Source organism: Heterocephalus glaber, unplaced genomic scaffold (assembly GCF_053883595.1).
Source record: "Heterocephalus glaber isolate CG9 unplaced genomic scaffold, H.glaber_assembly_v1.0 deba00001555, whole genome shotgun sequence".
NCBI classification, from domain to species: Eukaryota; Metazoa; Chordata; class Mammalia; order Rodentia; family Bathyergidae; genus Heterocephalus; species Heterocephalus glaber.
In genome coordinates, this window is record NW_028258346.1 from 7137942 (window position 1) to 7210030 (window position 72089).

The 72089-nt window shown below is 41.0% G+C and overlaps 1 pseudogene; it reads left to right on the forward strand.

Annotated features, from left to right (window-relative positions):
* The first annotated feature begins 31487 nt into the window (after positions 1-31487).
* LOC101713473 (c-Myc-binding protein pseudogene) lies at positions 31488-35060 on the forward strand (annotated as a pseudogene).
* The last annotated feature ends 37029 nt before the right edge of the window (positions 35061-72089 follow it).

The following is a 72089-nucleotide window of genomic DNA, read 5'->3' on the forward strand; positions in this document are numbered from 1 at the left end:
GTGGAGAGGATATTAGCATACTTAAAAGAACAAATTTTTTCTTTAAAGATAAGTGCATTTACTATTTATAAAAGTAGATTGTACTAACTACCCAGAGTATTATATGGTCATTAAAGTAGGCTTCTACTTAAAAACCCCTCCTTTGAAGTTCAAGATACTACATGTATACAAAAGTAATACAATAATTTAGCTTTTAGAATGTCTCTAACAGACTTCTGATGAATTTACATTTGGTTTTCTGTTTACTACAACTAAAATGAGCAAGAGTTCACTGTATTTATTATTATACAAAGGGCAGGCAACAGGTTGGAATCTAGCTGTTCTGTGTGTACTATTCATTATACATTGTTTTTATATGCTACATTTGGTTTTTATAACAAGATACTCAGGACTGTGCCAAGCAGAGGGATTATAGTAGTTCTTATAGTTTAGAGAGTATGAGTAAGAAATAACTCACCTATAATAAGATAGTAAGAAACAGAGTGCATTTGCCAACACATGAGTTATTTTTATTTCTAATTCTTACTTGTTTATGTTGACTACATTCATAATCCCTTTGCTTAAAGACATTTAGGATGACCTCAGGAAGAAAAATAATCTAGACATTTGGCCAACATTTTAGGGGAAAGGAAACAGAGTACAATGAATAGAAAGGCCTGAGGGAGAGCAGGAATGCACCATAGAGAGGAAAAGTTGGAGATACATGTGAAAGGAGCAGACTTCTGGTCAGAGTGAGAGGATGAAGGCAGGTATTAGAAAGAATGAGAGAGATTATTTGTATAAGATCACAAGATCCAAGAATTGTAACTATAAAGAGAGGTAGTTACTCCTCTTTTCATATATGAATTAGTGAAAGTAAATTTAAATCAAAAGTGTGAAAGTTGACCAATAGATTCATATAAGGAAAGATTTTATTTTAGAGTATAAATAATTGCGTGTGTGTGTATTTGACCATTTTGTGTTGTTATAACAAAATGGCAGAGATTGGATGATTTAAAAAAAAGAAGTTTCTTTCATTTATGAATCTGGGGGCTGGAATGATAACAACATGGCTATGGTTTCTAGTGAGGGCCCTCTGGCTGCATGACAACATGGCAGATGGTGTCACATGGCAGGACTGTGCTGGCTTGCAGACATGTGAGGGAGTCACATGGCAGGAGAAGCTCACTCTTGCATAACAACCTGCTCTCTCAGAAATGAATCCAGTTCTGCAAGATCTAGGCCTTGCCCCAGACAGCATTAATCTATTCAGGGGGCTGGAGCCCCTATGATCTAATTACCCCCTTCCCCCCAGTATTGTCTCAGCATTGCCACACTGGGGACCACATTCCCAGGACATGAACAGTTTGGGGATAAATCATATCTAAATCACATGCTAGGGATATGCACTATGGCTTATATAGCGTAGCTATATGTACATATATATGATAGACATCATGTATGTGTTTATGCATGTAGATCAGATATATGTATAGACATCACATATGTAAAACTTTTTACACATAATCTTTGAAAATATGATTTTAATATTTTATTCATTTTTCAATTTTGTATTTTTTCATCCAACAGAACAAAAATTAACTGGTTTGCATCCAAAAAAGCATCTGAAGGGGTCAAAGATTTGCCCTCTCACAGTTGTATTGTTATAAAACAAATGCTTCTAAAAAAAAATAAAACAAATGCTTCTAATTTCCATTAATGTTTGTATTTTATATTTTATACTCTTTCAATAAAATAGTTAAATGCAATAAATTATTCAAATAATTGTCCAAACCCTGTGAGGCATAGAAAGATAGCAATATATTGGATACTAACCTACTGTCTACTAGGTAGCTTTCCCCACCCCTGACTGACCTCAAATCCCCACTTGCTGGCTAAACACAAAATATCCAACTTCAGCACCTGAAGACAAGGTAGGACCTTATCTAACACGTGACTGAACTGAAGTCAAGAGAGACAAGGGCATGAAAAAACCTAAGGCTAAAATTATTTTTGTTCAGAAATATTTGCAATGTATTTCAATGTATATTAATAAGAAAAACAAGATATTAGGTAGAAGGAAGGTATTTTTAAAGTAAAGAGAAAAGACAATTGGCATTGCATTAAATCTATATAGCAGTTTTGGAAGTATGGCCATTTTCACTATATTGATCCTTCCTACCCAGGAGCAGAGGATGTCTTTCCATTTTCTGATATCATTTTTAATCTCTCTTTTCAGAGTGCTATAGTTTTCAGAGACGAGGTCTTTGGTTTCTTTTGTTAGGTTGATTCCTAGGTATTTCAGTTTTTTGGATGCTATCGTGAAAGGAATTGTTTGCCCTATTTCTGTCTCAGTGAGTGTATTTTTTCGTGTAGAGGAAAGCTATTGATTTTTTTTGTGTTGACCTTGTATCCAGCTACTGTACTGCATTTGGTTATTAAGTCTAGGAGACTTTTGGTGGAGTTTTGGGGTCTTCTATGTAGAGTATCATGTCATCTGCCAGTAATGACAATTTGACTACTTCATTTCTTATCTTTATTCCTTTTATTTCTTTCCTTGTCTAATTGCCGTGGCTAATGTTTCCAAAGCTATATTGAACAAGAGTGGTGATAGTGGACATCCTTGTCTTGTTCCTGATTTGGGTGTGAAGGATTTCAGTTTTTGACCATTTAGTATGATATTGGCTGTTGCTTTTTCATAGATGGCTTTTATCAGATTGAGGTAGAGACCGTCTATTCCAATTTTTTGTAGGGTTTTTATCATAAATGCATGTTGGATTTTGTCAAATGCTTTTTCTGCATCTATTGAGATGATCATATGGTTTTTGTCCTTGGCTCTATTGATATAGTGTATTACATTGATTGATTTGCTTATGTTGAACCATCCCTGCATCCGTGGGATGCATCCCACTTGATCAGGGTGTATGATCTTCTTGATGATCTCTTGTGCATTCTATTTGCCAGTATCTTATTAAGGATTTTTGCATCTATGTTCATTAGTGAGATTGGCCTATAGTTCTCGTTTTCAGTTGGGTCTTTCTCTGCTTCGGGGATCAAGGTGATGCTTGCTTCCAGAAATGAATTTGGGAGTATTGCTTCCCTTTCAATTTCATTGAAGAGTTTAAACAGTAGTGGCAGTAGTTCCTCTCTAAATGTCTTGTAGAATTCAGCAGTGAAGCCATCAAGACCTGGGCTTTTCTTAGGTGATAAGTTTATAATTACGTTTTCAATTTCATTGATTGATATTGGGTTGTTTAGAATTTTTAGGTCTTCTTCGTTCAACTTTGGTAATTCATACACATCTAGGAATCTGTCTATTTCGTCTGTGTTTTCCATCTTATTGGCATGTAAGTTCTCGAAGTGGTTATTGATGATCCTCTGGATTTCTGCTGGGTCTGTTGTAATTTCACCCTTTTCATTCCTAATTGCATGGATTTGGGCCTTTTCTTTCCTTTTTCTGATAAGGTTGGCTAAGGGTGTGTCAATTTTGTTTATTCTTTCAAAGAACCAACTCTTGGCTTCATTAATTTTTTGTATCATTCTCTTAGTCTACATTGAATTGATTTCTGCTCTGATCTTCATAATTTCCTGTCTTATATGAGCTTTGGGGTTGTCCTGCTCTTCTTTTTCTAGAAGCTTGAGGTTCAGCATCAGTTAGTTTAATTGGGCTCACTCTGTTTTCCTAATATGTGTATTCACTGCTATGAATTTCCCTCGTAAGACTGCTTTCATTGTGTCTCATAGATTCCAATATGTTGTATTGTCATTGCCATTTAATTGAAGGAACCATCTGATTTCTTCTTTAATTTCCTCTGTGATCCATTGGTTATTCAGAAGTGTGTTGTTCAGTTTACATGTGTTTATGAAATTTTTGCAGTTTCTTTTGCTATTGATCACCAATTTCATCATACTATGGTCTGATAATATACAGGGGATAACTTCAATTCCTTTGGACTTACTTAGACATGTTCTATCCATGAGTATGTGGTCTGTTTTGGAGAATGACCTGTGTGCAGCTGAATAGAATGTGTATTCTGTTTTTGTGGGGTGGAAGACTCTGTAAACATCTGTTAAGTTCATTTGTTCAAGAGTTTGATTGAGTTCTAGTATTTCACTACTTATTTTTTGTCTAGTTGATCTATCTATTTGTGACAGTGGGGAATTCAGGTCCTCCACTACTATTGTATTAGTGCATATATGACTTTTCATGTCTGTTAGTATTTGTTTAATATAGTTGGGTGCACTAGTGTTTGATGCATATGTATTTATGATTGTCATCTCTTCCTATTGGATTGTTCCCTTTCAAAGATGTAGTGTCCTTCTTTGTCTCTCTTAATCAGTGTTGGTTTGAAATCCACTTGATCTGCAAAGAAGATAGCTACTCCTGCTTTTTTTCGGGTTCCTGTCACATGGAATATTGTTTTCCACCCTTTAACTTTCAATCTATGTGTTTCTTTTTGAATTAAGTGTGTTTCTTGTAGGAAGCATATTGTTGGATTTTGCTCCTTGACCCATTCTGCCAGTCTATTTCTCTTGATTGGTGAATTGAAACCATTAACACTGATGGTTATAACTGATACATATTTACTTATCATTGTCATGACTTTTTCTATTTGTTGGGTTCTCCCCCTTTGCATTTAATTTCTTGTTGTGCCCAGTGGGTTCACTCTGCTGGCCTTCCTGGGGTTGTGATTCTCATTGTCTTTTCCTAGGATATTGTCTAAAATTTTTGGAGCACTGGTTTGGTATTAATGAAGTTCCTAAGGTGATCTTTGTCATGAAAGTATCTCATTTCTCCATCAATTTTGAAAGATAGTTTTACAGGGTACATCAATCTGGGTTGGAGGCTGTTTGCCTTTAGGGCTTGGAATACATCATTCCAAGCTCTTCTTGCCTTGAGGGTTTGTGTTGAGAAGTCTGCTGTGATTCTGATGGGCTTTCCTTTGTATGTGATTTGTTTCTTTCCTCTAACTGCTTATGGAACTTTATTCTTCTGTTGGGTTTCCTTTGTATGTGATTAGTTTCTTTTCTCTCACTGCTTGTGGAACTTTATTCTTCTGTTGGGTTTCTGGAATCTTAACAATTATATGTCTATCTATAGATTTTTTTCGATCAAGGCTAGCTGGAGTCCTATATGCCTCACTTATCTGTATCTCAAGTTCTTTTCCCCTGCTTGGGAAGTTTTCTGCCATTACTTCTATGAACAGTTATTTTTATGTCATCTACACACTCTCCTGTTTCTTCATTGACTCCAATCAGTCTTATGTTATTCTCCTTTGCATTATCTAGCAGCAGCTGGATTGATTTGTCATTGTCCCTTACAATTTTTAAGCAATTTTTCTTTTTCATGGTCACTAATTGCAATCTTATCTTCTATATCCGAAATTCTGTCCTCATATTGGCTCATTCTGCTGTGTAGATTTTCAATGGAGTTTTTAATCTCCTGGAAATCTGTTTGTATCTGTTTTATGGATTCCATTTGTTTCCTATGTTGGGATTTCATCATGTTCCTCAGATCCTCTATTTTTTATCTCTGTCCTCTCTAGATTTATTAATCATGTTTTGCACTATGGGCTCAGTCTCTGCTGTTATCTGAGAAATTATTTCTGATTTCATTTTTTCCAGATCCTCTTTTGTTGTCAGTTCAGGGAGTCCAGGTGTTTGAGTATCAGAGTGTTCCATCTCATTTCCCTTTGGGGTTGCTGTAGGTGATCTGGAAGTCTGGTTTTGAGACTTGTTTACATGTCTTCTCATTTTGACGAGGGTGGGGGGTGGAGGATGGTGGATGCTGTTGGCACCCACACGTCTCACCTCCTCTCTGCTGGGAGTGGTGGAATGGTGGCCCAGCAGCCCCTTCCTCTGGACTTGGATCAGTGGAATGGCAGCCTGGAAGCCCCTATCTCTGGGCTGGGAGTGGTGGAACAGCAGCCCAGAAGCCCCTTCCTCTGGGCTGGGAGTGGTGGAATGGTGGTCTGGAAGCCCCTATCTCTGGGATAATATCTGTACTTTTTAATATCTGAATTTTAGCTTGTTCTGTTTTCTTCATCTAGAGAGTCCTTTTCTTGGGTGAAATTCCAATCATCTTTCAAGGTCCAGCTGAAACCCTACATTCTAACTAGTATGTCACAGTGAAGGTGGTCACTTTCTTCATGCTCCTGTTGTGTGCTACCTTAGGTGCTATAATATGCTGTGTGATGATGACTTTGTATTTCCCCTCTAGACTGTAAGTAATTTCCAGGGGAAATATTTTACAATATTTACAGGGGAAACCCTTGAAAGGTGACTGAAGTCATATGCACATTAGGTAACCAAGGCATGTCCTCTCCTGAAGACTGGGAACCAAATCCGGGGTCTAAAGGAATGAATGTTTCCTAAAAATATGTTGTGAGAGACATTGCCAGTTGCTTACTCAACAGCCCTCATCCTTGCTGACAAAGCCATCACCATAGAAACATGAAGCCATCTTACTTGATTTTCTAGTCTTCTATGTAGAATGGTATGAGAATGTGGCTCAGTCTTGGCCAAGAGGAACTGAGGAAATTCTACTGGGGAGAAGACTTTTGGGAAGATGTTTCTCCATTCTAAGAGGGAGACAGAAGAGGATAAATGCCTTTCTTCTGTCTTACCTTTGGATATGGCCATTGAAAGATGTGATGATTGGGGTTTGGTGGCCATTTTGTAATCACGGGGGGTAAACCTGGGCATTAGCAGAATCCTGAGATGATTGTACTATTTATTTAGCCATTCCTAGAACCACCTACTTCCACACTTCTTGTCACAGAAGAGCACAAACAGGAGAAACAGACCAAACCAAAACATATCTCTGTTATTTAAGTCATTTTTATTTGGGTAGATCAACTTTTTAAACTTGCAACCAAATGCATACTAAGTGATATAGAATATGTAACTTGATCTTATGAACAAAAAGAATTATCATTAGATTTGGGATTTGCTCTTCAACCTCACCCTGACCTCTAGTTCCCATGGCCCTTTCTTGGTGTCTTGTCCTATCATTCTCTTCGGGACTCAATTCCCTTTCTGTCTAACCAGGACTATAAGTTCTCAGCAATCTCTCAGTGAATTCACCCTCCTCATCCTCTTTCTGTTGGTGTCATTTCCAAACTATTTCCTATTCTTTTCTTCTACTTTTTATCATACGATCTTGTCTCCTTATGTCAAAGAAAATGAAAGCCAAGAGGTAGGACACCATTTACTTTTACTTTTCCACTTTAATTTCTTTCTATTTTGTTTTAGTGGAAGAAGGGATTAACTTCTGTCATCATGAACCCCATTCCAAGTTCCTGCTGCCTCTTTTGCAGTCATACTACATTGCATATCTTCAACTATTCCCTCTGTCTTTCAACTATAAACATGTTCTAATCTCCTATTCTCTCTGTGTACAACATTTAATTCAAAATGGACCACAAACCTAAATGTAAATTGTAAAGCTATAAATCTTTTAGAAGCATAAGACGTTGAATTAGGCAAAAATTTCTGAGATAGAATGCAAGAGTACGACCTATAAATAAAAAAGTGGATAAATTGGACTTCATCTATATTTAAAATTTATTTTTTTAATTTTAATTTTTATTAGTACATGTTTGCAGGGCATAATGATTATATTCATCATGGGGAGTTGGTACATGTACAAAACATATTTTCATCTTTTTACATCCCCTTCCCCTCCTCTCTCCCCCTCTCCATCTAATATTTATACTTTCTGTTCTTTAAAAGACACTTGTGAAAATGAAAAGACAAGCCATAGAGATGGAGAAAATGTTTTGAAAACACATATGTGGTAAGAGACTTTAATCCAGACTATGTAAAGTGTTTCACAATTTAATAATAAGAAAACAAACAACCTACTTCTTAAAATGACCTAAAGTTGTACATACACTTCACCAAAGAAAAGATACAATTGGCAAATAAACAAGAAAAATAGTCAACATAACTAGCAGAATGGAAAGTGCAGGGAGAAATTTAAGTTAAAACCACAAGGATGTATCACTATACAGATGCTTTTTGGCTTACAATATGGTTATGTTCCAATGAAGTAGAGTAAGTAAAAAATGCATTCAATATTCCTAACCTACTGGACATCATAGTTTAGCCTTGCTTATTTTATACCTTTTCAGAACACTTTTCATTAGCCTACAGTTGGGGAAAGTTGTCTAACATAAAGTCTGTTTTATAATAAAGTACAGAACATCTCATGTAATTTATTGAATATTATATCTAGAAAACACCGGAAATATGGTACAGTGGAGAACATTGTCTATTTAGCTTCGTTATTGAACTTGGGAACTGTGGCTCCTTAGCATCATGAGAGAGTATCTGACTATATTTACTAACCTGGAAGATCAAAATTCAAATTCAAAGTACAATTTCTACTGAGTGTGTGTTCCTTGCCCATCATTATAAGGTTGAAAAATTGTAAGTCAAACCATCCTAAGCTAGGGATTGTCTGTACACAGGTTAGCTAAACTTAAGAAAAACTGACAATATCAAGTTCTAGGGAAAAGGGCTGGGGATTTAGCTCAGTGATTTCGCTGCCTGCTGTGCAACCGCAAGGACCCGAATTCAATACCCAGTACCAAAAAAAAAGAAAGAAAGAAAGAAAGAAAGAAAGAAAGAAAGAAAGAAAGAAAGAAAGAAAGAAAGAAAAGTTCTAGGGAAAATACAAAACAAAAGAAATCTCAGATATGATTGATATACAAAATGGTATAGCCACTTGAGGAAAGTTTGACATTTTTCTTAGGAAGTTCAACTTGTATCCAGCACTCCTACTTCCAAAGAGTTACTAAGAGAAATGAAAGTGTATGCTGGTACCTGCATGCAGATTTTTATAGATTTATTTATAATTGCTCCAAACTGGAAGCAACCTAAGTATCTATCAGCTGAGAAACAAATTGTGGTAGGCATACAATAGAATACAACTCACCAATAAAAGGAATGAAGTATATGCAACAAAGAACTTGGATGAATCGCAAAAGAATTATGCTAAGTGAAATAAATCCAGTACAAAAGGCCCTGGTTTGGTTATCAAACAGATTCTTGTTGGAATGTCTTTACATGACATTATGAAAAAGCCAAAGCCATAGTAACAGAAGTCAGATCAGTGGTTGCCAGGGACTGGAGGTAGAGAAAGGGGACATGAAATAACTTTTTAGAGTTACGAAAATATAATTTGTGGTGGTTATATATGACTGTACCTGTTTATCAAAACTCATACAGTTGTATGTTTAAAGTAATAAACTTGAAAAAGCACTATCTCTTACCTTAAAAAACTACCCCCCAGGGCCAGGGATTTAGCTCAGTGGTGCCATGTCTACCTGGCAAGCGCAATGTCCTGAGTTTGATCCCCAGTATCCCCTCCTCAATGAAAACAAACTACCCCTCAATCATGTATCCTACTCTATTCATTTATTTACTTACTTGAGTGTGAGGTCTCTGAGAGAGGGAATTTTTCTGTCTAGTTTGCATTCAGCTTATATTTACTCATAGTTTGCTGTGTACCAGCATGCAGCAATTGCTGGAAATTCAAGATGAACAATACAGTTTGTCTCTGCTCTCAATACATAATATGAGAATTATAGCTTAATCCCATTCTTTTCCTTTTCTAGTAATCTTAGTGGAAGAGACATCTAAACTTAGTGCTTATATTTTATCTTCTGTTTGGTTCTTAACATGCTGAAGTCCAGGTTTCCCTTTCATTTTAATGAAATTCCTCTCAGTAGGCTGCCAAAAACCTCTTAAGGACCAAATTCAATGCAGGCTGTCTGGCCCTTATTTCACTTAACCTCCTTATGATATTTGAACTGTTCATTCCATTCTTCTTAAACTTCCTTTTCTTGATTTTGGAGGCACCACTCTGTCTTGATATTCATTTCTCACAGACCTCTATAATGGTTGCTTTCTTTTGGTTATTCAGTAACTTCCAGTGTCCTTTAGGGCCCTATTCTTTGCCCTTTTATCCTAGGAGGGAAAGAGAAGAATATCTACCCCCTCTTCTACTGAACTCTATGCTGTTAAGGAGACTCCTTCTTTGGAAGTCCTCTGAACACTTTTATTAGAATTTAATCACGACACCACAAATAGACTGGGATATGTAGTCCCTTATTGGAAGTAGTGAAATGGTTTAAATGTGACTCCCAAAGTTTCTGTGTTGGAAACTTAATCCCCAGGGCAACCATGTGGAGGGGTGAGACCTTTGAGAGGTAATTGGGTCACAAAGGCGCCACTGTCATGAGTGGATTAATGTTGCTTTTGTGGGTGTGGGTTAGTTATTGTGGGAGTGGATTCCTGATAAAAGGATGACTTAGTTCCCTCACCCCATCATACATTTTTGCCCTTCTTTTTGGCAGTATGTAGAAAGTGGTTTTTTTTATAGGGATGGCAGTGTTGGTTCAGCATTGGAAGATCCACCCCCAGAAGTCAACATTTTAACAGAGGAAAGGAGAAAGCCATATGATCCTGTCACTAGTTGGAGAAAGAGTATTGGACTAAATTTTACAGCTGTTCATGGTAAAAGCTATCAGGAGACTAGAAGTAGAACAGAACCTTCTCAACAGATCAAAGACGTGTACTCCATACTTCCAGCGAGAATGCCTTATATAAATGGAGAAGTTACAATGCTTTCTCCTTAAGGTGGAGAACAAGGGCAGATATGCTTACTCTTTATCTGTCCATTAAACTTTGAAACCTAGTCCCCACCAAAATAGTCTGGCAATAAAATGACACAACTAGGATAGGATTGGCATGGCAGAAGCAAAATCTTTATATGTAGATGAAATGATCATCTACAGAGAAAATACTAAGAAATCTCTAGGAGCCCCTAGAACTTGTACTTGAATTTAGCAGGATTAGAAAACACAAGGTATATATAAAAATTCAGGTCTATGTATACTTTTTATAAATGAAGAATTGGATATTGAAATTTAAAAGTTATGTAGGAGTACAAAGGACCTAGAAAAGTTAAAAACAAAAACAAAAACAGTGTTGGAAGACGTTTAGTACCTAATTTTAAGACTTCTTCTAAAGCTACAGTAATCAAGGCAGTGTTGGTGTAAGGAAAGACATATAGATCATTGGAATAAAACAGAGAATCTAGAAATAGAACCACACATATATGGTCCACTGAGTTTTGAAAGATTATTTAACATTAGCATTTTATAGAATATAAACTCAATTCAAGAGCCAAGGAAGAGACAGTGTTTGCAGCAAATGGCACTAGAACACCTGGTATCCATATATAAAAAATTAACCTCAACCCTTTTTTTCCATACATGAAAATAACTTGAAGGGATCTATGAACCTAAATAAGAAAGCCTAAAAGTATAAAACTTTAAGAAGAAATTATAAGGGAAAATATTTATGAATTCAGGGTAGGCAAGAACTACCTAGGATACAAAAAAACATGATATATAAAAGAAAAAAATTGATAAATGAGATTCCATCAAAATTTAGCACTTTAAATGACATCATTAAAATGAAAAGTAGTCCTTAAACAGACCATATTTACAATGCATATAACTTATGACCAGAATATATAAAGAACTCTTAGAGCTCATTAAGAGACAACCCAATTAAAATGTAGACATAAGAAGATGATAAATAGCCAGTATAGCACAAGGAATGGTGTGCAATTCTAGAATCAGAAAAATACTAATCAGTACAATAATAAGATTGAATTATACACTCATTAGGGAGATGAAGTTAAAAGTTTTAAAAACCTTGTCATGACTTTTTCTTTTTGTTTGATTCTCCAGCTTTGCGTTTAATTTGTCATGCCCAGTGGATTCATTCTGCTGGGTTTCCTGGGGTTGTGATCCTCATTGTCTTTTCCTAGGGTATTGTCTAAAATTTGCTGGAGTGCCAGTTTGGTATTCATGAAGTTCCTGAGGTGCTCTTTATCATGAAAGTATCTTATTTTTCCATCAATTTTGAAAGATAGTTTTTCAGGGTACATCAATCTGGGTTGGAGGCTATTTTCCTTTAGGGCTTGAAATACATCACTCCAACCTCTTCTTGCCTTGAGGGTTTGCATTGAGAAGTCTCCTGTGATTCTGATGGGCTTTCCTTTGTACGTAATTTGTTTCTTTTCTCTCGCTGCTTGTAGAATTTTATTCTTCTGTTGGATTTCTGGAATCCTAACTATTATATGCCTATGTGTAGATTTTTTTTTTTTTAGTAAGTCTAGCTGGAGTCCTATATGCCTCACTTATCTGTATGTCAAGTTCTTTTCCCCTCCTTGGGAAGTTTTCTGCCATCACTTCTGTGAACAGCTTTTTTATGTCATCTGCACTCTCTCCTGTTTCTTCATTGACTCCAATCAGTCTTATGTTATTCTTCTTTGCATCATCTAGCAGCTGCTGGATTGATTTCTCATGTTCCCTCACAATTTTAAAGCAATTTTTCTTTTCCTCCTCACTAATTGCAATCTTATCTTCTATATCTGAAATTCTATCCTCACATTGGTTCATTCTGCTGCTCAGACTTTCGATGGAGTTTTTAATCTCTTGAAAATCTGTTTGTATCTGTTTGATGGATTCCATTTGTTTCCTATGTTGGGATTCCATCGTGTTCCTCAGATCCTCTATTTTTTTAATCTGTGTCCTCTCTAGATTTATTAATCATGTCTTGCACCATGAGCAAAATCTTTGATGTTATCTGAGTAATTATTTCTGATTTCATTTTTCCCAGATCCTCTTTTGTTGCCAGTTCAGACAGTCCAGGTGGTTGAGTATCAGAGTGTTCCATCTCATTTCCCTTTGGGGTTGCTGTAGGTGATCTGGAAGTCTGTTTTTGAGGCTTGTTTATGTGTCTTCTCATTTCCACGGTGGGAGAGGGGGTGCTTCTGGCACCCACTCGGCTCACCTTCTCTGCCCTAGGAGCTTGGGATGGCAGTGGGGGAGCTTCCTTCTGGGTGCTGAGACCAGCTCAGCTTCTCTGCCCTAGGAGCCTGGGATGGAGGCAGGGAGCTTCCTTCCGGGTCCTGGGACCAGCTGAGCTTCACTGCCCTAGGAGCCTGGGATGGAGGCAGGAAGCTTCCTTCCGGGTCCTGGGACTGGCTGAGCTTCACTACCCTAGGAGCCTGGGATGGAGGTGGGGAACCATTTTTGCCCTTCTGCCTTCTGTCGTGGGATGACACAGCAAGAAGTCTCTCTCCACATGTGGTGCCCTGACCTTGGATTCCCAGGCTCCAGAGATGTGAGAAATAAGTTTCTTTTCCTTATAAGTTACCCTGTCCCAGGTATTCTGTTTCAGCAGCACAAAAGAGGCTAATACAGGTAGAAAAGTATCTAGTTAAAAAAGGGAAATTCTGGTGGATAATAGATTTGCAAACATCATTATAAAAATTGCTCTGGATAAAAATCATCAGAAAATGCTAAATCTAGAGAGAAAATTTTGCTGAAGAGAAGAACATTTATATGGTCTTAAAGCATTTCCCTGCAATTTGCTTATTGTTGACAAGGGAGAAAATAACCACTATACAGTGAAGAAATAAGACAAAATCCTGACTCGATAATCAAGATTAACATAACCAATGAGGAGCAGGTGGGCACCATGTGGTTTCCAGATGTGACCCTAAGAAGGACACAGCATTGTTCATGTGGTGTTCCAGCTGGAAATGCATAATCTCAGTCTATTCATGAGCAAACATCAGACAAACCAGAATTAAGAATCAGTCTATAAAATAACTGACCTGTATTTCTCAAGAAATGTCAATGTCATGAAAGATAATGTAAAAACTGATGAATTGTTCCAGATTAAAGGAGACTGAAGAAACGTAATCAAATGCAATATGTTATCCTAGACTGGATCCTGGATTAGAGAAAAACAAAATGCTATAAAGGATGTTATTAAGACATTTGAAGAAAAGGAAAAAAATGGAAACAAAGTTTTTGCAAAAAGGGGAGGGTGGAGGGGGTGAAGGGAGGGCAGGGGAAGGGGGGAAAAAAAAGAACCAAGATACTCATGTAATGGTACAAGATCCCAATGATGAACGTAACTGTATTTTATACCTAAAATGTACCAATAAACTTAATGGGGGAAAAAAAAGACATTTGATTAACTCGGTAGAGAGGTTTCAGAGAGAGCATGAACAGGACGTAATGATTAAGTGTTGAATCTGTTTTCTTCTCTCTGTCCCCAATGCCACTGTCTTAGCTTAGGCTTCTCAGCACTTTTCTCTTCAGCCTGTTTCCAGAACTTTCCAAGTGTTATCACCAGTTTCTTTGGCTTTCTCTTCTAATCTGTCCTCCATATTATCACCAGAGTGATTTTTTGAAGCCCAGATCTGATCATGCCATACTCCTAACTAGAAAACATTTGTGGCTTGCTATTGTCTATTTCTCATCTGGCATCCCGGGCCCTTCTCCAGATAGATTCAGAGTTCCTTGTTGGCCATTTCCCTCCTGGGTTCCCAAGTGGTTATTGACTGGTTTCTCTGTCCTCTGTGGTCATGACATCATGATTAGCGTGAAACAAAGACAAGGATGGAATGAAATAAGCCTCCAAGAAAGATGGTTGTTTTAAAGCTTTTTATCTAGTTTGAAATATAAGCAGGACTATTCTGTGAAATAATTCCATTATATTTTTTTAAAAAAAGAATTGATTTTTAAAGAGAAATAAATAAGTGTCTGCTGTTTTTGCCAGCTAAAAGGAATAAGCAAATGAAGATGAGTTTGTTGGCTGACTTCCATCCTAAAATTTCCTGTGAAGCCAGCGAAGAATCTCATTATCTGAGTCAGAATTATTCTATCAACAGTCCTTTTCCCCTGTCACAGCTGGTGCTGAGAGCCATATGTCATAAGACTTGCTCTACCCTCAAAGTTTAGAACACTTGCTGAATGGAAAATAAATCACTGTTGTTGAATCAAGTGACCTGTGGGGTTCCCAAGAGAGTTTTCCTCTATATTTTAGTTATGTGATGAAAACTCATGATTTTTCTCATCCATGAGGATTTTCTCCCATCTCTCATCTGCTTACTCCCAATAATTTTGCCAAAATATGATTCCATCATTCTGTTCAATAGACAAAGAATGCTGCCTTGCTTGCTTTCAGGAACAAGAAATCCTCACAGGAGCTGCATTTTAGTAATGCACTGATACAATTCATTTACTCTGGATTTATCAAGTAAGTAGCAGCAAACAAATACTTGTGTAGGATTCAAGAAAGAGGATCCAGTTATCATATGTTAATATCTATCCCATGAGTCCAGACCTAAACTGATGCTCACATTTTAATGCATCAGCTTTAGCTGTTGTCAAGTGTTCCTTTCAAAGTGAAGGCTATATGAGTACAATGAACAGTGAGAGAAGACAGTATTATTTGGAAGTGTAATTATGAATCACCAGAGCAAAGATTATTTGTTCTGCATCATGTATTCTGGAAAACCAAGTAGAATTCTAATTTGTGATTAAATAGCCAGCCTCATTTTCCACATAGGAAAGATGTTTAGCTACTTATAATTTTGTTTTTCAGAGGGATGCTGCTTTGTCACTTTATATTTTTGTGTATTCTGTATGTCTCTATTTCTACTTTGCTCTGTGAGTTACAAAAGTCATTACTCTATATTCTTGGAATAAGTGAAGTAATATATTATTTGTGACAGCAGCAATGTCTAAGCTCCTGATCAATTTAATATAAGTAATTATACTTAAATCAAAATCACCCAGGGTTTACAATTAGAGGTCAGGAAATTGATGAAGAAAATCTGAGTTATCTTTTCACCTTCCCAGAGAATACTACTGGCTCAATATTGTCTATTTTCAGAGAATTACCAAAATTCTTGTGTTAGATCGTTTCAAATACAATAAATTAGTAATAACTCTTTTAATGGGGTGGGTAATACCTACTCTACCACCTCCTACGCTCAAGAGAATCTTATGAAATTGCATAGGAAAAAGTGTAGCGTGATATTCTAATGATATCCACTGTGATTGAAAATAACAACCCAGGTGTGGTGGCACAGGCCTAGAATCACAGCACTTAGGTGTCTGAGCTTAGAGGGTTGCAAAGAGTTTGAGCCCAGCCTGGGCTACACAGTGAGACTCTTTCAAAATCAAAAACAGAACAGAACAAACAAAAAACCAAAAACAGTTTCTTAATTGCAGATATGATCAGAGAAATGGAAATCTCAGGAAACCATCTAATATTATTTTCTGACAACAAGGAAACACATATTCTGTTCACAAATCAGGAAGAGCAATTTTCAAAGTCCGAATCTCTTTAATCATTGTCATTTGTCAGTAGTCAATTGCTGAGTAACCTGTATTGAGGTGAGCATCCTAGGGCCTGGACTTTACTACGTGGATTGCTCCATATCCTTTGTCTTATTTAAAATAGCTGAGTGGGGACATCTACTGAGTTTTGTCTCCCCCGCCCCCGGTAACGAAGATCGAACTCAGGACCTTGCGCTTTCGAGGCAGGCATGGTGCCATGAGCTAAATTCCTGGCCCTTCTTTTGCCTTTTCTAAGATAAGTGCCAACAACTGCAACAGACTGAGCACTAGAGGAGGGAGGGCAGGAGGGATCCTTAGTTGTTTGAGGCTGAGATCTGTTCTCACCGATCAGAACATAGATAATTCTATGAGTTTCCTGTCATTATTATTATCATTTTGATTTTAAAATTAGAAATCTGAGACATGAAATAACTCATTCAAGTTCATACAGCTAGTGAGTGCTAGAATCAGTATTTGAATTCAATCTGTTTCCAGGCTCTGTGCTCTTAACCTTGACAGTAGTGACAAGTAGCTGAGTGTGAGGGTCTGTGGAAAGAGTCATATCCAGTTTATTTCAGGGGATTAGAAGGGTGGAGGAGGAATAAAGAAAAGATCAACTATGTCTGCCCTGCTGCAGGAGATAAAATATCTATAACAGAATATTATGCCTTGAAAGAGCGTTTGAGTGGAGTAGGGCCTTACAGACTAGACTCATACGATGATGGCTAATTTTACATTCAACTTAGCTTGGCCAAGAGATGCCTAGATAGCTGGTAAATGTTATTTCTGAGTTTGTCTATGAGGGTGTTCCCAGAAGAAATCAGTATCTGAGTCAGTACACTGAGTAAAGAAGACGGCCCTCCCCAGTGTGTGCGCGTATGTCTTCCGGTCTGTGGAGGGTCTGAATAGAACAGAGGTAGAAAAAAGGTGCGCTGTCTCACTCTTCTTGAGGTGGGATACACCTTCTGCCTGCAGATACTGGAACTGTTGGTTGTGGGACTTACTCTAGCAGAACCCACCACACTACCTCCAGTTTTCAGACCCACGATTCGGTACAGTGATTCTCTTTCTCTCTCTCTCTCTCCCTCCCTCCCTCCCTCCCTCCCTCCCTCCCTATTGGTTCTGGTTCCCTGGAGAATCCTAATACAGATGTGTTCCTTTTATATACGAAGAAAGTGCAGTACCAGAGAGGTTGTGTGAGTTGCCTAGGGTCATATGGCTCATTTAATCATTCATTTAGTCAAGTACTGTTTTGGTGCCAAGAAAATAAACATAGCAGTTAACATTGCCTCAAGAGAGTTGTATTTTAGGTAGAAAACATACAGGAAAAACTAAAAGTATGAAACAGCAAAATACTGTAAAAAAGACATGAGTAAAAATGTATGAGAACTCAGAGACTTTCCCAGGGTGAGCCCTTGAAGGCTCCCCAGAGGAGGTGGAATTGGAACAGATTCTTAAAAGATGAGTAAGAGTTTGCCAGGTGAAAAATGGGAGAAGGGTCATTCCAGGCAGCTCAGCTGGTTAGTTACTGAGTGAAAATTGTAAGCTCTGTTTTCTGACTCAGTGTAGTACCCATTGCTCTGTACCTGCTAAGGAAAGAAGTTTTGTGTCTTGGGCAAGCATTCTGGTCAGGAGCGTTTCAGATTGCTGGTGATATATAATTAGTGAGAGATAGGGCCAGGGATTTAGCTCAGTGGTGCCTCCTCCTGCCTTGCAAAGGCAAGGTCTGGAGTTCGATCCTTGGTAAAAAAAAAAAAAAAATATATATATATATATATATATATATAATTAGTGAGAGTTACTGCTATTTTCCAATTTCAGTTTCTGCTTGGCAAAACATTTAACACTTCCTTCTGAAAACCATCATATATGTTGTTCTCTGCCAGGATCCTACTTCTCTTAAGAGAGTGAGACTGGCCAGAGATTCCAGATTAAGTTTCTTTGGTCTTGAATAGTTGCAAAAATTTATATAACAGTTACACTTTAACACCACGCTCTAACCAACTGAGCTAAGTGACCAGTTACTGAACTAACTGGCTGGTTTACAGTTTAGGTCAATTGTTTCTCTAAAGCTTTGTGTGTTCAGAGGTAGGATTTTTGGAGTTGGTTGAATCATGGGAGTGGTGTACTCAGGGGTGGGAACTGGTGAATTCAACATCAGAGTGTCGGGAGGTGGGATCCAGTGGGAAGAGGTGGTTCCCTGGGGGGATGATCTGGAAAGGAACATTCTCCCTTCCTGGCTCCTTCCTTCTGTTCATTTCCTGGGTGCCGTCATGGGAGCAGCTTTCCTCAGCTCAGGCCGTTCCATCATGAGGTTTCTATCTTGGAGCTAGCTAACCAGAGACTGTAACTATGAGCCAAAATAAACCTTTCCTCCATTACGCTGTGGGTGTCTGGTATTGTGTCTCAGCAAGGAGAGAAAGTGACTAAGACAATAGCATTCTCAGACTTTCTAATTTTTAAGTTAAATGACATTTTTCCTCAAAAAATTTTTGTTCTAGACTAAAAGAGTAACCTATATTTGTTACCTGTGCTCTAAGTATATATGTTAAAGTTATGTTCTGCACTGGGGCCCCTAGCCAGCTGGTGAATTGAGAGTGGAGGCTCAGAAAAGGGACCCTTTGCCTAATGGCACATACATACCAGTTGGGTTGGCTGCAATTCCTTCAGGTAACCCAAATCAGATTTGATCTTTTGGGAACTTAGAGAAAAATTTAGCTAACTATTCCCTCTCAACTTTGGGCTTTTAGGAGAAGGCTCACTACTTGGCAGTAGGTCTTAGTTATATTATTAGATTAGCTTTGACTCTATGGTAAAGGCAAGTTTTTAACCCAGATAGTCTCTGTGTTGCCTAGGGTCTACTCTGGAGAATATCATGAACAATGAAGTCTTTCCAAAGAATGTTACAATAAATAGCAGGCAATCACATAGCTCTTACTAGTTCAGACTGCTCCAAAAGTATACCTATGCAACTCATTTGATCTTTTAAACAGTATTGTGAAGTAGAGTCAATATTATCTCTCCATTTTATAACTGAAAATACTGAGAGACACAGAAGGTTTAGTAACCTAGCCAAGATCAATCAGCAAGTAATAATGAATCTAATTTGACTTTAGAGTCCATGGGCATGAGCATGCTGCTGTACCACTAACATTCCACAACTCGCTCCCAGTGCTTCTAATGTTGATGTGAAAGAATAGTGCTGGGTTCCTTTCATAAGTGATAAGAAGAGCCTACTCCCAGATTGAGGCTATTCCTGGTCCTCTTGACTCCAGGGTACCATCTGTGCTTAGTTGCTCTCAGACTATCTGCATAATTTGAATATGGTTTGTCCCCACCAAAACTCATGTTGAGGCTTAATTCTTCCAAGTGGCAGTGTTGAGAAATGGGGCCCAGTGGAAGGTGTTTGGGTTATGGGGTGGAGCCTTCATGAATGGATTGATTTCTCGTGGGAATGGGTTAGCAATTGCAGGAATTCACCACCTTTTCTCTCTTCTCTATACACCTTGCCTGTCTGTTTCCCCCTGTGAGTTGAACTGCCATGAGGTTCTTACCAGACGCTGACCAGATGTTGGTGCCATGCTCTTGAATTTCCAGGACTGCAAGCTTAAATAAACCCCTTTCATTTATAAATTACCCAGTCTCAGGTATTCTGTCATAGCAACAGAAAACAGACTAACACACTCTTTAATGCAAATAACTCTTTGGATTTTTTTGAATAAATGCTTTCTAGAGAGTATTTGCATCTCCATGAGTACAGGCAAAAATTTCCCTGCACTTACAGGGCTCTTATGTAGAAAAACTGAAAACAAGCATAAAGCTTGTAATGAGGCAGCTGCCTACTGCAGATGATTCATTTTATGCCTATTTACTTACTTTTTCCCCAATAAATATTTATTGAGCATATACCCTCGGCCCAGGCAATTAGGTGGTAAGTCAAACTGTTCAAATCTCTACTTTTATGAAGCTTTTATTTATTCTTCAACAAAGCAGTTTATATCCTTGGAGTCATGCCTCAATCATCTCCATGTTAGAAATGGGTCTATACTCCATATTTGAATCATTAAATGCCCCCAAAGTTGGCCTTATGGGCTTATAACCCGCGCAGTTCCACAGGGCTCCAAGCTTAGAATGGATATTTGTCTTAATACTCTATTGCCATTGTTTTGTAATGGTACTGAATTTTAATTTTGTATTGGTCTCATAAATTATATACTAGTTCTGATTGGCCTTGTAAACTCCTCACTTATTAAGACTGAAATTACCTAAAGACTTGGAATGAGTGTTTCCTGTCCATATTTTAGAGATCTCTGGACCAAGTTTTCACTCCCCCAAAAAATAAAAATAAAAATTTCCTGATGAGAACTTCAGGGTTACTTGCTTCTTCCCCATATCATTGCAGGATTCAGTGTTTTTGTTGTGTATCGATGGGTTCTTGAAACTCTTGACAGCAGAGATCAACTGAAGACATGAACTTGAGTTGATCATTGACTAAAAATAAAATAAGGCTATACTCAAGAAATAGCATCTCACTCCAAACCACTGACTCCCTTTCTTTTTGCCACCTGCTCCCTTTTCCCACTTGCCACCCACTTTCTCTTTCATCCTCCTATTTCTTAGATAATGACCAGTGTGGTGAGTTGTTTGTCCCTGGGTTAGCACATAGAGCTGAAGGGATGTGGCGGAACTAGAAACAGGAATACCCATGACCTTGCTTTTAGCTAGATTACTAGATAGGCAGCTAGACTGCAGATTCTTCCATGACCTTTACATCCTCCTCAGTGTCTGCAACCCATCTGCTCTCTTTCCTTTCCTGAACTTGCTCTGTGGAAAGTAGAAAAGAGATATAATCCAATAATTTTTATCAAAATTCAAATGACTGATAAGATTTAATGTATACTTCTCATGATATTTCAGGTTTTAGCCCAAAACCCATTTAATTATGCTTCATGGTGAGGAGCTTATAGAAGAATTCCGGATCAGGCAGTAGCAGCTGGAGGCTGTATGGGGAAGGATGAGAAGGAGAATGAAAAGGAAAAGGGGAGAGCTCTTCCCACTATTCCCACTTCTTAAGCACAAACGGTCCTGAAAGACCACCTCTGCCTAGAATAAAAATGGAATTGCCCTTCCGGCGCCTGCCTTGCAAGTGCAAGGACCTGAGTTCAATCCCTGGTACCAAAAAAAAAAAAAAAGGAATTGCTTTGTGCAGTTGATAGAGGAGTGTGTAGGTCAAGTAGAAAAGGTAAGCTGAAAACAGGGTTTTAGACCCCAAAGCCCTCTCAAAAGAAAATGTTTCAAATGGTAACTGGGCCAAAAATATCTTTGTGAATTAGTGTGGAAGGAGACTCATCCTGTCAGTACCCTAGTTCACACTCTTTTGATTGTCTGTTCTGGCTCAGGTGGTTCTGGAAGTCAGACGAGGTTGCCTACAAACCTTTCTTTTGCTTGATTATTAATCTACCTTTCCTGAGGGTCTCCTTTGTTGATGACTGATAGGTTATTTACCAATATTGCTGTAGGTCTTTTTTGTTGTTGTTGTTAAATTCTTTTATTGGTACATTGTAGGTATACAACACAATTACATTTCTCATTGGGAATTGTACCTTTACATAATGCATCTTGGTTCTTATTTTTTCCCCATTCCTAGCCCTCCCTTCACCCCCTCCACCCTTCCCTATTTACAAAGACTTTATTTCCATTTTTTCCATTTCTCAGCATTTTTCCTTTCTCTTCTTTCCTTTCCCCTGCCCCTCCCACTACCCCTACCCCTTTGGACATTTTCTTCCTATTTTACATTATCGATTATTCATTCTAATCATTGGTACATTTTAGGTATGCAATATAATGACATTCATCATTGGAAATTTGCACCTTTACATAGTCTCTCTTGGTTCTTATTTTTCACCCTTGCCCAGCCCTCCCTTCAACCCCTCCAGTCCTCCCTATTTACAAAGATTTTATTCCTATTTTTCCATTTTCTCATATTAATCCCATTCCCTTCTATCCTTTCCCCTAGCCCTCCCACTTCCTTCCCCTTTGCCCCTTTTCTTCTTATTTCACATTATCTATAATACATTTTAGTCCTTATTTACACTTTCAGTTTCTCACACCAGAGAAACTATTCAGTATTTATTCATGTGTGTCCTATTTATTTCACTTAAGAGTATCGGTACTGGCAAAGAAACAGACCTGAGGACCAGTGGAACAGATTAGAAGATGTAGAAACAACGCCAGACACACTCAGCCATCTCATCTTCGATAAAGGAGCCAAACACCTTCACTGGAGGAAAGATAGCCTCTTTAATAAATGGTGCTGGAAAAATTGGGCTTCAACTTGCCAAAGATTAAAACTAGACCTGTATCTCTCACCATGCACTAAACTAAAATCAAAATGGATTAAAGATCTAAATATTAAAATAGGAACTCTGAACCAGTTGGAACAGAAGTTAGGTAGAACTCTTAAAGACATCAGTGTAGGAAAATATTTTATGAACAAAACCTCAGTTGCCCGTGAACTAGCACAAACAATCAACAAGTGGGATCTCTTCTTACTAAAAGGCTTCAGCACAGCAAGAGAAACCACCAGCAGTGTGAAGAGACAACCCACAATATGGGAAAAAATCTTCACCTGCTCTTCCTCAGACAAAGGTCTACTATCTAGAATCTATTAAGAACTTTAAAAAATCAGACCTCCCAAATTTAAAGACCCAAATCGAAAATGGGCATCTGAAATGAACAGCCATTTCTCAGACAAAGAAGTAGAAATAGCAAATAAATACATGAAAAAATGTTCAATATCACTGGTCATTCAAGAGATGCAAATGAAAACAACTCTGAGATTCCACCTCACTACAGAAAGAATGGCTGCTATCATGAAATCAACCAATAACAAATGCTGGCAGGGCTGTGGGGAAAGAGGAACCCTGCTCCACTGCTGGTGGGAGTGTAGACTGGTGCAAGCACTGTGGAAATCAGTATGGAGATACCTCAAAGAACTAGGACTGGAAGTCCCATTTGACCCTGCTATTCCACTGCTGGGGATCTTCCCCAAAGAATTAAAAGAATCATACCACAGTGATATATGTGTGCCCATGTTCATAGCAGCAGAGTTTGTGATAGCTAAAACTTGGAAACAGCCCAAATGCCCATCAACTGGAGACTGGATAAAGAAAATGTGGGTTTTTTTAAATAAAACGGAGTACTACTCAGTTATAAAAAATGAGAAATTAGAGACATTTATAGCTAAGTGGATGCACATTGAGGCGATGCTGTAGGTCTTTTGTGATTATGCCTGCAATTATAAATAAAAAGCCAGCACAAGGGTGTTGACTATGATAGACCAATAGTGTATGAATTTACATTACAGAGATTCAGATGTCTTTGGTTAATACAGAGTCAGCTTGCTGGAGAGGACTCTTTGAACAAATGAATTGGAAAATTATAACATCTTTCTTTTGCCAAGGTTTTGTTTTGTGAACTTAGGCTAAGCGCAATTGTAACAACTGACTAAAATGGAGGAGGAACTAATGTCTTGCAGCTGAATTTGTTCCCTGCATTTAGGAAGATCCTCTTGGGGAACAGAGAAAGCAGCTGGAAGAAGAGAAGGGTGCAGTAGATTACACAGTCTTGGGATTGACTTTGGAGGGAGGGAGCAAGCATCTCTCCTCAAGACAGTGAAGCAGGGCATGCAGAACCAAATACCATGATTGTGAGAAGAAGTCTTACCTCAGTTCAGGCAGCACTGTAAGGACTGGACTGGACTTCCCATGCTGAATGGTGTGACATCCTGAGGTCAGGGTAGGATGTCAGGGATGAGGGACGTTGGGACTGGATTACATAATTTGTCAAACACACTACTTAGTAGTAAAAAGACAGTGTAAAATTTACTTTTTAAGGCTGCAAAGGAGAGGTAAATGTTAATATATAGGTAGCATAAAAAAGACTCAAAATGACCATATTGAAACATTTTGTACTTTTAGGGGACACTCATGACTGGACTCCCTGTGTGGAATTATAGCATATTTTTTTCTCTTTAAGGCATATGTCAGGGGTTTGGTGGTGACAACTGGAAGGTATTACTAAGAAAATGACCAAGTTAAGCATGGCAAAGAAAGAAGAAATGCTTCACCCAAGGTGTTGTGTTCACCAGGCCAGGGCGCTGGGGAGGGAGGGAAGGATAGGTAGCTGGACATCAGTTGTCAAGGGAGGTACCAAGTCCACAGACACGTGAAAATGAAGTAAATCTCATGTTTAAGACCTGGATATCTGGAGCCTCATTTTGATTTGGGCAGAAGTTTGCAAAGCTGGAAATACAGTGCCATTAATACTTTTCTGGAAATGGTATAATGCCCATTTTGGTGATCTAAGAGATACATATTCTATAATCTTCTACTTCATTTTTAAATACCTAATGAGAAAAATAAGCTTCAACCCTCATCCTAAGAGAATATAAAAAGGTGAGGGAAAAATTTACTGAGATAAATTTTCCATAAAGTTAAAAGTTATTGTGTAATGAAACCACAATCAAAACTTAACTCTCACTTCCACCTATGGTCCTTGAGAAAGACAACTAGGTATGCAGGATAGATGCGGAACTAGTTCTGCATAGCTGTCTGTGAAGAAACTACAACTTGGATAGGATATTGCAAAAAAGAAATACCAGCACTGAATACCTACATATGGGGAGTGAGGGAAGAGAAAGCAGAAAGAAGCACCAATTTGGAGGAGAGGCGATAGAGTTTGTTTGAGACGTGACATGGTGAAGCTGATACAAGCCATCAGTCCGGGAGCATCCAGCAGGCCTGGGGAGAGCCTGGGACCAAAGCTACAAATAAAGGTCATCTGCTTAGAAACTGGGCAACTCCAGGAGGGGACAGTGGAGAAAACTCCAGGAGGGGAAAGAGGAGAATGGCAGGCGGTCAGAATATTGGAGACTGCACAACTAGGAGGTGGAAGGAAGCATAGACAAAGTATTGAGGAAGAGTCTGGGGATAGGGAGAAAAATCACACTATTCCTCTGTTGCAGAAGTGGGAAAGAAAAACGATCAATAGGATCACATGACTGGAAAGAATAAAGGAGCTTGGCAAATTGAGTTCATAGACCACCTTTCAGGGTTCAGCTTCATTAGATTCCTGAGAATGGAAGCCAGATTGCAGGGGGTTGAGGCATGACTTATTACAGAGAAAATCAGTGAGGATTTTGTTTTGTGAAGTTTGATTGAAATATTGGATATGAAAAGACAAAGATAAATGTCTGAGTCATTGACATGGAATTAGGTTTAGGAAGGATGTGTGGGCTTTTTGAAAGTCAATAAGTGAACCAGAGAAAGATCGAAGTTTCTTGATACTTCCTGCAAGCTTTGGTAATATTCAAAGAACTTTCTTATACTGTCTTTTATTTCATCCTCACAAGAAGTTTTTGAAACCAGGTACCAGCATTTCCATCTTCCATATGAGGACCTGAAACCTCCAAGCTGTGGCTTGTCCAGCATGTCACAGTTTCAGCCTCCGATCCTGTCTTCTTACCCACTGTATTCTGAGATTTCATTTCAATTCACAGATAATGAGCAGGCTTGTAGGCAATGCCCAAGAGTTAGGGCACTGAAAGATTTTGCTTTTGGCCAAAGTAGAATGAGATAGAATGGGATCACTTCTCGGGGATAAATATTCTGTGTGTGTTTTGATGAGGAGGAAGGAGGATGGGTCAAAAGTCAGTTGGATTAGTGTGGATCAGAAATGTGACAAAGTGCATTCGCTTTCTCTTACCATGGAATGTAGCTAAAATAGCTGCTCTTGGCAGCCTGAACCTTAGTAGGTTAACAAGAATTTACAAAGTACCAATTGTGTGCCTGAGGTCAGAGTGTTTAGGGTACAAAGATTGGACAAGCACACACCTAGTAATAGGACAGAGAATGAGGCTGGGAGTTATTAAATAAATGTACATAATCATTGTCATAATTGGTAAATTGCTTTGAGGAAATAATCACTTAGAGGTTGTTTTAGCAGCATTTGGCACATAGTTTTTATTTTAAATGAGTGTATATGAGTAGAATGGAATTATCAAACGAATGAGTGAAAAATAGTTGGTGAAAATTTTTTGGAATTAAGTGAGCTCAGTGCTTCAAGTGTGCTTGTTAGGGGTGGTTATGGGGACAGAAGTGGGTCTTGTAGAAAATAGAAGGTGCCTCGAGGGATCTGGGTGGCGTGGACAAGCTTTGGAGAGGGTGGAGCATCGAACCGATGTTAGAGAGGCATCAGAAAGAAGTGGTGGTAATGAGACTTGGGGCTGGGGTTAGTGAGACATGAAATATGATCAGTAACTCGTGAGTTGCCACCTCTTCCACATCTATGAAAGCAGTTCACAGGCACACACCAGGACTAAGATCGTGAGGACTGGTGTTTGCATTTTGAATCCTAATTCAGTCATACCTTCAAGCCAATTAGCCTGGCTCCTCTGATGCAGGTTTTACTCCACTTCCCTGCCCTAGTGTCCTGCAAAGACATTGCCACAGGGAGAGAGAGGTGAGAATATGTCCTTGTATGTAGGAAAATTTTAGAGTAAGCATCACGATCATTTTTCGAAAAAATAGTACTTTGTGTAGCTAATAAGGCACATTAGGGTTTTGGATGTTAGTCAAATAGGGCCTTGTAGTTTAATACAAAACTCCAAAGAAATGTCACCTTCATTACAAAGCATAAAGAGTTACCACCTATCCTTCTGCATCTTGTTCAACAGATATTTGTTGCCTTTTATTTTATGGAGACAAATAAATTCATATAAAATATTCTCTGACCTCAGACATATACTTCAATTTTCTTTTTTCTTTTTTTTTTTTTTTGGTACCTGGGATTGAACTCGGGTCCTTGTGCTTGTGCAGCAGGCAGCGAAACCACTGAGCTAAATCCCCGGCCCCTATACTTCAATTTTCAACTCTGAATTGGCTTAATAGAAATAGTAATGAAAGAAGATGCAAAATTTTAATGACATAGAAATTCTAATGGCAATTATACATGAAAGTAGATATAAAAGATATTTATGTTCCATCTTAATGCCAAATCACTTTATGCACATTATTATTAACCACTTATTATTTATGCACATTATTATTTAACCACATTACGGTTTATATCGAGAATGTCCCTACAGGTCTCGTATGTTTATTGGCAGGGCTTTTGGAAGGTGATTGGATCATGCAGAAGATATAGCTGACTTGCTGTTAAGATGTAGGAGCTGGTCATAAGAGGTGGGTCCCTGAGGCTGTGATCTGGAAGGGTGCATCTCCCTCCTGGACTGTTCCCTTTTTCTCTCTGCTTCCTTACCTCCATGACACAAGCAGCTTTCCTCCGCCAGCCCCTTCTACCATGCTGTTTCTGTGTTTAAGCCTGCAGAACATAGTCTGAAACTTCTGGAAAATGTGAGCCAAAATAAACCTCTCCTGCTTTAAAGATTGTGAGTATGGGGTATTATGTTTTAGCAAGGAGGAAAGTGACTAAGACACAATTCTTACTTGGATGATTCTTTTTTCTTGTTACATTATTATAAATAATGCTGCAACAAATGCTTATATTCCTGTTTGTGTGAGTTTATTCTTTAGGATAGATTTCTACCAGTGTAACTGCACAGTTGAAAGATATGTACCCCCAATTTTTTTTGGTACTGGGGATTGAACTTCTGACCTTGCGCTTGCAAGACAGGTGGTGGCACCACTGAACTAAATCCCCAGCCCTGTACCCCCAATTTTCTATAGCTATGCTCAGTTGTATTTCAGATGATTGCACCAGTCTATGCTCCCACTAACAGTGTGTGTGTCCCTATCCCTATAACTTTGTATAGTCTCAGTTTTTGGTGGAGTCATGGATGAACTAGTTTACTAGTTTACTTTTCTCATTTCATGGTACATCAATACACACTATACATGTTTGGACAGCTTTAAGCATAAATGGTGTCTTTAAGCATAAACGGTAACATCCCTGAATTCTTTTTTTTTTCATTAAGTTTATTGGTACATTTTAGGTATACAACAGTTGCATTCATCATTGGGATCTTGTATCTTTACATGATTTATCTTGGTTCTTATTTTTTCCCCATTCTTCTGCCCTCCCTTCAACCCCTCCCCCCTCCCTATTTACAAAGACTTTGCTTCCATTTTTTCCTCCTCTCATGTTTTCCTTTCCCTTCTTTCCTTTGCCCTACCCCTTTAGACCTTTTCTTCCTATTTCACATTATCAATTGTACATTTTGATCCTTATTTACACTTTTAGTTTCTCACACCAGAGAGTGTCCCAGAGTTCTAACCACTAGTTACCACTGGTACCCTCAGTGCCACTCTCCCAATTGTGACAATAAAACATGTCTCCAGACTCATCACCCTCAGCTGGGAACCACTGATCTAAATGAACTGATATTTCCCCCGAATATATTAATAAAAGAAGATGTAGGCAAGTGTATATCAGGCTGCCATTTCTGTGAGGTATTTACCTATATTGACCTCTATTTCGATGACTGAAGATGCTTATATATCTGTGTGTAATGGCTCTGGAAGAATGCATATGAAACTAGCCTTGAATCTTGATTCTGTGAAAAATGGGATGGTACAAGATGAAGTGAGAAGCAATCTTAATTTTCAATTCACGCTCTTCTCTATTGTTTGAACTTTTATCTTATATAGGTGTTGCTTTAGAAAAAAGCCTACAAGGTAGTTTGACTTTGTTTAACCCAACAGCTCCTAAATTACATCATTGCATAACTTTTTTCTTGAATAATATTCAGAGTGTACTTTGGGAGACATTTCTTTAGTTCACTCTCCTCGTATCGTATCATTTCTATTGGTCCAACAGTATCCTTGTTTGTTCTTGTTTTTGAAGTTTTTGTTCTGATGATTGCAGAGTTCCTCCTCACAAACCTGACTTCAACAGAACCATTTCAAGTGAATTCACCTATGCCAAAAGGCTAAATGTTTATTAGTCTTTCCTAGTTCCCCAAAATTCTGCTGATGCAAATAAAATTTCTCTTTCCATAGTTGGCCTGAACGTTTCCTTCTTCTGTTTCCTAGGAACCTGGTTCCCAGCTATTTTATGCTGATATTTCAGTATTTGCTTTTATCCTTGCTGTATTCTTTGCTGTTTAAAATGGGAGATTGTAGTTTCTTATCACAATAACCATTTATGGAGCAAAGGAGATGATATTCTCCCTGTTTTGCTGATGAGAAAGCTGAACTTTCAAAAGAGACTTGAAGTTTCAAAAGGTCGAGGTCACTCAGCTTTGAAGGATGGATCTGCAATTCAAACCCTCTTCTGTTGTCTTCCAAACAGCCTGTGTTTTTCTGCTAAATTTGGATTCTTTTCTGTGCTGTTTCAGAGCTTCTTTTCCTCTACAATTATTTTTGTGCTGCTTTCAATGTATCCCAAGTAAGATTTTTCCAATTCCTCAAGGACTGTGTTAAAAGCAGTCAGGAGTTGATGAAAATGCTACTGGTGTGTCCTATAAGGAAGCTGTGTTGTCAAGATTCAAGCCTTATCTCTTGTTATCTGCTGTATTTTGAAACAAATTTGCAAAACTCTGCCTGGCCTAAGCTTCTTATTATTATAATCTCATCTGAGGAGATACAACTGCCCAAAATGATTCAATTAAAAGACAGTTTAGGCTTAAGAAAGTTGCATGTCTAAAGAAATAAAATGTGCAATTTCTCATATATGGCTTCTAAATATCCCAGCTGTTCCAGAGACATTTGAGTGTCCGCAGCTCTTTACAAACTGAATTGTCTTTGTTCCTCAGGATAAGGAGGACTTATTCATCTCTGCATTAACTAATCTCAATCAAATATTCATTGTCCACCCCCAAATTTGTATAACTTTTCAAAAGGCTTTTTGTTGAGCAATGGAAGACATCAAGTGAGACTAATGTTAATAGTTTCCTCATCCAGTTACATTTAACAAAATACACAGTCCATTAGGCTCTTGTTGAAGGCCTTGGGCATCAAATGAGAAATTTTCAGTACAGTGTAATTAGTTTGGCAGAATCTTTTGTTTATTTTGGGGTAGGGTCTTGCTCCTGGCTCAGCCTCCCAGAGCACAGGGATTACAGACATGTGCCACCACACTTATCTTAAGGTGGGATTAAATGGAATGAAAGAAATGTTTGGAGAATGATGTGAATTTGTCAAATTCCCAGGGAGTATTTGCATTTTGTTAATCCAAAAGAATTTCCAACCTGAGATTGCATTTGGGGATGGGGAGTGAAGAGGGAAAAGGAGATGGAGTCTGGCTGGGTATTTCTGCATAGGGAATCTTCTTTTATTTGACTTGGCAAACTCTATTTGGTAAAGGGCAAATAGAAACTAATTTAGTCTTTTCAGTCCATCTGATTTCTATTGCAGCTACTCAGCTCAGCAATTGTCACAGGAAAGCAGCTGTAGACAATATGCAAATGAACAAGCATGCCAGTGTTCAATAAACCTTTTGTTTATAGACATCGAAGTTTTAATTTCATATAATGTTCATGTATCATGAAATAGTATTATTCATTTGATTTTGTCAGCCATTTAAAAATGTTAAAGCCATTCTCATTTTATGGGTCATACAATAACAGGAGGGTAAGCAAATGTGACCTGCAGGTTCTAGTTTGTGGACTTCTGGCTTGAACCAAGAGTTAAGATCCTCCATTTATGACCAACCAATCAACCACCAAATAAACAGGCATAAAAAACACACCATGCAGCAATGTTAAAGAGTTCAGGGAGGAGGTCCTGTGGAAGATTTTGTCATCCAGGAAGATGAGGGGTTTGCCCTCCAGGCATGACGGGTCAGAGCTGTGGCCAGTGTTCTGTGCCTGCAAAAGTTAGGGGTGGTCAACCAGGGCCACGAATGCAATGCCAGCAGCACCTCATGGGCGCCTTCAAAATACACTGGGTGCTAGTCACACAGCTGGTAAGTAACAGAAACAGGATTTGAGCCCCAGCCTCCAGCCCTAGCCTCCTTCCTTTCCCCTACTCCATGCTGCCTCTTTTAGGAAAGATTGAAGAAAATCAAAGCAATTACTATGTCCAAAAAGCATTATGTACTTTTTGTGTGAGCCATCCAAAAGCAAGTCTTCCATGCCAAAAAGGAGACAGCTTTAAAAAATTCACTAGGACCTGTAAGAGTCAGCAAATCCTCTGAGCTGCTGACTTTTTTCATCTTCCAACTTAAGAGAGGAGGTCAAAAGGTGTAATGGGAAAGAACACTTGAGCTTGACTCTGGTTTAAGTGTTTACCACCCGTGGGGCCTGGGGTGAGTCTTGTAACTATGCCTCAGATGTGTCCCTCACCTGAAAAGGAGAAACAGCTGGAACTGACCAGTAGCATTCTGAAGATTGAAGGAGGAATGGGTGTAAACCCCTGGTCCTGGACAGAACAGAGGAGTCAGATGTGGTTCCTGCCCCCAGGGGCTGACATTCAGGTAGAGAATCAAGGATGTAGGAACCAGCAAAGTGCTACAAGAGTAGGCAGGAGTGGAAGCACAAATGGAGGGGAGATACTTCTAAGTGGATGACTGAGGGGGCACAGAACAGGCTTCAGAAAGGAGGTAATAGGGTTTACACCGGGTAACTTGGCCAATCCTAGGCCATTCCTATAGCTGATCACCCATTAACAGAAATTTTGTCTCATAGAAAGGAAACAAAAACAACAAAAATGTTTCCTAAAAGTATTAAAAAGATCTATGCAAATTTTGGAGACAAAACAGGAAGTCAAATGCTAGACAAGGCAAAAACTTCTTCCTTCTGAAGTCTCTCATGCTTGCTTCAGGCAACTCTAGAAGTTTCCTGCCAGGATGTTGACCATAGAGAGGAGCAGACTGACCGAGAGCTACTTGTTCCTCACAAGTTTCTTTAAAAGGAAGTTGATTTCATTTTTCACAATAGCTGATTTTCTCTGGCCTTGGGAAATACCTCCCACTAAAATAGAAACATCCAAATGTGATTCAGGAAGAAGTGATTCCTTCTGGGTGTAGACTGTCCATATGTGACACTGGCAGGCTGCCTCTGGGTTTGCCAAGGGTTGTTATAAACAGCAGGTTACAGGTGAGGGTGCTGGGGGAGCCTGCCTGGGGTTGTTTTGGCTTTACTATTTAAGAGGTATGTGACCCTGTGGTTACCGGGGCACATAAATGCATAGCAAGTGATTGCTATGGCATCTGGCCCAAGAAGGGAGAAGGTTTTCCTGGTAGTTCTCACTTGGGAGGGCTGTCCTGTATCCCCCACCCCAACTGTGTGGCTCTGCTGTTGGTGAAGGAAGGCCATGAAGAAGGGGTCAAGCATGGAGTCACCTTAGGCCCCGTGCATGAAAGGGCGCTTTGTAATGTAACTCACAATCAGAAAGAAGAGAGATTCTTTCTGAGCTGGGCATGGTGGCACACACATTTGTACTGAAACAGTGTCTGAAAGTTAGGTTAGACATATATAACTTAGTGGGATGTTCATGGCAGAAGACTGATTATAAAGGTGATAACTTTGGTAAAAGCCACCGATAGAGAAAAATCTCATGGAGGTGGCCTAGCTAGAGAAATAGTAACAGTGACTCCTTAGCAGACTTTTCCCTCCTCAGGGGAGAGCCACACACACTCTGTCTGAATCAAAGATGAGGAATAAAGCTTGGGGTGGTGTGGGGCCAAGGGACAGAGAAAAGCAAGGCAAATTACAACTGTTCACAGATTTGTATGCTCATAACTCTCTTTCATTCTCTCTGCCTAGATTTTATTGGGACAGCTGGTATACCCTATCCAGTATTCTCTTTTTTTTTTTTACTATACAAAATAGCTGAATAATCCCATGGTGGGAAACAATAGGAGCCAAGCAATAAGTAGCTTAAGTGCTCCAGGGACAAGTTTTATTTCATTTCAAAACAACTAGACAGTCCCTTCTCTCCCAAGTGTTTCTTTAGAAAAAATCACAATAACCCATCTTGGCCACAAAATTGTTAGGATAAGAAGAGTGGGAGAGATCCATACTTTTCCCTGACAGACATTCATCTGAACATCTTTTGCCTACTGAATAGTAGCACCATGTAGTGTTAACCTCCATCCTTGAAAAACAGGTCAATTCTCACAAAAAGTTGTGTTCATGTGAATCAATAATTAGAAGGTTGTCTGGTATATAAAAAGAAAAGGGGAACCTATAGGCCCCTCCTCTCCAGAACAGGAACCATGACTTAATCTTCTTTCTGTCCTCCAGCCTAGTATCTGGCTGGGCATGGGACAGTCTGTCAGTGAAAGTCTGTTGAATTGAACAGAACTTTGGAGAGCTGGCAAACAGCACTGTGATTTGATGCAGGTTGAACGTCTGCTGGCAATGGCCTTTTGGAATTGTCTAGCAAAGGAGGTGGAAAGCTAGATTAGGGATGCTGAGCGGAGGTTTATGCTATAGTTTGTTTCTGGAATGTTCTGCAGAGGCCCACTTGTTAAAGTTTTGGTCCTCAGCTAGCTGCTTTTGGGAGGTGGTGGAAATCTTAAGAGGTGAGGCCTAGTGAGAGGTTAGGTCATTGAAGGCATGTCCTTTAAAAGGAATTCTGGGACTCCAGTCTCTCCCTCTTCCTCTTTCCTCCTGGCTTCCACGAGATGAGCACTCTTGCCAGAATGTACTGCCTTGTCACAGGCTGCAAGGCACCAGGACCAGCCGACCATGGGCAGGAATCTCCAAAACCATAAGCCAAAAGAAATCTTTCCTCTTTGTAAGTTGAATTATTTCAGGTGTATGTCACAGTATTGGAAATCTGACTAACAGGGGTAAGAGAGCTTTGGGAAATTTATGTAAGCAAGAAACTAGAGGAGGATCATCATTTCAATCCCAAGGCCATGTGGAATATAGTCAGGCCTGATGGTATGAGCATGACCCACAGACACTGATTACAGAACTTTATTCCTCAGTGCAGAAAAGAACAGGCAAAGGACTCGTAGTTGGACTAGGTGAAGAATAAAATTAGAAGTAAATCTGGTGTCCATTATAAAATGTGAACTATATGAAGTAGTTTAAATTCATTCATTCACTACTTCAACAAGTATTTTAATCCAATACATGTGGCTTTGAACAAGACCTTTGGGGGTGAGGTAGGGGATATGAGGAGAGAGAAAATAGAAAATAAGTCCAAAACATAGTCCCTGATGTCAAGGGTCTACAATTTAGCAAGAGACAATGAATATGCAAGACAGTACCTGATTATCCTCATCCTTTCCATAGACTTTACTTCAAAATGAGCTGGAAGATTTGAGAGAGATTGAATAATAAAATCTAAAACAAACTGTTCAGCCATGAGTTATATTAGTGTCTTTCTGTGCCAAAGAAGCATTGTCCATTCAATTCCACAAATCACTAATAAATATTCTAAACAAGAACTATGTAAGGGCAGTAGAGATTACACTGATTAATATGCATAGTTTCTCTTTTCACAAAACTTTCTATATAGGCTGGAAGTAAAATGAGGACAAAATAATTAAAAGGCAGCTCAGAGTATAATCTCAGGTGAGGGATACACAACACTACAGAAGTAACATAAAGAGAAGGATCCCAAGCTACGCCGTTGCCCTTATTACTACGACTCGAAGCACGAGCAGTTCCGGAGGTACTTGGAGAAGTCGGGGGTGCTGGACACTCTGACCAAGGTGTTGGTAGCCTTATATGAAGAACCAGAGAAACCTCATAGTGCTTTGGATATTTTTAAGCATCACTTAGGAGCTGCTACCCCAGAAAATCCAGAAATTGAGCTGCTTGGCCTAGAATTGGGAGAAGTGAAAAAGAAATATGAAGCTACTATAGAAGAAAATAAAAAACTGAAAGCAAAGCTTGCTCAGTATGAACTACCTCTGGAGGAGAAGCGTGCTGAATAGGATTCTTCTCAGTTGAAAAGACACTGAAAAATGGTTTTGTATGACTGGAATAGTTTGTATAGTATATAATCCTTTCTGAACAGATGCTATAAAACTTTTACTATGTTAAATTCACCTATCACATTTTAAATGTTAAAAACATATATACTTAGAATCACCAATAAAAACTCAATATAACTTTCTTTGGGTCTTAAAGCAGGAGAACCCAAATAAAGTAAATCATGAAGGAAACGTAAACAGCCATCTAATTCATTAAAAGATGTCCTATTTATTAGTCTGATTAGGAGTAATTGTACTAATTGTATTTTACCCAAGGAGGTTTAGCATGGAGCTGTTCCTTTGTTTAGTTCAGGATACGAGCACAGATACAATCATGCTTTACAATGAAGATGAGTGTTTATATTCCCTGTAGGCAACCAGAGAAATCTGTGTGACATACGATGCTTTCGTATGGGTTCCCATGAATTTTTTGCTCTTGTTTATATAATGCGGAGAAAGTAACTCATCTTTGCCGCCACTTTGCCTTAGATAACTGTATGTGTGTCTCTTTGAACTCTGACACCACTTTTTTCTTCTATGCAGTCATCCCCTATCTGATAATGTTGCCTTGCTTTGCTATGTACTTTAGTGGGCCCTAGTTGCTCATTAGCCTTTGTGTGTTGTTCATTTTGCATAATAATGAAGATACTCTGATTGTAATTTATATAACTTTAGATAGGATCACACTGTTACCCTGCCTTACCTAGTTGCTTAGTACAGACAGAGGTAATATAACGTTCTGGGTTCATGCACAAGCTGGGATGAGAAGGGGAATGAGCATTTATCATGGACAATTATAGTTTATGGATATAATCATACAGTGTTTTCTTCCCCTCAAAGTATTTTTCTAGCTTTGAATTCATTTTATCTTCATTATCCCTGTGAAGTAGGTGGGGCATATATGAGGGGAGGCTGGGTGCTGAATTTTTAGGCCAAAGACTGATACTAACATAAATTATTTACCAACTGTAGAATTTTGGGCACATCAGCTCACTGCTCTGAGATTTACTTTCCTCATCTGTTAAATGAGAAGAACATCTGTGCTGCCTACCTCACAGGGTTGTTGTGAGGGTCAAATGAGAATGTACTTGAAAGATCTGTAAATGGTAAAGCACTATATTCTTGAAGAGAGAGAGAGAGAGAGAGAGAGAGAGAGAGAGAGAGAGAGAGGATCCCATCCCATGGAAGAAAGGAGGAAAGTCTGCACAGGAAAGGTGGTGCATGACATGGGTCTAGAAAACTGTGGAGAACTTTGACAGCCAGAGATAGGAATGGGCATTTCAGGAGAAGAGAGTCGATTCAAGGAGAGTCGGGAGAGAAGTCTTCCGTACCAGTTGTATTTATCTGTTTCCTATTACTATAATGAAATACTTGAGACTGGATAACTTTATAAAAAAGTGAAAAAAGTTTACTTTGACTCATGATTCTGGTCCAAGGGGGAAGGCCTGCATATGTTGATGGTCTTTTTGCTGGTAGAGTCCTGCAGTGGAACATGACATCACATGGCAAGAGACAAGGAGCATGAGCATAGGTCTCTGGGATCTCTCTCTTCATATAGAGCCATCAGCATTAAATCATGGAGGCGCTACCTTGCTCACTGTATCTAACCCTAATCACCTACCACCCTCAATACCATAGATGGCTAAGTTTCTATCCTCTTAACACCTCACAATGGAATGGCAATTAAATTTCAACACAGGAACCCCAAGGGACACACTCAAACTATAGCACTAGGCTGAAGAGGTATAGGTTGACCTGGGGGAAATGAGACATCATTCAAGATTTTCAAATCTAGGGTGCAGGATGTGTGAGTTGATATGGTTCACCCAGGACTTTCAGAGATCATTTATCAATTTCCTGTGGGACAAATCATGGGGAAGAAAGCATGAGTGAGAAAGAAATTACAAAATAGTTTTAATAAGGTGAGTGAGAGATCATAGAACAGAATTTTATTTTTTGTGTCACTGAGGATTAGCTTTGAGTGCAAGTAACAGAAAACTCCCCCAAAGAGAGACTTACAGTCAATACAGGATTATTTCTATCTTGTGTGAAGGTCCAGTTAGATTGTCCAGGGCTGGTGTGGCCATTGTGCAAAGTCTTCAGGGCCCCCTGGGCTCCTTACTCTGCCAGCCCTAGAAATGGCAAGATGGGGGAGGGTTAAAGAAAAGACCAGGGAGAGAGCAGACACAGGGTGTCCTTCAAGGAAAGTCCCTAGAGGCTTCCACAGGATACTCCTGCCTCATCTCAGAATTAGCAATAGGGCCATATCTAGCAAGGGCATCTGGGAATAGGTGTGTTGTCTGAGTATCCACATGCCCAGCAGAACAACCAGGCATGTTGTTATTGATGGGAAAGGAAGAGTGGATAGTATGGCTTCGCTGGCTTCTTGGCCATGATGCTAGAAAAATAAAAAAAGCAAGGATAAGAGATTTGTAAGTCTATAATAGCTAAAAGTTATTCTCTGGATCATAATGAAAAGAAATTTTCAAATGAGGTTTCCATTCTGGAATTTTGCCTAAAGCTCATTAGATTACCCTTGAGACAAAATATCCCCTCACCCTCAGATAACACTGGTTTTGACTCAAGTGGCCAAGGCTAACCTAGGAGTAGAGAGGGTTGGTATGTCTAGGTTTTTATGACCCTCCCTTAGGAACTATCTCTCTGAGTTGTTTTGGAAGGGAAAATAAATTCCATTATCATCATAACATTGTTAAATTCAGGGAACTGCAAACCAACAACACGTGAGCCTTGTGGAAGCTCTGTCCATACTCAACAGAAATTCAGCTTGACAAGGGTTTCCACATCCCATTTCCTTAGCTCAGAGGTGAAGCGTCCAGCCCCCTTGATCTCATCCTCCTGAGGCTCCCACTCTGGTCCCCCCACGCCCTGCCCCTCCCCACTGACAACAGATAACCCAGCTCCACCTGTAACCTTTGATTTGCCAGGGCTCTACCTCAGTTTGTTTGTTCCTTTTGTGGTCCTGGGGATTGAACCTAGGGCCTTTGTGCACACAGCCAATCTACCACTGAGCTATGTCCCCAGCCTAAGTGTTCCACCTTAAAGCACTCCTTGGTCTGTCCCCTCAAACCACTCACACCGCAGATTCAACCAGACTTTCTCTGAGTTACTGCTATCGCATTGTGACATTTTAGGGGGAGAAAATGAAAGGTATCCTGTGCCCTCTCCTCACTTTATGCCCTCTGCCTCTTGTTGCAGTCACAGGTGTAAAGCGATCAGTTCACTCGAGACATGTACGGGAACTTTGGGCTTAAATAGAACCAGGTTTTCAACTGGTCTCTTGAGAACCCCAAAGAAGTGACACATTTCTACTCGAAAGCACATTTATAATGATAAACATGTATTCACTATTAGCACGAGGAAATAAACCAAACAACCTGCAAACCGGATAAATAATTTTTTAAAACTTTGGCAGTTGTGGTCTTGCTATTGCCCCATCTGGCCTTGAGCTCACAATCCTCCTACCTCAGCCTCAAGTCGGTGGGATTACAAACACTTGCTATTGTATCAGTTTAAAAATTCTGAAGTAGAAACAAGCCATTATTTATTTCTTAACTTTACTAGGGATAAATCTATCTTGGCTCTGGCTTATATCAATTGATTTTCAGTTGTCTTAATCTCGGAAGGTTTGGGATTTTATCTTCATGGAAGTACCGCTCTTCCACTGGTATTACTATCCACAAGTCATCCATCTATTCAGCCATTCAACAATCACTTAGCCATACTGCTTACGGAAGAGTTCCGGGTTTCTCAGTGCTTTCATTCTAGAGCAGCGGGGCATTTGGCAATGTCTGGGGACATCGAGAGGTTCTGACTTGAGGTAGGGGGACGTCATTGTCACCCAGAGGGCAGAGGCCCCGGATGCTGTTACTGGAGCCCGGTTTCTGGCTCTGTCTTGTCCACCCCCGGCACTGCAGCTCCCGACCCTGCAGTCTCACACTGCCCTGCACCCCCAGACCAGCTCTCAGAAGTCCCCCACGAGCTCCTGTCCTTCCTTCTTCGAGGTTCCAAGTGAAGGTGGCGATCATTATTGCAGCAGATGTTAAGGCATCCGGACGCCGCAGAGTGCTGATTCCATCTGCTCCCAGGAACCATCCACTTGCCCGAGGGCTCTGTCCCTTCTGGTGCCCCGTTTGGCGGGGGTGCTGGTTATATTTAACGTCTGTTCTGCTCTAGATCTCAGCACCAGGTGGCCACACAGTCCTATTGAGGTGGAGCCACTCCCCTGCCCTTTAAGTGTTCCCAGAGTGGCTTTGTCATCACAGGGCCCTGGCGCCCATCTTGAATCTTAGATCCGTTTCGGGGCTGCACCCTGCCGCTGTGCTCCTTCACCCCGCCCTGGAAAGGGTTCCCAGATGACCCTGGCTCTACCTGGCAGCCCCACGGCCCCTCCCCCACCCACATGCCTCCACACCCCATTTCTGTGAGGCAAGGCCCTTCTTCTGGGGGCCCCAGCTCTGTCTTGGGACTCCTACATCCTCTCAGGTTCCTCCTTACTCCTACACCTGTCTGTCAGCACGACCTTTGTCCTTCTGTAGGAGACACGGCTCAGGTAAGTGGGGTTCGGGCTGAGTCACCCCTCAACTCTTGTTAGAGCGTCAAGCCCATCTGTGAGGCAGAGTTTCCCTCCAAAACGCCCTGAATCTTTAGGAGGCCTTAGGAGACATGGATGCCATAACCAGGGTTTTATAGTTGACTTTGTGAGCGTTTCACGTGTATATAATATCGCACCCCCAACTCCATACCTTTTAAAAATTTCCCAATTATGGTGCTATGATGTCTGAAGATTGCACCTTCCCCCCTCCAGACACCATGGGCCAATTTCTAGCCTCATACCACACCCAGAAAGAAACTAATTTATTAAATATTAAATGTTGCTCCTGTTATTTCCTGATCATCTATTGCTCTCCCTCTTCCTCCTTCCTCACTCACTTTCAGCTGCTTTCATTAATACTCAACTTATTTTTTAATATTCAGTTGACTAAAGTTGAACATTTTAAAATTCAGTTTTAAGTCTTCAAGCTTAACCTGTAAATCTATTTAATTTGTAAATATAGTGATTTTTGTACAAAAATGAGAATGACTTTTTCCTTGTAAGTTGGTTAGTGCTCAATTAACTCATAAATTAAAAAATAAAAATTCTTCAAATAGCTGATCACCTTTATATGTATAATTAATTTTCTGAAAATATTTTCAGCTACCTTTATGAATTTAATAAGTTTGATTTTCTGAAACACTTCAAATGCCTGATGAGGCAACATTTATAAACCCAGCAAGAAAAGCTTTCTATATCTTAACTAGCTCTTATAATAAAACTAGATTTTATATGTAGTAAATTAGGTTCTCCTGAACACTGGAATATGATTTAAGGACATACTGAATTATTTTATAGCATTTAAGTGAAAGCTCTAAGTCAGGCATCAATTTATCATTTCCAAATAAAATCACAAGGTTAACACATCAGATTCTTCTAAACATTTGAAACTTAACTAACACAAACTGATCACAATGATTAGAAAACGTGCTCTTCAAATGTAACATAAAAGTAATAATATTATGAGTTTGATTGGCTTCAACATCTGTGTTCTACATCTGTTCCATGAAAGCAATGTCACTTTTACAGTCAAGGGGGCAGGAAGTGACTTCAGACAGGAGCTGTTCCTTGGAACAGATGCTCAGGTAGATACGTAAGAGTGGGAGTTTTCTAGGATAATTCTATCTGGGGAACAGGTTAACACTCTAGGCGTCTTTATGTAGCTGGGTTGGTTCTGCCTACTGTGTCACCAGGGAGGAATGTGCCATGTGTGTCCCCACAATGTCTTTTGAATTTCACCCTTATCCTATTTATATCATAGCCTTTTTCACTTTTTAACATGTGACGTGGGGAGATAGAATTCTACAGTCTCCCTTGGGGTGTAGCTTATCTTTCTGTTAATTGAATTTTCCATCCCTTTTTCAGGGTTGTAAAGCTCATTTTCTTTTACTTCATTATCTCTTTCATTGTTGCAGATCTTGACTAGGTCTCCATCAAAACTTTCCTCTGCTTCTTGGGCACTAAGCTGGACTTTATTTCCCAGCTTCCCTTGCAGTTAAGTGTTCCAATGTGGCTGAGTTCTGGCCATTAAAATATGACTAATCCCCCACCTCCACCCTGACTCCATCCTTCTTGGTCTTCCCTCTTCTGCAGGCTGGGTGCAGGGCCGTCTAGAAGCTACTTTAAAGATGGGGATGCAGTTTGGAAGGAGTTGGGATTGGAGCAGAGCTGTAGCTAATCAGGAGCATCCATTTGGACTTGACCTTAGTGAAAAATAAACTTTAATGGTAATGTCAAAGCAATTAGGTTTTTTTTTTAGGGATTGTTTATCTTAATTAAAATGCTTGTTAACTTTTTATTTATTGCCATTTTAATGAAAATCCTTAAAGCTAGTGACAACAACAGATAAGATTTTGAAAATTCCTGTGATGTTAGTTACACTGCATATACCCCGTCAAGGCTGGAAAATCTCAGGTGAAGGCAGAGAGTTATTACTGGCCAGTCACATGAGAATCTAACCAATTATTAATTCACTCTTATCTAATATCAACAAGTGTCATGAGGCTTGTACACCTTTTTAGATAACTTTTTTTAAAAAAAGCATACAAACAAAAATCCGCAGCTCATTGACAATTAAATCATCCAAAATATTCATGAGATAAAAATAAAATTATTGCTGAAACACTGGAGGTTTTATGAGCAGCCAGAAATTTTTCTCCTAGGTCCTAATAAACAGGAAGCTACAAGGTACAATGGGCCGTATCCTCAACAGACAACAAATGTCAACCACCCAGCAAAGAAATCAGAGACACATGTTCAGTGGATTAATTTTAAAAATTTAAAAGCATAGATTTCAAAACTTCTAAAAAGCATGAATTTCTTTAAAAATGTAAAGTTTTGTCAGTGTCATGAAGATCTACAGTAAGTCCTCCAGCATCTTCTACTCCAGCTTTTTCGCACTCGTCTGTTGGTGTTTGAGGGACAAAAGGCTGTGGGTTTCTGAGAGTCTTTCCTTCTTACGCAAACTGGCCCATCACCCAACAGCTCCATACTGACAGGCCATTTCCCTTTCCTTCTCCCACATCTGCTAGTCCAACCAGGTGTGGGTGGCAGCTGCCCCAAGAAGCATTTTTATCTACATGGAGAAACACGTATTAGCTTTTGAAAACGAAACTTGCGAATATATGTTTTTCAAAATGAGTTCAGCAAGCCTTCTCCAAAATTCAAAACTTTGACCTCTATCAAGTCAGACCGTACTGAAATACACAGGAGAGAGACAAGAGGGAAGTGATGGATATTTGGGTAGAAGTGTTAGAGTAAATATGTATTAGTGAGCCAAAGGAGAGGTATGGAATCAAATTCTTTCCATAAATTATATTAGTTTGGAGTATAGTCAAGTAGCAAAAATCTGACTAAAAGGAACTTCGACAGAAGTGAAGGGATGTAGTGTCTAGCTCTCAAACAACATGAAGATTATAATTAGATAATAAGTGGTTTTGACTCCTCAGCTTGGTGATGTGATGTTAGCACTAACACCTCTGCAATTCTTTTGACCTTTCTATGTCATAACAAGGTGACTGCCACAGTAAGGCTGGTGTAGCTCCAGATATCACACTGTGTTCAAGGACGGAAGAGAAGAAGAAGGTCACAGCAGCAATATTTTCCCCATTTTATCAAAAGTGCCAAAGCTTTTTACATATTGCCATGTCTGATGGCCTCTGCTAGCTCCCAGGGAAGATGCAAGAGAGTATTTAAGGATTGGAGACAGGCAGGTGAGAAGAGGAATGACATGTTAGTCCGACCACATGGGATGCCACAGAGTGGATGGTTGGCAGTGCACAGGCCTTGTTCTCATCACGAGGGACCCTTGGGGACAAATAATGCTACATACCAGGCTTTTCTCAGTTCACGCTCATATAAGAATCTCAAAGGAACCTTTCATATTTTAGAGAAAAACAGTGCTCACCTTTCCCCCAAATTGTCCTGCCATTAGGTGGTCCTCACTCTCTTTCAGCCCATCTCCTTCTTCCCGACCTCAAACCTTCAAATATTCCCAATTGAATCCCACCTAAACTTTCCAGGAAAACTGTCAGGTAAAAGGGCCGAAGACCAAGACCAGACCAGGCCACAACAAGCCTTTATTAGGGGAATAGATCTGCCGGGCTGTCTCTGAACAAAGGAGAGACAAAAGCAATATGGCTGGGGCAGGGAGAGTCTTTCATAGAGACTGGGGTGGGGCTTGTAGGGGCTGAGGCAGGGTTGAGTGAGGTAGTGACTAGGAAATGGAGGAGCCGGTGATGTCACTAGGTGGTAGGAGGTGAGCGAGTATTAGGTTACTGTCTAGGTGGGAACAGGGGCATGCTGGGAAGAAGGGTTTGTTCTTTGGTGGGAGCAACCATCTTGGCATGATGTCACACAGGGGAGGGGCAAGGCACCATAGGAAGAGGGCAGCTACTATACATAATAGCTGCTGAGGTGGTGGGAGACCTATCAAAAACAGGTTAGATTATCCCTGAGCTTGGGGATGAAAAACTTCCTGGCTTCCAAATATTTATCTGTTCCAAGGAAGAACCTGAAAATGAGGTAGCAGAGAAATTTCTAGAAAGTAACAAGTATAGATAGAAAACCACACAAAATCCCACAATTTCCCCAGTACTTTGGGTATTAATCCCCCAGTTAATACCCTGCATAACCTTTTAAAACAGATTTGAGCCATGAATGTGGTTGTACACAGCTATAATCCCAGCACTTGTGAGCCTGAGGCAGGAGAATCACTGTGAGTGGGAGGCCAGCCTGGACTACGTAGGCTGCAAAGCCAGCCTTCACTATGTAACAAGACCCTGTCTCACAAACAAAACAAAACAAAACCAACTAAAAAGAGATTTGACCTTTACCAAATAAAGCGACCTTCTTTAGCCCTTTCTACTGTGAGAGATGACAGGTAACTCTAGAAAGCACCCAACCAGAACACTGCACTCTCAGCTGGCGCCCTCCGCACTTGGGGGAATTTTATTATAATCCAACGAAGGCACAGCAGATCCTGCAGACAAAGGCAATGCCAACCCCTTCCTCTGGGCTCAGAAATGCAGGAAATGAGATGGAGCTGCAGCTTGAGCAGGTTCCCTGCACCTCCTGCTCCAAGCTGCCTGTGTCTCAGCAGATACTGCCCAGGGCCCTGCACTTGTTTGGTCATCGGGGCCACTTTCCATTACAATTAGCAGAATGCCCAGCAGAATGTCTTCTCTGTGATATCTTATTATCTTTAAGCAAGGGAATGAATGAGAGAACAGCCACTGATGCCATGAAACCTGTGGGTTACATTGCTACTAAGAACCCGAGAAGGGGCCATAGGTCCTGGTGGAGCTCAACAGCAGCCCCCACTGTGCTGGGGCCTCTCAAGCTGGGAAGAGGAGAAGGGCGAGCAGAGAGACAGGAAATTAGGTCCATGTGGCCGGCAGTGTACAATGAAGCCTCCTAGAAAGGCTGCTGCCGACCAGCTCAGATATGGCAGAGTTCTACCTCTGAGAAATAATCTGCAGAGAAAAGACTATCTCAGATTGGAATCCACTTTAAAGAGTGCATATGTGTAGCCTTGCAAAGGAATGAGGTACTGATACTTGCTGTAATATGGACAGAGCTTGGAACATTATTCTAAGTGAGAGAACCCAGACACAAAAGACCACATACATCACATGATTCCATTTATATGACATGTCCAGAATTGGTAAATCTAGAGAGACAGAAAGTGGATTAGTTGTTGGGGGCTGCTGGAAGGGGAGGATGGAAAGTAATTTATATAGCTGTGATTTCTTTTTCAAAAAAAATACTTGGTATGTTTAAAATGTGTCCATTTATCAAATGAAAGCTACTGGCACAAACGATGCAATAATATATTGCTATTCACAACGTTCCTACAGGAGCCGGATGTGGTGGTGCACGCGTGTAAATCCCAACATTTGGGAGGCTGAGACAGGAGGCTTGCCATGAGCTTGAGGCCAGTCTGATCTACACAGTGTGTTCGAAGACAGTCTGGGGGCCGGGGATTTAGCTCAGTGGTTCAGGCACCTGCCTCGCAAGTGCAAGGTCCTGAGTTCGATCCCCGGTACCAAAAAAAAAAAAAAAAAAAAAAAAGACAGTCTGAACTACACAGTGAGAACCTCCCCCTTCAAAAAAAAGATTCCTGCAAGAATCTTTCCTCATTTTAAAAACTATGATAAAATACATATAACATAAAATTTAGTGTGATAGTTTCCTGATTGTGTCAACTTGAGTAAGAAACGCCCAACCAAATTGGATCAGCATAGTTCTGGGTGTGGCTGAAGGGATTTAGTGAAGACAGGAGACCCACCCTGAGGGTGAGTGGCCCAAGTTATCCCCTGACTGGAATAAAAAGGAAACGAAGAGGAAGGCTTGCTTCTGTTTCTTTGGAGGCGCTGCCATCTTCACCTTCACCTTGGACGTCGTCTCCTGGCTTCCAGCGCAGACTCATCAGTGTCCAGCACACACGGTCCGGCCTCCTGATACGGACTCTCACGGACACAGCAGTGAGCTCCAGGCCTTCAACCTCATCTTTTGGCTCTCCAGCGCACAGACAGCCTTTCTGCACCCTTCCACACCTGACTCAGTGGGTGGCCATTGTAAGCCACTCTTGTAAATCCTTATATATTTGTCTATCTTACATTATACCTGTTTCTGTAGTAAGCACTGACTGATACATTTACTATTGTAACCATTTTTAAGGACACACCGCAATGGTGTTAAAACAGCTTCATAATACCGTATTGAAGGGGCGTTGGCGGAGGAGGTGTGTAGGAGATGGATATGCAGAGGTAAAGGACTTTTGGAACCACATGCTCAAAACCTTCTGGAATCCATGGTTAGAGATTAAAACATAGCCTACCGGGCCACACATCCAAGTAGGGTCAAAACAGATTGCCTTAAGGAATGAATGCTTGGGCCTGCTCCTTTCCATACTCTGATTTATCACTTAGATTGACCCTAAGGTCAGTCATGTCACGGACCACCCTGACCTTCCCCTGTCCTTGCCCTCTTCCCTGCATGAATTCCTGCACCATCATCCTTCCTTTGTCTTTTATCCTGGCTTCCTAGGTCTAGCAATAAAAATCCACAGAAGCTTCTGTTCAGGACTGTCTTTATGAGACTCTCTCTCTCTGAGGGGTCTCAGTTAAGGGAAGTCCCTTTGTGCTTCTTGGAGTTTGAATTGGACATTGACTCCGAGTAATCTCTCATCCTTTGCTTGGTGCCATGGTTGCAAACTGTAATGCAATACAGTCATCACCACCATCCAGTTAGATAACTCACCATCTTACAAAATGAAAACTCTATACCTATTAAACAGTCACTCCCCATTCCCTGAACCTTCAGGCTTGGGAAACCAGTGTTCTGCTTTCTGTATGATGGACTTTGATGACTCAGCACCTCCTGTAAGCGGATTTGTACTGTATTTGTGTTGACTGCCTAGCTCACTTCGCTTACAGCGCTCTTTAGGGGTGAGGGAAATGTTCTGGAATTGGAAAATGGTGGTAGTTGCACAACATAATGGATATGTTAATCCCACTGAAGTATACACTTCAAAAGAGTAGATTTCGGGGCTGGGGATGTAGCTCAGTGGTACTGTGCCTTCCTCCCTGCCTGGCAAGTGTAAGGTCCTGCGTTCAATCCTCAGTATGAAGAAGAAGGAGAAAGGGAAGGGGAAGGGGAAGGGGAAGGAGAAGGGAGGGGAGAAGGGGAAGGGGAAGGGGGAGGGGGAGGAGATTTCATCCTGTCTGACATATGTCACAATAAAAATACTTTCAAAAGGTCTGAGGATTTAGCTCAGTGGTTCCGCCACCTGCCTTAAAAGTGCAAGGTCCCGAGTTTGATCCCTGGTACCAAAAAACAAAAACAACTTTCAAAAGCCCATAGATAGGATGATAGTCATTGGGAAATGACAGGAGAGCATGCACTTAGGGAGGCTGCAGCAAGTGGTAGAAAAGCACAGGCTGGAAGTCAGGCAACAAGTACCCCACCAGGACAACCTCTCCCTGTCTGTTTCTTTTCTGCAACCAAGCCTGTGTGGATCAGAGAAGCCCTAAATGTTTTCCCCTTTTTGTATTTGATGACTTTGATACTTCCATTTAGGGCTCCTTCTCCTGGGACTTTGCCTTCCTCCAAGTGCAACAAGTGGCTGAGTCGCCCCTGGAAAATGTTCTATTTTGGAATTGATACTCCTTTACCTTTTCACTGCAGTTGCTATCTGTTGCTTGCTGAGGGCCAGCAACAGCTTAGGGCCAATGCATAAATGCTGCATTACTTAACGTTGTGACAAATGCAATGCATTTGCAAGGGGAGAGACACTGGTTGACAGTTTTGCTCATAACCTTGAACTTATTTGAATAAACTACTAATGTTTTTAAATTTCAGCTTTTCCTTCTTAGAAGGTCTAATGGGTTCTTTGATTATAAGTGGAAAAATAAAGAATGTCTAAAATATCAAGGAGAAATCTGAGTTTGTTTTTACTCTTAGATTACATGTGTATACTTTTGTTTAATTTTGTACTTTCATCTAAACACTCAAGCAAGTACTGCATGAGTAATCCAGACAGGACTGCAGCGCCACAAAAACCAGGACAATAAGGGTTCTAGGCTGAGGGCTCAGAGAACCAGGCAACCCATCTGTATTTGGCACAAATTCTTAAAGAATTCATTGAACTGTTATGTGACTCATTTGCTCACATAGAACAATTTACCTTTCAAAGGTCTTTGAGAATATGTGAGAATATACCTTTAACAGAGTGAGCAACAAGGAAAATTATGCTTAATGCTCACCTTGTTATTATCCTCATTATTCATTTTTTTGTTGTTGTGAGACAGGTTCTCACTGTGTGGCCCAGGCTGGTCTTGAACTTTCCCAGGGTTATGGGTATATGCCACCACACCCAGCACATTATTTTTTTAAAGGCTCCTCAGATGTCCTCAGAAACTCTCAAGGGCTTCCTTCTACTTCCTCAATAAAGTCCGGAGTCCACAGGATGCCACTCACAACCATCGAGAATAAGGAAGTGCCAGCCCACGTGGAGCCTTAGGGAATCTGCAAAGACCGTTCTCTCAGGCTGGTTGCGGCTCTGCTGGAGGGCTGGGCTTCACCATCTAGCAACCCATGTGGCACTGTTCCTAGCACCAGCTACAAACCGTAGTTGAAATGGTTCCAAACCTCATTACTCTTGCCTTCTACAAGTCTTCCCTGCACAGGTTGGATTTTCCTACTTCCAGGGCTTTGTTACACACGAATCATCCTCCTCATTCTCATCAAATTTCTTCTCATTCTTCAACATTCACTTCATCCACCCCTCTGAAGCCCATTCATCCCTGTAGTCAGAGCTCTCTTCACATGATATTTATTCCCTCCCTTTTTTGGTGGTTCTGGGGATTAAACCCAGGGCCTTTGGACTGAGCTACTACCTCAGCCCCTTTAAAATTTTTTATTTTGTGACAGGGTCTCACTAAGTTACTAAATGACCCAGTCTGGGCTTGAACTTGCTCTCCTCCTGCCTCAGCCTTCTAGAGTGATGGGATTACAGATGTGCAACACCCTGCCTTAGCTACGCTATTTTTAAATAGCCTAAAAACAGTCTGTGTTATAGGCTGATATTTGCACATATTTCTTTCTTTCTTAGTAGATTAAAGTCAGTGATTTCAGAATTTACATTTAATTTACATCTCTAATCCTTACAAGGCCTTATAGAAAGCTAGCAGGTAGCAAGTGCCTCATTTCTGTTGACTAAATTGGAAATGCAGGTAAAATTGAATACCCCAGTTCAAAACACATAAACTCACATAAAACACAGAAAAAAATCTGAGACTCTGCTCTCATCTTTTCTAAGCAGGCACTTTCAGCCTCTTTTGCTGGGATCACACACACATGATTCCAACAAGTTATGGCTCAAACATTCCAGGTGTGACTACTAGGAATTTTTTCTAATAGTGATTGTAAAAGAGGATGTCGTGATATGGCTTGTATCCAGATGTCCTCCCAAAGCCTCATGCACTCATAGGTGAGGCTTTCCAGAGCTGGCTGGATCTAGGGTATGATGCTGGGACTGAGGGTATAATGCTGGGACTAGGGGTAATCCACCCTGGGTGTGGGCGGCACCGCCCAAAGGGTGGGTTGCCTGGATGGCATAAAAGGGAGGCTTCCTGCTGTTTCTTCTGCTGCTGTTGCTTACTGCTGGATGCCTTCTGCCTGCTCTGCCACATCATGGACTGTTTATCTTCTGTGATGCCCCTCTGCCATGCCACCCTGCCTCAGAGCCAGCCAACTATGGACTGAAACCTGTACAAACTGTGAACTACAATTAACCTTTCCTCTTTTAACTATTTATTTATTTATTTGGTACCAGGGATCAAACTCCGGACCTTGTGCTTGTGAGGCAGGCGGCGGCACCATTGAGCTAAATCCCTGGCCCTCCTCTTTTAACTTTGGGTGTCGGGTATTTTGTCTCAGCAATGTGAAAAGTAACTAAGGCACATCCAAATGTTAGCACTGGCAATATCCACGAAGTAAGGGTGTAACACTTATCCATTTGATCCCTGGTGCTACAGGAGAAAGAAATGTGATATTCTTTTTCAAAAAGAAATGAATGATACTATTTTCAAAATCTGACTGTTCCACCAGCTATCAGGATTGAACTGACCTCAACCAATTTGGATCTTCACAACTGTTGGTTCTTATCATAGTCTTCAATAATTAAAGTAGGTGATACCCATGATCACACCTTCTCCTTAGAGTGAATGAATTTCACCCCAGATTCTGCCAAGCAGACATTTATTATCAAGCAGACACAAAAAGAGGCAACCCAGTTGTTCTGCAGGCTTGAGGAAAAGCTCAGATTTCTGACTTTTAAGAACTTTGCAAGTAACTTGTTTGAAAGTTTCACCAGAGGTGAATGTGACTGTATTTTATGCCAGAAGGGATAACCTTCTGCTTGAGGTCTCTGAAAAGCACATCTCAAGTATAAAGTCCTCCACTGGGTGCCCTTTTGAAGGGAATGGAAACAGACTGCTGACTCACTTGGCTTTCAGACTTATCCATGCAAAGGTATGCAAGCTTGTACAGTGCTTCTAGCTGGTCCACACAGCTTGCTCAACATTCATTTCTCCAGAGATCAAACCAATCCACCATCCACTCTGCCAATTAACAAAGCCTGTGGTGTTCTGAGACCAAACCTAAGGGGATGTGAATTACTAATCAGAGTCTGTCAAAGGCTAACAAACTACCTTGGAATAGATATTCTGGTTTAGATACTTCAAATGTCAGCTAAACTGCCCCAAGCATTTAGAATAAAACTAAAGCACTCTGTCTATGCTGGGCTGTTGTAAGACAGCAGGTCTCATGGGAAATGCAATCTCAGTCTTGTGGTGGAAGTAAGGGCCAGAGGAGGCTGTGAGGGAGGATCTCTCCTTCTCTGTTGAGAGATCACCACAACATCACAGTTCATGGCACCCTGACTGGGTCTCTGGTATTCAGTCCATCCTGGGCAGCATTGAGATGCTCCATGACAGAGCTGCTTTGCCCATTTGAAGGCCAGTGCTCATGGACTCCACATCCTCCGTGCCAACTTGACTACAGAAACCTTCACAGAAGCTCCTGGTCCCTACGTATCATCCAGGTAGCTGCAGTGGAGACCCTACTTTTGAGGTGCTCTACAGGAGGGGTCATCTCTCCAGAGTCTAGTTATTTTTGATCTAGTATTTCCAAGAGTGAGACTTTCTGCTTCTTTTCCTCACAGCTTCCATTCTCTTCCGGCAGGGCAGCTCAATTCTATGTCTCTGGACATATGCCTCACAACTAAGGGGAGCAAACCCATTGGTTGGGCAAAAGATTCATGTGTGACTTTGTTTTTTGTTTGTTTTGTGGACTGAGGATTGAGCCTAGGGCTTTCCAACTGAGCTACATTCTTAGACCTTCTTTTCTTTTTATTTTGAGACAAGATCTCAATGTGTTGCTAAGTTGCCCAGGCTGGGCTTGAACTTTTGATCCTCCTGCCTCAACTGCCCAGAGTGCTGGGATTTCAGTGCACCTGGGTTCATGCAAGCTCTTTTTAATGCTTTAAATGAAATGACAATGTATACAAATTGGGAGTTTTCACACATAAACAAACAAAATCTTAAATTCTAGCTCCTCCCCTGACCAAATCAAAAGCTGTGCAATATTAGATTGTATGCCCCAAGGACAATGGCGTGGCTATTAGCAAACAGTGTTCAACTCTGATAGGGTGGTGTTTGAGCTCAGTCCACCATCCTTTACCAATCTTGATTCCTCTGTAAACTGAGGTTGGCATTCATTGGTATGATTGATCATACTTGTTCCATTTATCTTACAGTAAAGAAGAAAATGAAATATTTCTTATATCTGCAGCAAAAAAATTTTTAAACATCTGGTCCACCACCCTAATGGATATGACCTGTCTACCTAGACTTTCAAAAGCAGAAACCTGTCCCACTGAACAAGGGAAGCTCAAAGCTCCAGGACACAATGCTTTTAAAGGCAGATGATCTCGAAAAGGGGTGCTTTGGACCTCTGGAGCACCTTTGGAAATGTCTGGAGGCATTTTTGATTGTCATGACTGAAGAGTTATGACTTCTAGTGGGTGGTAGTCAGAAATGATGCTAAACATCCTGTGACACACATAACAGCTCTAACAACAAGGAATTATCCAGCCCCAGAATGTCAATAGTGACAAGCTTGAAAAACCGTATTCTAGGGCATGAGTTGGGGGTAAGAGACAAGGTCACAAATAGAAAACTGCTCAGGCCAGGGAATTCTTTGTAGAACAATTCTCATTTAAATACATAAATTCTGCTAATTTAAAACAACAACAAAACGCTATTGTTTTGGCTCCAAATCCTTCCAAGAAACAAAATTGCTTTCAGAAATAATAATTTGAGATGATTTTCCATCACCGAGGTTATTCAAAGTAATGTGATGCATACAGTAATGAAATCTTCAACTTTAATGAGATTTTAAATATGTACAGCTAACATAAAAATGCAGTGACTTTAATTCACTGAGATTGGTTAGATCAGGAAAGCATTTATAGCATTAAAAGACAAGAATTGTACAATTATTTTTAGTTCTCATTTTGAATTACAGTTTCTTGTCTCTAAACAATATATAAGCACAGACATGTTTTGTTATGTAAATTTGGTCCTTATAAATGTAATTTCTATATTTTTACTACTTCTTACTACATGCCCCAAAGGTCATGTGTTAAAGGCTTGTATGCCAGCCTGTGACACTAGTAGGAGGTAGTGAAACCTAAAGAGATGAAACCTAGCAGAAAAAAGTTGAGTCATTGGGGTGTCCCTTGAAGGGAATCCTGGCTGCTTGCTCTCTCTTTTTGCTTCCTAGCTGCCATGAAGTAAGAGATCTCCGTCACACTCCCTGCCGTGATGTACTGTTTCACCTCAGGCCCAAAGACAACTGGGACAATCAAGCATGGTCTGAAACCTGTGAAACTGTGAGCCAAATAAATCCTTTCCTCCTCAGGTACTTACCACAGCAACGGAAACCTAACACAAATGTACATTTGTCATTTTCCAAGCACAGCATCCAAATTCCATCAAAAATTCAATTGAAAGAATAAATTAATGACTTTCTACAAAATTAGCCTTAATGACACTGTTATAGTTTATATCTAGAAGTCCCCCCAAAGCCTCTTATGCTCATAAGTAGGGCTTTTGGGAAGTGACTGGATCAGGAGGCCATGGTATTCATCAGTGGATGAGTCCGCTGATGAGTTTACAGCTAAATGTGATATTGGAAGGTGAAACTTGATTGGAGGAAGTGGATCACTGGAGGTGTGGCCTAAAAGGTTCTATCTTCCTCTCTCCTCCTTTGATTGCTCTCTACTACCTGTTTGCCATGCCATGAGCTGTTTCTCCTCTGCCATGCTGCCCTGCCTTGGAACCATGAAATGATGGACTGAAACCTCATAAACTGTGAGCCAAAATAAACTTTTCCCCCTTTAATTTGGTGCTATTAGGTATTATGTCTCGGTGATGAGAAAGTAATTGAGACAAACACCTTTAATTTTCATGATACTTTATAGTTTTCACAGTGTCACTTAATGATTTAGCAACCTCCCAGACAGACATTCTTACTCTGTCAGAAGATAGGATAGCAGGGCTGGAAGAAACCCAAAGCCATTCTGACTTCAAGTGGCAGAAGTTGGAGGAGGCAGTGTGCTGAACTTTTTAGTATGCTAACTTGTGAAAATATATTTTCAATACTGTCAAACTGGCCTACAGGTTCAATGCAATCTGTATTAAATCCTAGTTGCCTTTGTATAGCTATTGACAAACAGGTCCTAAAATTCATATGGTAATTGAAAGGGCTCTGTACTAGCATTATATCACTATGACAAAACACCTGAGAAAATCAACTTAAAGGATGCTTTTAGGCTTATACTGAGGGAGAAACATCATGGTGGAAGGTGTGGCCGAGGAAAGATCCTTACCTCATGGCAGCCAACAAGCAGAGAAAACCAGAGGGAAAAGAGTGAAAGAGCCCTAGAGGAAGAGGTTGGGAACAAAACACACCCTTCAAAGTCATGGCCCCAGTGACCTGTCCATCAGTTAGGCCCCACTTCCTAATAAGCCCATTCGGCTGATGAATGTAGAGCCCTCCTGATCTAATCACTTCCCAAAAGCCCATCAGCTGACAGCCAAACCTTCAACACCGTGACCCTTTGGGGGACATTCTAGATCCCACCCTAACAGCCCTGAGTAGCCAAACAATTTTGGAAAAGAAGAGCAAATTTGGAGGAGTCACATTTTCCAATTTCAAAACTTATCACAAAGCTATTGTATCGAGACAGTGTGGTACTAGCATAAGAATAGGCACACAGATGGTTGGGATAGAGCCAAGAATCTAGAAATAAACTGTGACGTTTACAGTCAATTGGGTTTTGAGTAGAGTTCCAAGTCAATTCAGTGGGGAGAAAACAGTCTTGTCAACAAATGGTCTAGAATAACTGGATATGCACACGTAATGGACTACTCCCTACCTCATAAGTTATACAAAAATTAATTAAAAATAGATAAATGCATAAACATGTGATCTGAAACTATAAAATTCATTGAAGAAAATAGGATAAATTGTATGACCTTGGATTGGCAATGGGTTCTTAGATATGTTACTTAAAGCCCAAGGACCAAAGGAAAACAGAATATTTTAGGAGCTATTTATAAAATAGCACCTGCTGCCTATCCATTACTTTAATCTTAAACAGAAGTTTAGTTGTGTTAAGGTTAGTGTTACCTGGGTAGGGCACAGGGACCCATGAAGCTAAGGTCACAGGCTCAACTCTGGACGCGCCAGTGAGCTGCATTGCTTCTCTGGCCATGCCCTGCAGAGACCAGGCCTTTGCAAGCTTCTTTCAGATGGTGGTGTCATGGCATCTTGCCTGCTGGGTCTTCTGGGATAACCCCTCTCTTGACTCCATCAATATCCCCCTCCCCTTCACACTCCAAACAGGAAGATGCTAGAGAATCTTCTAAGAGGCTTTGTCACATTTGGCAGATGAAAATAATAAATGAGCTGGGTGTGGTGGTTCATTCCTGTAATATCAGCGTTTGAGAGGCTGAGGTAGGAAGATGGCAAGTTTGAGTCTAGCCTAGTCAATTTAGTAAGACCCTGTCTCAAAAAAGGAAAGGAAAAGAAAGAAGACAAGACTAAATGCCAGCCAGGGATACACTTTTTATGAACTCAGACTGTAAAATGTTGTGCTACCTCAACACTATTGCTCTTGGTTTCTTCTAATTAGTGTTTTTCTGTTGCCTGTTCTTCCCTGACCCCTAGCATGACAAGGAAGCCCAGCAGGGCAGCCAGAGGAAGGCCTGCTTCCTGCCTTGACTGCTGCAGGTGAAGAGGGCCTGCTCCCAGGTTCCTGAGTGCTTTGGGGCCTCCAAAGGGGCCTGGTCAAGAATGACTCCTTGGAGAGAGGCCGCAGATGCTCCTCTACTCAGAAAAGACACTTCCTTGGACTTTGTACCCCTGTCAGGAGGCAGCTGTGTGTTTGCTGGCCCTTCCTGTTTGGTGAGGGAGAGAAGAGAGGAAGGAAGAAGCAATGTTCCCCTTCCCCCAGCTGCACCAAAATCAATGCCACGCAGGGCTTTCTTTCAGGGTCCAGAGTGACTCAAGTTCAGGTGTCAAGTGCGTTTATCGAGTGTGGCTTTTAATTTCAAATTAGTTAAATAAGTAATGATGGAGAGAGGAATAATTTTCTCATCCATGGTATTAATTAGAAATGTAATGTTCTCAACTACCACGCAAGAGTTTATAAAATAGCAGCTAAACTGAGCTGGAGTCCCCGGTGGGTTTGATACAGCTCTGGGGCAGACATACCTGGCTTTGACATCTGCCACTTGAGCCACTTGTCTGCATGTACTGAGCAATAATTTCTTAACCTTTCTGAACTTTATCTGTAAAATGGAAGTAGAAAGACTGCCTTCTAAGTCTGTTCTAAAGACTAATTGAACAGTATCAGAAATCATCTAACAGGGTGTCTGGCAGGTATCAGATATATGATAAGCAATGACTCACACAGCTCACTGGATATTGGGCTTTACATACATGAATTTATTTAATCCTTGTGAGAACTCAGTGAGGCAAGTGGTCCAATGATCTCCATTGTGCAGATGAGGAAACTGAGGCACAGAAAGGTTCAAGGAATATATATTCAACATTACACAGCCCTGAGTAGCCTTAGGATTTGAATCCATGCCCACTGGCCCATTATTTTGTGCCCTTAACCACTTGTACATGCTCTTCTAATAGTTATGTTCCTTCTACCTTCACCTGTGTCCAAGTGACCAAAACTGCACATTTTCAGGCCCTTTCAGGATGCAAAAAGCAGATGCTAGCTCAGGGAGCATGACTTCTTCCTCATATGTTCTAAAGATCCAACGATGAGACCTATGGTTGTTTGGCCACAGCAGGGGCACCAAAATGAGCCTGTTATTCTGGTCATTGTGTAACTGGGTGATCAGATGACCAAGGTCAAGATGACCTGTGCCTTTTGTTCTCCTGCCTGGACTCTGCCCTTTGCCTACCCTTTCCCCTCTTCCTTCCCTGTTTTAGGCAGGCATTTTGCAAAACTGAGTCCTTAAGAAGATACAATAGTGCTTGGGTGGGCCCTTTCAGGCTCATTAGTGCCTGAGATGTCGTTAAGGAGAAACAACACCGTAATTACAGTAATAGCTGGGCCTCCTTTTTCCTCTCTTTCTAAAGAAAGGTTTCAGAATAAGCTCTGCCCTCATCAGCTCCCAGTTGCTTGTTGTGTTGTTTTTGTTTTTCCTGTGCCTGCCCTTCTATCATAATTCTCATTTAGAGGATGTGGCACTTGTGTCTATGATTTATAAGAGCTGAGGCAAACTTTGGCACTTACTTCAAGGTTACATTATAACTATTAGAATACAATGTGGATAAAACAGGAAAGAGCTAGGGAGCTCAAAAGTCAGCACATCTGAGTATCCTTGCCTGTTTCCAAAATTAGGTGTTGTGACAAACTCCCCCTTTTGTGAAATGTCATTATAGGGAATTATTCTAATTGAGAAATCTACTGAGGGCAGGGGCAGGACTGAAACAAAGCTTACCAAAACTCGGTAAGGCTGAATTTTCATCAGGCAGTTATAAACTTCTACAATTCTAGGGTGAAATTCTATGGTGAAAATCCCACAGCTTGAAGTTTGATGGTAGAAAATAATAATAAGCACATGGTTCTCATATCAACTGAATCTAAGTATTTAGAATGTTGTATAGAAAAGAAAATAGCTCTAGTGGAAAATTCTAATTAACGTCAATTTTAAGTCCTTTGCCAGCTGCCCAAGTTGTTAAAATTGAACTTAACCTATTTCCCCTTTACATTCTATGAGGATATATTGAGTAAAACCACTACTCAAATCCTGTTCCTTGGTATCGTTTCAGTGCCCAAGTCTTGGCTTTCCCAGCTGGGCCTCTGTGGTGTGGTTAGCTCCTGTAGCCAGAGTTGCAGAGGGCTTTCCTCCTCACCATTAAGGTGGGCTGATTTCCTAGAGGGCCCAAGCCATCTTCCCTGAAATGCCCTAATGGATATCACTGGGAACAAATCCATTTCTTTAAAGCACTTTAAAAAATGTTTTTAGTATCTAGCAGAATTCTTGATGATAGTATTTCCGATTGTTTTCAATTTTTTGCTCAAGAAGAAGAGACAAGAATTTGCTCTTTCCCAGAACAACACTGGGCTCTAAGACAGGAGGAGAGAAGACAAGGTAAGCATCAGATCTCAGTTTCAAAAAGTCCTTCATGTGCCACTGATCTTATATCAAAAATGAATTGCCATACATTTTTTTTTCTTGGAAGAGAAAATAAAAGAACATGTTTTGACTTTTGATCATGTTTGTGCATTTTTCAAAGAATTTCTTCCTATTCACCACTCAGGGATTCTCCACTTAAATGTAAACTTGAGCTAGGCCTTGTCTTTCTTAAATTTGAGTTTACCCACTTATTTCTTCATTTGTAATGTTGGGAATCAAGATAATCTCTCTCTCTCTGCCTCCCCCCCCGCTCCCGGCATTGGGGATTGAATCCATGGCCTTCACACTTAGCTATATCTGGAGCTCTTTTTATAATTTTTATTTTGAGACAGGATCTCACTAAGTCGCTATGTTGGCCAGGCTGGGCTCGAACTTCCGAACCTGCCTCAGCCTCCCAAGTGCCAGGATTATAGGTGTGTGTCATTACTCTGGCTTCTCTTTTATCCTTGCAGTTGGAGCTCAAAAATTATCCTATCTTTGCATAAGATCCTAGTCCCTGCCGATGAAGTCCTGGGGAGACGGAAGGGGAGACCCAGATCAAACAGGTACTGAATGGTCTAACAGACTTGTCTGAACTGCACTGTCACTATCGGGAAGCACCCCTTTGAGGCAATGAAATTTAATAAAACCTCAAAGGAAACTTGGTATCTCTCTGCCCCATGGAGCAAAACAAGGCCCTCTGGGCTGGGCCCTGGGAGATGGCTTGTGAATAAAATATACTCTCTTAAGTACATCAAGTCATGCTGTGTGCTTGAGCTGCCTTTTAGAGGACTCCCCGATTCTTGGCACCACTCTGAATCCTCAGACTACCATGTAAGTGATGGGCGATGCAGAGTGAGCCAAGGCAGGTTTTTTCCCATCAGCAGCCTCAGCATCCTCCTAAGATGCTCAGGACCACGACAGTGAACCCACAGCCTCATGGGAGGGTTGTGTGGGTTCCATGAGAGACAGCGTGAAGGGGAGCAGGATAAAAGTCAACCCTGAACAAATGCCGTAAGGGTGGGTTTGCAGTCTAGAGGGAAAGAAGCTGATGGGCAGATGGGTGCAGTTATGTTCAGGGCACCCGTGGTGGCGGTGCTGGTATTTCCTGAGGCAGAAGCCAGGCTGTTTCCAGCCCTGAATTGCAGTAGGCTAGACATTGTTCAAAACAATAGATTCCCAGCTGTCTCAGCTTTTCTTTCCCTGTCAGGGTGAGCACATTTCAATTCTGAGACATACCTGCTTCATCCTCCATCCCCCCTCTAACTCACTTGAGTTCTTGGAGCTTTCCACTTCACTTGCAAATTTTCCTGTCTGGGGACTATAAGCACCACTTCTGAATAGGTAGGTGACGCTGGTGGGTCAGGGTAGCAGGAAGGGGGCCGGGTGGTTCTTCCACAGATACTCACAGATACCCACGGAGAGCCCCTAATTGGGGCTAAGCTTGCTGACTGGATGCAAGTCATTCTCTCAAGACCCCTGTGGGGAAAGTGGGTGAGTTACCTGTGGCTCAGAAAGCTTAAGTGAGTTTTTTACTGTCTATGGCAAGTCAGCAGAAGAACTGGATTCCAGGCCTGACCTGGCTGATTCCAGGAATTAGTGCTTGTCTCACTTGCTGAGACACAATACCCAACAGCCACAACTTAAAGGAGAAGAGGTTTATTTTGATCCACAGTTTTAAAGAATTCAGTCCACTGTTGGCTGGTTCCAAGGCAGGAAGGGCATGGTGAAGGGTCTGGCGGAAGAAAGCTGCTACTGTCATGGTGCCCAGGAAGCAGAGAGAGAATAGAGGAGCTAAGACAAGCATATACCCTTCGGGTCACGCCCCCAGTTGCCCACCTTCAATCACTTGCTAACAGCAAGTCAGCTGCATCCCCCTCCCCTATGACCTAATCACCTTCCTCGCACATGAGAATTTTGGAGGACATTTTAGATCTCATCAAAACAGTGCTCTTAATCTGCAAGAATCTAGGAGTGTACATGAGAACTTCCCAGGGCTCCCTCTGCTGTAGTCTTTTCTTTTCCCCCCTTTCTGCTATAATCTTGACTATAGTCTCTACTTGTATCTGTCAAATAACTCTATATGTTGTACTTTATTATTTGTTCATATTTTGTCTCAAAATCATCTTATTGATCACTGGACAACCAGAATCTTTGGCATCGTATCAGAGTTGTTTAGCCAGTTTATACAAATAATTTTTTTCTTTGTGTTAAAAAGAACTAGGCTAATGAATAAAATCATGCAGACCCATTTCCCTACCCCACTGATGCAGTGAGAAACAGTGTCTCAAGTCCTTCCCAGACAGCTGTAAGAGAAACCTGCTAGGCCTATTATTCAAGCAGTAGTCCTGGGTTTTCCCTCTGTTACCTGTAAACAATGCCCAGCATAGCTCAGGGAAGAGCAGAAATGTACCACAACATCAGAAGTCGTCATTCATTTAATAATAGGCACATTTTATAACCAATTGAACACAAGCACTTATAAAAATAAGATTTAAAAAGATGAAGTTATTAGAATGGCCTCCCACTATTTTTAACTGGTTCCATTAATTAGTGTGAACATTTGAGCTCCTGAAAATTTTGCCACAGTTTTCTAAATTGTTGCCACACAGCAGGAAGTTGATGGTGTGTTCTGAGTAGCAGGAATATGGAGGCTGAAAGCCTCTTCTAGAAAATTCAGGTTTGGGAGATTGAACTCTGTAAAGAACAAGTTGTGTGATGGTTATAATATTGTGGCCACGTTGTAAAACACACGTACGTACAAACACACACATTTTCTTTTTTCCCACTTTAAGGGAAATATTTGTTTATTGCAAACATTTCAGAGAATAAAGAAGAAAAATCAACCCTGAGAAAGACACTTTTATCCATTGGGGGATTTCCTTTGTATATATATTGTAACAAAATGTGGATCCGCCTGCCAACCTGGCCTTGCTGTTTTCACAAGACAGAGTATTTCAAGGAAGTGCTCTCTGTGACTCAGCCCATCTCTAGTAGACACAGTACAGATGTGCTACTGAACCAGCTGGGGAGTTCCATCCTTGGGAGTTTGGACAAAGAGAAAGGAAAGCTTAAATATCGAGTCAAGGGCTTCAATCCCTAAACTCTAAACAAGAGCTTTCCTGGGTGACTTCACATCTAAGGTGTAACTCTAGCTCCCTAACAACAATTTCAGGCAACCACCAGAAAGGGCAAGAGCTTACCCAACAATGCACAGAGAGCTCCAGGGAATCAATAATGACAAACTTTTCAGCTAATACAGACCCACTAGAAAACCAGATCCCTTCCTCCAGATGCTCAGATAAAGGCTACAGATGTTCTTCTGAGAGACAGATTTAGTCTTTCAGCACCAAGGGCTGTGTTGAGAAAAATTAAATGTTATGTGGTTTGGAACTTGTGTCTGTAAAATGCCTGGTGTTGACAGTGGTTTTTTCCCACAGTCTACAGAAATAAACTTGTATGAAGAAGTGGCTGGCCTAGTTTACTAAGTGCAAGACTGAAAGCCAGAAGCCAAAATCAAGTCTCTCGTTCGGTCTTATTTTGATGTCTTCACCTGGTCATTTCTCAGTCTCCTTTCCAGGAAGCTGGAAGGGTCGATAGAGTGATTGGCTGTGGGTGGCGAGGCTATAGGAAGGTAAAGCTGGGGGCTCAGTCCCTTACTGCATGTGCTCCTCAAGGCTGTTTCCAGATGGCATGTGGTTTTGCACTAACACAAGATCTTGACAAATGAAGTTCGTGGCTGAGCACTATGGAGATGGTTTTGGCCAAGGCATAAGTCATAAGACTGCTGAGGTTGAGCTCAGCAGTGCTCAACTTTTTGGATCTTTTTCTGAGAAATGTGTACTTACTGTTATCTTGGCCAGGGTTTGCATAAACAAAGAGGCCCCTGTAGCCCCAACCTATGAGCAGTTCCTACGAGCAAAGGAAAGGAATTCTCTTTGGTTCTGTCGTCTTCTCAGTCCTTTGCCAGGGGACCTCTGTTTCACCTTTTCCAACAAATGCTTACAGCGCTGTCCCCCAATGAGGAAAAACTGCACCTTGCCTGTGCCAGCGTTTTAGTCTGTTACCAATGATGGGAAATGTGCCTGAGGTTTCAAGTTGGGGAAATGTGTTTTCGTTCACTCACTGTCTTTATAACCACATCTGTTATCAGTCGGGTGGGCTGGGTGTTAATAAGATGACTATCCTATGTCTGGAGTTCTCCTCTGTGACATTTTGGCTGAGGGCATTAAACACAGGAGGCTGAGAAAAGCCAACTTCCTGTGCCTGGTGCCCACTGGGCTCTTCTGGAAGGCCTGACTTTGGGCTAAGCTCATTTATATTCTCTCCATTTAGGAAGCTGATCTAAAAGAGAATCAGTATAAAGAGCTGCTCTGTTTTTCATTCCTGGCTTCTCAAACACACCACCAAGTTTAATTAGTTCAAAATGTCCCTTTTTTTTTTTTTCTACCGTCTTTCTCCACAGATGGACTGAAGTTTTCTTTGACATTCCCTCAACTAGTATTCTATGGCCAAATAGCTCGTGACAGCAGGGCCATCGGTGTGAGGGTTGGAAATAACTCCAGGGATTCTCCATGTCAGGAGCTGTCACATTCTTCTGTGGAGGACATGACTGTGGGGTAATATCAGGGGAAGGGAACGTGAGATTGAACCAAGAGTGCAGACCCAAACACACAAACACACACTCACACACACGCACTCACATGGGCACCCCACTTAGCTTCCAAATAATACTTCATTTGAATTAAGGGTGATGCGGCCAAATGAAGTTTGAAACCTACAACAATCCTCTTCCCTCTAATTTTACTGGATAAGAAATAAAATCCCAGGAGATTAACTGACCTACCTAAGGCACTTGGTTACTTTGTGACAAGGTCAAGACAAAAACCCAAATGTTCTCACCAACTTCCAGTGACAGAATGATTCATTCATACACAATGCCGGCCTAGCTATTATGATAATTGCTACATCCAAAAAAAGACTTGTTGATAATTTAAATAAGTCATATCCATTAAAAAAATGACTTTCCACTGACTTGGTCATAAAGTTACATAACACCTTATCTTTCACTGGCTTAGTTAACAGCTGTTCTTCATTACATCTAACATTTCTTCTGATGGCGACCGAGGAATTTGTGGTCAAGTCATATTAACATTTAAAATATGTCAAATATATTAACATTTGCAAATTCCTTTCATTTTAAAAGCATCTTTGTAGTTTATGTTGGTAGGGTCAGGTTGGCATACATCCAACTATACAATGCCACTTGGTATTAAGTTTCTTACAGTGAAGTTGAGATTTAAACAAAAAAGCCATTTTTCTGAGCTTTTCTAGGTTCATATCTGATACCCGCCCCAATTCATGAATATGTTTTGGGGAATCATGTGGAAAGCTATCTGTACTGCAGCCACATCATCTTACAACTACAGCATCTATTTTTATGTGTGTTTCTCCCTGCAGAATAGGAGCTACTTAAGGGTAGTGAAAGTGTCTTACTCATCTCTGTGTCCCCAGAGCAACTCGGAACAAGTTCTCAATAAAGATCGGAAGACCAGGCAGCCTGGAGGCAGGCAGGGAAAGAATGAATCATGCACAACACCTCTCGGCAGACTCTTTTCTTTTAATGAGAAAAACTTTGTGAAAGATTGAAGTCCTCTGTTGAAACCAACCTGTATAAACTACCAGTACATGGCTACTGTTCTTTAACAAAGGCCCTAGAATTACTTCATAGGGTTGAGATCAGCCTCATGAAGGAAATCTATGAAATTTAGTTTAGAACTTGGAGGAAGCCTCGAGTGACCTCTGTACCCTCTTCCACTCTCCTCTAGGTGTTTTGACTACAAAAAATTGATCCTGTTTAAGCATTTACTTAAGAAAATTATGATGTATACATATATATCTATCTTTTCATGATAGATATATTTAGATATGCATAGAAGTACAGATAATAGCATAATGAATCAATCCCCTGTGTGTAGCCACCAACTTTAGTAATTATCAATGCTTTGACAATTCAACAGTTATCAATGCTTTGCACATTTTGTCACTCTTGCTTCATCTTTCTCCTCCTCCACATTTTAAAACTCTGTTAAATTCATGTAACTGAATATCAAAAAGATATTAAAAACTACAAATATGTAAGTGATGGCCAAATATGGCAATACATAGACATGAATCACATTTACTCAAATGACAAGCAAATATCAATCATATTTATATAAATGACAGGTTTAACATACAGGAAGAAATTGTTCAAGGTTTAATGTTTCTTTGGTTCATCTCTGGTATCTTTGTCCTAAGTCTTTAAAAATTATTTCTCCTGTAAAAATTTTCCAATATTTCACTATCGGTATACTAAGAGAAAAAAAGTTTTCTAACTGCCTGTGGTGCCAAAATTTCTATTTGCCCCTAATATCCATTCTCTCTTTCGCACTACATTTTAACTGGGCAAAAGAGATTTTATTTTTCACTTGGGCAAAAGGCCCCCAGTCTGAGTTTCCATGATCCTTCGCTGATAGATGTAGACAGGAAATTAAATTTTAGCCCATGGAATATAATTGAAGTGTTATGTATAAATATAAGAAAATGTAGTTAAAGAGCAGAAGCACACACTTTGCCCCTTCCTCTTTTCTGTTAGTTGTTTCTGTTAGATACGATGGCTGGAGCTCAAGCAGCCGTCTTGGACCATAAGGTAAACTATGCCAAGAATGAAAAAACAGTGAGAAGGCTGGGTCCCTGATGGCTTTGTAAAGATACTTCCTTAGCCCTGGCCACTTCCCTCTAGACTTCTTTTATATGAAGCAGAAATTAGCTTTGCTCATTTCTTAGGCCTTGAGTCTTTAAACGTTCAAATTTAGGGCATCCAGTGTCATATGAAACTAAAGTAATGAAATGGTTCACTTCTTTATTTAGTTCTGCTTGTGGAATCTTCATTGTAGCCACTTCTAGTCTTCCATGTTTAATTTTTTTAAAAAGAAACAGTCTTTTAGACAATACCATTAAAAAATACTTACCAAATCTGACGGGGCCCCTTAGAATGTGGACAAAACTCAGGTTAAATATTAACACTCTAAGACATTTGTCCTTGCAAACAGATATACAGAAAAGCCATGGGTCATGTGCCTGTGGGTCATGTGCCTGTGGGTGTCTGGAGATCTCAGACTTTTGTCAGTGGTGCTAGGTGGCTACAGGGTTTCCCTGCTGAGGTAGCCACTCCCCTAAACTGCCTCTGGGTTACAGTGAACAACGCACCCTGTGAAGCCGCAGGAAATGCAAAGGAGGGCGGAAGGGAGAAGCTGCTCACTCTAGGAAGAGCTGATGACAGCAGTTAGCTGGCACCTTCTGGGCCTTCCAGCTGTCTCAGTTTTGCCTCTACATATGCGCCCTGTTTCCCAGCCTTTGGAAGCTGCTGTGGAAGCTGAAGAGCACCACCAAGCCCTACAGTAATTCCACGTGAGCAGGGAATGTGCGTTGTTTGCCTTTCTGGCTCCCACTTCTGGTTCTTCAGCACAACTCAGGCCCTCCTGTAGCCTTTCTGTCCGAGGTCTGGGTGGGAGGCCCCCTCCCCCTTCCTACCCCCAAGGACGTGCAGCCAGTCAGTGCATCTCATTGCCTGGGCCACAAGGTTTGGTTTAGTGCTAGGCAGGTGACCAAAGTGAATCTAAGTGGAGTGACCACTAAGACTTTTGTGGGAGTCTTTGGAAAAACAACTTTGTGTTTTTTGCCAACTCAAATCTTAAGAACAAGATGACACAAAACTGCATCTGTCTGGCTACTGTGAGACCAACCCTTACCTAAGAATGTGGCCAACCCAGAAGAGGCTGGTGTAGACAGCGGAGGAGGGGAAATCATTTCCTGGTGACATCTTTTAGTCCCCAGCATCAGGCTGAGCTGCAGCTCACCCAGGCCCTAGGCTTCTTGGCCACCAAAGTCACCCGGGTGGAGTTTGTTGTGGTGGTCGTGTGGCTTGAAACTACAGTTCCACAGGACACAGGACATCTGGTCCACTTTAAAATTCAAATAAAAAATAGCTATTTTTTAATTTTAGGTATTTTCTAAATATTGCATGGGACCTATAATGAAAACTTAGTCATTGCTTATTTGAAATTGAATTTGAATTGGGTGGTTACATTTTTATTTGCCAAATCTGTCAACCTTATTTGTAATCAAAACATATCTGTGTTGAATGGTAAAACACAGTGTCCATAAGAAGATCCAAAAATGTCTATTGTCTGGGTGAACGGGAGCTGTGAGTCTCTGGCTGGACCTGGATGTTACAGAAAGACAAAGCTGAGGAAGTTGTTCCCAAAAGAGGGTGTCACTTACGAGTGTGAACTGTACTGAAGAGAGGGTGGCTGAGAGGCTAGAACACAAGGGTCTGAGCTGAGCTGAGGATTAGCAACCTAGACGCGCACAGGAATAGGAAGACCAAGGTGAAATTCCGTGGACACATCCAGAAACTGGTTAATTCACTCTGTATTGGACAGTGTAGTCAAGGAAGGGAGAGGAATCCATTGAAACAATGCGAAGGATGGTGCCTACTGTAAGGATGGAGGTCCTGGCAACAATTTAGAGGGTGACACGAGTGACCTGGTTCCTCTCTGGCCTCTCACAGTGTGAGTATCTCTCTGGGCTGAGCTGAGCGTAACTCTAGTCCTCGGGATGATGGTTGCAAAGTTTAACAGCTGGTGTCACCAGACTGAGGTGAACCCACCATGCATGAGCTTGGGCTTTCAGTCTGAGCAACTTCCCCCTGCACCATTGACTTCCGCCCTTTGCCTTTGCCTAGGAGGTCACACCACTTGAGAAAGGGAGAACTACCAAAGACGACGAAGCAGAAACAAGACATCCACAGAGAGCAGAGGTCATGGAGTGTGGAGGCACGTGAGGGCTGGGAAGCCCAATATCACTGTGCTGGCTGACACTCTTTTGCAGCCATGGGCCTGCTCCATGTCACTCTGCCTGTCATAACCTAGCATGGTCCACTAAGGGAGTCCTCGGGGGGCCGGGTCCCCCTGCTCGTTAGCCCTTGCCCTGCCAGTTGTCCCCGGACACAGCTCTGATTCCTGGGCATCTTTGGCTCTTGTCTGGCATCTGTGATGTGAGACACCCTGCTTTGGAACAACTAAGTCTGATGAAGCCTTTCATTAGAGTTGTGGATTTCCCACACCAAAACCCTTTCCAAACCGTCAGGGCCACGCCGGATGAGAAACTCAATCTTGCTCTTCAAAAGTATACTGAGAACTTGAGAAAACAGTAAAGCAATCCTGTAATCCGAAGCACAGCCATTGTATGACTCTATAGTTGCTGCTCATCATTAAATGGCAGATGGCTGTCAGCAATGAACTGTGAACTGGTGATGGTGACAAGTTAGGTGTGGCAGCCAGGTGCCAAGGCTCCCAGAGCAGAGGGCATGGGGACAGAGGGACTGCGAGGTTGCTGCCCACCAGGCTGTGATTTTTCACCAGGGTATGACTGAGGTCTGCATAGATTGAAAAGATCAAGAAATATGTTTTGAATTGTGAAATAATCCAGCAAAAGCATTTATTTTTATATGTTTACTGTGTGACCCAAATGTTCCCAGAGACCTCGCTACCCTGTAAGTACCAAAGAGGCCACAGTGACATTGGACTTTGAACATCACTAGGCTTGGGAAGAGTGTGGCTGGGAGTGGGCAAACTCTTGGCTATATTGAACCAGTTTCCCTAGGACTTAGTGAAGGCTGGTGTCAGAGGCTGCTGAAGTCCTAGTCCTTGATAGAGGGTCATATAAAAGGGCTTCAGCAGGTTAGTATGAGAGACCAACGGCACCAAAGTGGCACAGTGACCTTGCTCCCCTCTGGCTGTCATGGGTTCAAGGCATTCTTCCTGGAGCGCCTTCTTTATTTGGCTGACTCCATACCACCTTCAGACAGTGTGAGTAGCTGCCTGTAAGTATTGTTGCAAGCTGCATTAAGTGGTATAGTTGAAGAGGATTATGTGCATGTACGTGTGTGCATGTGTGTGTGGTACAGGAGTTTCCTGTGTAAGGAAAGTGCAGTAGTAGATGTTCCTTCCATGAATGTCTGGTACCATGGACTCTGCCCCACACACCCATAGTCACCTGCTACAAACTCACCATTAGAAATTCTCTAGGGCTAACAAATTAGACTTCGCTGTGGGTAGAAATATACTTCCTGGGTAAGGGTTAAGTCTACAGACCATTCTTCATTTCTTCCTCTGACTTGCTTTCGTCATGGTGAGGACAGAGCAGGGATAGATGAAGCAGCCAAGGTGGAGCAAGAAGAGGAGGAGGAGACATACAGGAGGGGGAGAGAGGGTCAGGGCCAGGGAGGAGCTGTGTGTCAAATAAGTCAGGCCCACTTCTCTTCCAAAGGTTCCTCTTCCCTTTTCACCTCCAGACCCTCTCCATTTAAGATGATTTCTGGAAAAGTCCTTTCTCTCAGGCCTTCTGCCTTATAGCAACAGACACCTTGGGGCTTGGGCCAGACTCTTCCCCCTACCTGTGGATTAGGTTCTGGCCAATGGTTGTCTCATTCCCCAGTCTAGGCCCTCAAGACCTTTATCTCTCAGCAGCCACTATTGCCAAGGCCGTGTGATTTCTCCTGAGACGTCCCAGCCACAGCCCACAAGAGCTTCTTCCCCCCAGTCCTCCTGCTCCTCTCTCCTGGGTCCCTCACTTACTGGTCAGGATTATTAGCATATTCGAAGGTGTTATGGTTGTTATTTAAAATGTCAGTCCAAAATCTCATTGCCTTATAGGCCTGGTTTTCCACCTGATGAGTTTTAAGATGCTGGATCATGAAGGCTCTAACTTCATCAGTGGGTCAATCCATTGGTGGAATGATAATGTGATGTCATTACTGGGAGGTGGTGGAAATAGAGCTGGGACCTAGTCGAAGGGCATGGGTCATGGGGTGTGACCTTGGGGACTATATGTGGTTTATGGTCCCTTCTTTCTAGCTCTTTCCCTTCCTCTCTACTTCCTGGCTGCCATGAAGAGGCTTTGCCTCACCACACCCTGCCATCATGATGTTCCACCTCATCTCAGTCCAGAGCAAATGGAACCAGTTATCCATAGGCGGAAACCCCTCAAACTATGAACGAAAATAAATCTTTCTTCCTCGAAGTGGATTTTTGTTAGGTACTTTGGTCAGATCAATGGAAAGCTGACTAACACAGAAAGAAAGTGATAATGGTGGTAGAAAATAAGTAAAACAAAGTAGGGAGTCAGGATGGTTAAAACTCAAGGTCATGGTCGAGGCCCACTGCACCCTTCAACCCAGTGCCTTCTCTCTCTAGAACTTGATGTCTACTATTTCCTCTTTCTCCTCTTCTGGTTCTGCCCTTAGAAAAGAATCTATTGGCAAATGCAATAGTGAATGTGGTTAAAGAGAAGAGGAGGAGTGAATTTACGTTCTACAACTCTGGAATAATGACTTGAAATCTGCCTTGGGTATATGTCTCCCAAGGCCTTTTTCAGTGATGCTTACTTCCCACCAAACATTCAGTTTTGTGCCAGCTCTCATTATTAAATGATTCATCGATTCTCCTAGCAATCTTCCAGAAGATAAAGTCCTGGCTGTTACATTTGCACTGGATGCATTGGAGAGTACCGAATGGTTAATAGCAAAGATTCTGGATCCAGATCCCTGGATCAAATCTACCTCAAATACTTAGTAGCTGTGTGAATTTAGGCAACTGACTTCATCTGTTTCTTTATTGGTAAAATGGGCACAATAGTGTCTGCCTTAGCGCACTGATACGATGATCAAATGAGGTAATGTGCAAAACTTAAAGCACAGCCTGGCTCTCTGTAAGTGCCATACATGATACATGCTGAGTGTCCCCTATATGAAATGCTGGGGACCACACACATGTCAGACTTTGGATTTTTTCAGATTTTGGAATATTAACATTTACATAAGAAAATATCTTGAATATGAGACCGACACCTAAACACCAAGTTCATTTATGTTTCATATACGTCTTATGCACACAGCCCTCAGGTAATTTTATACAATATTTTAAATAATTTTATCCTGGAAATAAAGTCTCATGGTAGGAAATTTTCCACTTATGGTGTCAAGTTGGTGGTCTAAAACTTTTGAATTTTGCATCATTTCGTATTTTGGACTTTCAGATTAAAGAGGCTCGACCTGTAATACAGTTCTGGCTTCAAGGATTTCTGTTGGAAAACAGCTGAGCAGTCACTTTTGCCCATTGATATCTCACCGCCCCCCCCAGGCCTTCTAACTGTGGTCAGTGCCCTTAACCAAAGGATTTATGGTAAATTAAATTTTCTTCACTGCAACACCTTTTAGCCCAACTTCATTCATGTATTTACTCATTCATTCAACCTTAGAAATTGCTCTTCACCTCGTTTGTGCTGATGTTTTTTCTTTTTTAATCTTACTCACTTCTAATCAATTAACAGACTCGGTTGGAGCTGCCCCAGAGCTTTCCCCCAGCATTAAATCCTGACACGCCACTCCACAGTTTCTCCATACAACTTCCCCACGTCTTTTCAGCACAACCCCCAAATCACTGTGCATATCCTGGTTCCCAGCACTCCCACCTGACACAGGTTATGACATCAGTATGTCACCAAAGCCCATTTACGACTTTATTTTGAAAGAGTCTATGTGAAAATAGGGGTGATGCAAGGCACACTGAATCACGAAACTGAATTTTTCTAAAGATAGCTATCACCCTATTCATGGGCATGGAATTTCATCAGGCTTGTGTGTTCCCATGGTAACCAACATATGGGTGAAGCTTATGAATGTACCTTAAGAGACTGTGAGTACAAGATGGAGCCCCCTGCTGTGGGAAGAGCCAGGCCTGGTCCCAATTCTGTGGCGGATCAGCTGCGCAGGCTGGGGCAGCTGCTCAGAGCGGAGGCATGGTCCCTTGCTCTCTCAGTGTGAGTCTCAGGTCACCTATATCAAAATCAACAATCAAGTTTGTAAAGTACATATTCTTGGGCTCCTTCCAGAACTACAGAATGAGAATGTCTTAGTATGGGGATCAAGAACTGCATTTTTAACAGGCTCCTCAGGTGATTCTTGAACACACTGAAGTCTGAGAATCAGAGTTCTGTGAGCTTCCCTCCAATGCGTGACGGTTTCCTGTTTAGTCTTGCGGGACAGAATCTGATTGCTTTGGACCCAAAGGATGACTGCAAAAATCCCTGAGCACCAAGCAAGGAGAATATGTTCTTCAGAATTCTCTTTCATCCAATGCATATTGACCCAGTATTTTCCATGTGTCAGGCTACATCAGGTAAAGGAGATAAAAGGCCTGCCCTCAGAAAGCTAATGTCTAGAAGCAGAGATACTAAATTATTAATTAACATAAAAAGGCAAATTATTAGCATGTTAGAAGATGATAAGTGTGGTGGGGAATAAATAGAACAAGGTATGGGTCAGAATGGAATGCTGGTAAAATTTCTCTTAAATTATACGCACCCACAAAAATCAACTTATATATACCAATTTCAAAGTCCCGACTGGCAGGCACAATTGCATCTTGAAGTGGAACTTAAGAATGTGGTAGGTGTTGTCTTGGCTCAGTGACTGACCACTGATAGGCCCTGGCCTCATGGTGGGGTCAACATGGTAGTGTCATTTGTGCCCTGCACCTGTCTCAGGGAGGCCACATCTTTGCTGGTCTTTCCAGCCCTGTTCAGCTTCCCTTAGTCCCTTAGTCCTGGTCACCCTCCTCGGTAAGTCCTTGATAGGAATCCTGCTCCTATGGGTCTGCTCTTCTAAGGAATCCAGCCTAAGACAGGGGCCCCAAGCAACAGGAGAGGATACTTACTTCACTCTTGGGCATCTACAGACCAGCAGGCCTGAGGGCTGTGAGGGCTCCTTTCCCCCATCGTCCCTTCTCATCCCCTATTTATATTTAGCTGTTTAGTATCATTGGGGTGCTTGACTTTGCCCTGCAGAGAGATAAAAGCAGGTGGGTGGGGCCATCTGGGATGTACTGCCTGCTGTCCTACTCAGTTTTCCTTATTCCTTGTCTCCTGCAGCCACAGACATTTCTAGAGTGCCTACCAGGGAGATAAAAATGGCCTCCCCAAAATATATTTCTCTGGCATAATTCTGTTGGTTATTCAGAGAGTTTGCAGATCTCTGCAGATGCAGGAATGGTTCCAAAAAGCTTCCTTACTGTAAAAAGAAATGTACGTGTATCTAAACTAGTAAACAGAGGATGCAGGGAGGCACAGGATTTTCTCTCCAGTGTTCCCTGTACACTGGCACATTGACAGTCTCCCCAAAGCATACAGAGAAGGCAGACAGGGGCAGACGCGACGAGTGACACAGTGTTCTAGCACACGCTGCTGCTCCTTATTCCACAGAGGAGCCTCTGTTTCCTTAATACACTCCATTTTCATGTTCCCACATCAGAGGCTGGTTTCTTTTTTAATGATGCTGATGGATGCTGAAGCAGACATTCTTCACAGTCTTGACAGTACAGACATTCTTGGAATATTTGCAAGATTGAAAGAAATCCTTGGGAGGTTTTTCTTTCAAATAAATTTTGTAATATAACTTTTCTTAGCTTCTAGCATCTGGCACTGGGGCAAGAGGCACCATGG